Source organism: Vipera berus, assembly GCF_964194415.1.
Source record: "Vipera berus genome assembly, chromosome: 2".
Classification (NCBI taxonomy): domain Eukaryota; kingdom Metazoa; phylum Chordata; class Lepidosauria; order Squamata; family Viperidae; genus Vipera; species Vipera berus.
The window spans coordinates 74,666,323-74,738,411 of record NC_138203.1 but is presented as its reverse complement, the minus strand read 5'-3'; the positions used below and the strand labels follow the sequence as shown (position 1 = coordinate 74,738,411).

The 72,089-nt window shown below is 40.1% G+C and overlaps 1 protein-coding gene across 1 annotated transcript; it reads left to right on the top strand.

Annotated features, from left to right (window-relative positions):
- Positions 1-26,718: 26,718 nt before the first annotated feature.
- Positions 26,719-65,208, top strand: LOC308662739 (uncharacterized protein; the record flags this gene model as incomplete). The annotated part of the gene is made up of 5 exons (XM_081318882.1): positions 26,719-26,934; positions 31,449-31,511; positions 33,565-34,843; positions 62,289-62,368; positions 65,026-65,208. 5 exons carry the CDS (start codon positions 26,719-26,721, stop codon positions 65,206-65,208), a joined length of 1,821 nt encoding a protein of 606 aa, XP_081175008.1.
- Between the last annotated feature and the right edge of the window lie 6,881 nt (positions 65,209-72,089).

The following is a 72,089-nucleotide window of genomic DNA, read 5'->3' as shown; positions in this document are numbered from 1 at the left end:
GTAATACGTTTCATGTCCTTCAGAAGCTTTTACTTTCTACAGATGTATAGCCTGTAGGCTAAATCTCTCTGGAAGCCAAAATAAATTTTTGCATGTACATACAGTATATGGAAATGGATCAAGTAAACATTACTCTATGAAACTGCTTTCTGCATAAACAAATTTAAATAAACTGCTTTTTCATAGAGTGCATCATTGGCTTGGCGAAAATGGGGGATTGTTTAACAAAAGTCTTAAGTAGAGTACAAATAGATGTTGAAAGATAAAGAACTATGGAAAGATTTAAACGTGCCCAAATAAATAGTGCTCTGAACTGGACTAGGGAATGACATGCTTGCCTATGAATAAGTTGAGTGGAAGTTACATGCCAATTTCTAGAAAGCCAATTTGATTTAGTGGGTAAGGTACCAGGCTAGAAACCAGGAGAATGTGAGTTCTAATCCTGCCTTAGTTATGAAAGCTAGCTGGGTGACTTTGATAGGTCAATGTGACTTATTTTGGGGTCTAACACTGAGTTATGTTGGTGATCCTTTTTCCAAAATGGCAGGGTTATTTCAAATGGACATTCTTGTAATCCTAAAAATTTGGAAAAAGGGCAAAGGGCAGTTGAATAAGCAACGAATAGCAAGAGAGAAACAATTTACAAAAAATGAGATAATATATGGAACATGGACACTTTCCTTGTCATTTGTAAGGGTTCGTCTCATTAAAAGCCTCTTTTAATAAAAATGTTATTGAAAAGGAAATATAAAAGGAAGGAAGGAAGGAAGGAAGGAAGGAAGGAAGGAAGGAAGGAAGGAAGGAAGGAAGGAAGGAAGGAAGGGAGGGAGGAAGGGAGGGAGGGAGGGAGGGAGGGAGGGAGGGAGGGAGAGAGGGAGGGAGGGAGGGAGGGAGGGAGGGTAGGAGAAAGAAAAATAGTACAGAGCAAAAGAGAGAAAAAAATAAAACCAGAGAGATATCTGTTATCCAAATATTTAAACTGTAATGATATTTTAATACATTTTAACAAATGTACATATATTGATTTTCATTAACTTGGTTTTTCTTTGGTTGAATTGATGTGCAATATCCAGAGTTGTAATTGCACAATTACTTATAAATAAGCAAATAAATAAAATGGGTCAACATTTAGAAAAGCAGGTATCCATTTTAGTAGCAACATAATGAGGTTCTTGGCCAACTCTCTTTAAACAATACCTGAAAATATATATTTTTTGAAATTACTCTCATCTGACTTTTGTTTAAGAACCTTGCTGTTAATTTGTTAATATGGATTATATGCCAAGAATCTAACCAGGATCACCCAAGGCATGAAGGTCATTCCAGCTGCCCAGCTAAAATAAGCAGGCTCCTATAGTGGGCAATAGCAATAAAGGAAAAGGAGGTAGATGCCTTGGCAAAGGCATCAATTTTTACTGAGCAGGAAAAGGCAATCGTAAATCAGTCCTGTATTTGGAAGTGTTCCATAAAATCTCTGACCTCAGACTGGTATAACTAAAGGATGACATTGGACAGATAGGAACCAGCTCAAAGAAGATCAAGGAAAGCTGAAAGGAGTATACTGAATAATTTACAGTAGAGTAATCAACACCGAAAGAACTTTGAAAAATATTAACAGGAACCTCTAGTGCCAAAAGATAAAATTAAGTCAGCACTTCGGTCATTACCAGGTCAGAAGGCTACAGGAATTGATGGAATAACACGCTGAAATATTTTAACCCACAGAAAAATCAGTCAAGGTTGGGAATTTGTCAGATCAAAATATGATGCTTTATTTTTTTTAATTAAAATTTTTTTTAAAAAAAATTAAACCAGAATGTGTTTATTTCGATCTCCTAATCTATACTGGGACTATGAAAAGAAAAAAAGTGAGCCAGAAGGTAAAAGTAAATAACAATAGCAAATATGTTAAAATAACAAATATGTTAAAGTAGCAAATATGTTAAAAGTAGACTATCGAAACTGCTGAAATATATATATAATCTATCTTGACAAAATTCAAATCCTGGGCATTCTATCCAAACTATAGTTTTAGTCCAAACACACATATGAGATTAAACACTAATAGATTATATTGCAGAAAAATAACTTAAAGTTATCAAGCTTCCCAATTCAAGTAGCCTCTTAAAACAAAAAGATAATTTCAAAGAGATAACATCAATAAGCAGATAAGGAAAATTATTGAAGTTATAAAGGTAAAGGTTCCCCTGCACATGTGTGCTAGTCATTTCCGACTCTAGGGGCCGGTGCTCAACTCCGTTTCAAAGCTGAAGAGCCAGCGCTTGTCCGAGGATGTCTCCGTGGTCATGTGGCCGGCATGACTAGACACCAAAGGCGCACGGAACGCTGTTACCTTCCCACCATAGTGCTCCCTATTTTTCTACTTGCATTTTTACGTGCTTTAGAACTGCTAGGTTGGCAGAAGCTGGGACGAGTAACAGGCGCTCACTCTGTTACGCGGCACTCGGGATTACAGTGATACTATTGTACAGAAATTTGTTGAAGTTACACAGTTAATATTCAATATAACAGCAATAAAAGATAAAACACACCAAATACAGAACATTGAGTTGTTTTAACTATACAAAAAGAACAAATCTCCACAATATTATTATTAAATAATAATAGAATAGAATAGAATAGAATAGAATAGAATAGAATAGAATAGAATAGAATAGAATAGAATAGAATAGAATAGAATAGAATAGAATAGAATAGGAATAGAATAGAATAGAATATATAATAAAGGAAGAAAAGGAAGATCAATAATAAAGGTAAGCAACTTTTCCCCTCAAATGTTTTGTAGTATTTTAATATAACTTTAGTAACATACTCTTAAGTGTTTTGTTTTCCTTGCTGTCCGATATACAGTATATCTAGAAGCCATTCTTGCTTAAATTTAGCTAAATATCACACACACACAGAGAGAGAGAGAGAGAGAGAGAGAGAGAGACAGACAGACAGACAGACAGACAGACAGACATCTAAAACTTGCATAATGCAGACACAGAATTACCTGTCTTGGCCCAAGACTGGATTTTTTTTAAAAAAAAATCAGATATGTCATTAGCATTCATAGTACTGCTTTCTTTCATTTCCATCTAGGATAAAAGTGCTGATTAAATATCTCTAACCTTTAACAATGGGATAAAGCTTTCATGACATTCCCACTGTGCGTCCAAAGGATTTATCAAACTGAACATCCTTAAATCAAAGATCCTTTGCTAAAAGACAGCTCTACCTAATGATAAACTACTTCTGTGCAGTTTTTGAAGTACTTAACACCCCTGAATCAACATTCCATTTGATTGGGAGGTTGATCATTAGGATCTTTCAGTTGACATTCTGGAACATCTGTCTGATGAAAAGAACAAAGAAAGAGAAACATCAGGAAACTTGGCACAGAAAAGGAAAGTAATTGCTCTTTTACATTTTGATTAATTCCTCTTGTCCATCCAACATTCACAAGGCATAGTGGTTGCATTTGAAGCCAAGGGCTTTCCTTAAAGCATTATTAAATCAGTTTATAGTTTAGTAAAGCCCAAGCATGAGACTTATATAGTAAACAGTGTTTAATATAATTCTGTCTTTATGTGATATATGAACAGTACAACTTCAAATGCTGCTTCCTTCTGAATGGACAATTCATGATGAGCAAACATCATGAGACTGACTCCTTCTTCTTTGTGACATCCCTTAAATATTGGAAGACTGCTATCCATCACCCCCTAGTCCTTCTCTTCTTTAACTAGATATTCCCAGTTCCTGCAACCGTTCTTTCAAATGTTTTAGCCTTCAAACAACGTCAACCTATTTTTAGGGATCCAATGAAAGGAAAACCCTTTTATCTTTACAAACAGAAGAAAGCTTCAGGCATATTGATTAAGAAATATTTTAATTTTTTTTATACTATAATAGTGTCAAAAAAGCCCCTTGAGTGTCAGCAACATGTGCTGTTTGATGAAAAGAATTTTCTTGCTGGAAGAATACATCAGCAATCAAAGCCAGGCCCAGAACGTTATGTAAGGACATAAAAGTATATCAGATGCTCTTTTTCCCATACCACCCACAGTTATCTGTTTCCTGGTGGCTTTTAAAAGCTTTCACTTTTATTAGAAGCCAAATGGATGTTCGCAGCATGCACTAAGTCTTCCTATTGAGCTGCCCGTTCTGGCCCCTGCCAGGTTCTTTGCCATGGCAGTGCTGTCGACTTTTAGTTAGCACTTTAATTTGAACTTCCCGCAGATGGCAGAGAGAAACCAGAATAGAAATGAAAGGCTGGCCTATGGTACTCTAGATTTTATAGGATAGAAGCACTTGTGGAGAGTCAGCTTACATCTGGTGTGACTTTTTTTTTTTTTTTTGCATAATTTGGTGCACTAAGGAAACACTTCGCAAATTGTTACGAAGCCATTAAGGGCATCTTTGTGCTTAAGTGAATACTAAGGAAGAGGCAGAATGTGATTTGAAGAGGTTTGCATCTGCCTCTTTTTTTTTACAGCTGTCTAAAAAATATGCCCAATTATATGGCAAAGGCTTTATGGATTTAGAACAAGCATGGGGAACCTTGGGTCCCATAAGCCTAATCCAGCCTACGAGGCTTCCTCAAGATTGTATTACTTTCTTGCCATCTGAAGCAAGCACTCTGTTTGCAAATGGCCAAAGAGAAAAAAAATGTAGAATGGATGAGATCACCAGAGCTATACTGAAAACTGGAGTGTATGCAACACAACTATGTAGACTGCACCTTTGCTACCGAGGCAGCATATGGGGTACCTAAAATGTGCTAGCAATTGCTCTATGACAGACATGTCAAACACAAGACCGGGCCGGATCCAGCCCACGAAGTGGTTTCATGTGGTCCGTGAAGCCATTCTGGAAACAGCGAGGGAATGGCCCCCGCTGCCTTGGACCCAGCCCAGGCCAGCCAGGAGCCAATGTACAATTTCATTGTGGCCATCCATGCTGGAACACATTCAGTTTTAGCTCCACAAGGCCATCCTGGAAACAGCGAGGGACTGGCCCCCACCGCATCGGCCCCACCCCCTGGGCATACACTGGGGAGATGTCACCCTTTATGAGAAATGAAGAAATGCATCATCACCTGGAAGTGGCCAGCAAATGGCCCTTGACTATTTCTCATTTCCAGCTTGGTGGGCTCTGGGGGAAGGGACACTGCGAGCAGCCTGAGAGTTGATGTTACCTGCACAATGCAGCCTACCTGGTTTTGGCAGGCAGCAGGATGCTCTCACAGTGCCGAGAGGCTTGGCTGGGCAGCAAGAAGCTGGTGAGAAGCTCAACACCACCCAGCCCCGTCTCTACAGAAGGCCTCACAACTGTAGCAGAGCAAAAACCATGAGGTCAAAGGAACTGCCTGCAGAGCTCAGAGACAAGATTATTGCAAGGCACAGATCTGGGGAAGGCTACAAAACGTCTGCTGCACTGAAGGTTCCTAAGACCACAGGGGCTGCCATAATTCTCAAAAGGAAGAAGTTTGTCACAACCAGGATTTTTCCAAAAACCGGTAGCCCAGTCAAACTGAGTAATCTGGGGAGGAGGCCCTTAGTAAGAGAGTGTCCAGCCCTACGGGCTCGACACTACAGAGGGAACCAGGGGAGCACAACCGGCAATGCCCGCGTAGCACCAAAGGCCCAGCCGCGCCCGCACCCACTGCCTGTACGGCGGGTGAACGCCGGACCCGCGGCCGCACCAACAGCTGAGAGGTGGCCGGAGACAGCTGTGAGCGGCTACGGAGAACCTGCGCTGGTACAGACAGCTGGGAGGCGGCCCACGCCGGCACCAACAGCTGAGAGGCGGCCGGCGACAGCTGTGAGCAGCCACGGAGAACCCGCACCGCTACGATCAGCTGGGAGGCGGCCGGAGACGGCTGTGAGCGGCCACGGAGAACCCGCACCGGTACGATCAGCTGGGAGGCGGCCGGGGATGGCTGCCGGCGGTCACGCAGCTCGATCAGCTGAGCAGCGGCCAAGAACAGCTGCAGGCGGTCACGCGGACTTCACGGGACTTTGCGGAACTGACGACGGCCTGGCAGCAACGCGGGGCACTGTACAGCTGCGCCCAGACATTGGGGGCTGCCAGGGGGCCATGGGTGTGGCGCAGGGTGTTGCGGTGGTGGGGGGAGCACGCTCGGGACCTTAGGGGGGAGGTGGGCTTACACTTTTCTTCGCGCTGGGGATCTCGGCGCCAGCAGGAGGAGCTGGGCGTGGGTCAGTGGAGTAGGGGGGTGGAGTATTTATGCAGGCCAGGCGGATTCTGGTCTGCACGGGGAAGGGGTGGGGCCCATGGGTGGGGCTGCTGCCTAGTTACAGGCACGGGATAAAAGGCGCGTTGGGGCGTGTAGTTCCCAACGCTGACTTTGTATTTGCATGGATATCCTGATAGTAAAGGTTTTTCTTGCAGTCAACCGTGCTACGTCATCGTTCTTCAGGCTTATGCTCTCCGGCGTAGACGTTAGTTTGACAGAGAGTTGACCAAGAAACTGATGGTCACTCTGTCTAAGTTCCAGAGATCCTATGTGGAGATGGAACAGAGTTCCAGAAGAACAACCATCAATGCAGCCTTCCACCGATCTGGGCTTCGTGGCAAAGTGGCTAGACGGAAGCCTCTGTTCAGTGCAAAATAATTGAAAGCCCACTTGGAGTTTGCAAAAAAGCACCTGAAGGACTCTCACATTGTGAGGAACAAGATTCTCTGGTCTGATGAAACCAAGATTGAACAGTTTGGCCTCAATTCTAAATGTTATGTCTGGAGGAAAACAGGCACCGCTCATCACCTGCCCAATACCATCCCAACAGTGAAGCATGGTGGTAACAACCTCATGCTGGGTATTGTTTCCCAGCAGCAAGGATGGGGAGACTGGTCAGGGTTGAGGGAAAGCTGAATGGAGCAAAATGCAAGGATATCCTCAATGAGTGGATTAGACGAGGAACATAATACTTTTGCTTGAAGTTTGATCAGGTACCCCAAAGTTTTAAAAATGAAAGAGACAATAACCAAGGACTTCTTAATGCCTCGTGATAAAAAAACAGCACTGTTAGTAGTTCCACATGCTTGTTTTGAATAAATCCCCTTGCCAATTTGTTCTGTTGTAACAAGATTAACAATGATGAGATGAACACCAGACTTTTCACTGAATGAATCTATTCTTATGTAACTTAGCTTCAATTAAATGTAACTATTTGTGCATAACCAGTATAATAGAAAAAAGGGAAATTACTGTGCATGATCTCTTGGGGGATATATAGTATTTTTAGCCTTTGCATAGTTGCTTCCCTGGGATTTATTTCTGAGTAGGTACACATGGGAAGAATCCTAGGAATGCTAGTGAGCAAATACTAGAACTATGCAAAGCTTCAAATGGGTGCTTTGTTTGATATAAAACACTCAATGCCAGTAAAAAAAACATACTACAATGCTTTGCCTGGCATCACTTGAGGCGAACAGTTTGAATCAGAAGAGACTTCAGTACATGCACTAAATTACTGGAATCCCATAGAAGCCTTTGTGGAGAACTCTGTTTTAGTAACTGGAACTGCTAGTGACTGCTGGATGAGTATTTGGAAAAATAAGTAGGATCAAATGATCAAACTGCATTGATTTGGTCAAGTCTAGTGGCTCAGTGGGTTAGGGTTTAGCTTGTCAATCAGAAGATCGGCAGTTTGGTGGGTCGAATCCCGAGTGCCGTGTAGCAGAGTGAACGCCTGTTACTCATCCCAGCTTCTGCCAACCTAGCAGTTCAAAAGCTTGTAAAAAATGCAAGTAGAAAAATAGGGACCACTTCAGTGGGAAGGTAACAGTGTTCCATGCGCCTTTGGCGTCTAGTCATGCTGGCCACATGACCACGGAGACATCCTCAGACAAGCGCTGGCTGTTCGGCTTTGAAACGGAGATGAGCACCGGCACCTAGAGTTGGACACAACTAGCACGCATGTGCGGGGGAACCTTTACCTTTAGTGGTTAAGACTCTGAGCTAGAAACCAGAAGTTTCTGAGTTCTAGCCCTGCCTTAAGCATGAAAGCTGGCTAGGTGACTTTAGACCATGGTTGTCAAACTCGCCGTATCACGTGAGGTGTCATGATGTATCGTGACTTTTATTTAATTGCTGGAGCTGGGGTGGGCGTGGCCTCTGCGTGATGCAACCGGCCCACGGGCTGGCAGTTTGACACCCCTGCTTTAGACTAATTGCTCTTTCTCAGCCCAACCTACCACACAGGATTGTTGTTGTGGGGAAAATAGAAGGAGGAAGGAGTATTAAGTATGTTCGCTGGCATGAGCTATTTATACAAACAATAAAGGTGGGATGTAAAGAAATAAACAAATAAATTATCCTGATCCTCAAGGAGACACTGTGGCCAGCTTGCAATATTGACTTACCTATGAATAATAAGAAATTAATCAGCCTAAGCTGAATTCATCGCCATACTGAAGACAGGTGAAAGAAGTTACATTAATACTGTCCTCCACCTGCATGAAGAGCCTAAGTTCTGCTCCAAGTACCTCTTGCTGTTTTTAGCTTTGCAAACTGAAAAAAACCCAAAAAACTTATTTTAGGCAGCCTTTTCCTAATAGGATTTTTGTGAAGCCCAGAATTCTCAGCTGACAAGGTTCCCAAATCCAGGCTTTGCAGCCCGTGCCTGAATGCTTCCCAGTCTCATATGTCTCGTGTGGGTACAGTCACAGCAAGATAAATAGGGAAAATCAAGATTAAACTATACTCATCCCACAGAAGGGGAAGGGGTGTCTATAGATACTATTTGTTGTTGTTGTTAGTTGCGAAGTCGTGTCCGACCCATCGCGACCCTATGGGCAATGTTCCTCCAGGCCTTCCTGTCCTCTACCATCTTCTGGAGTCCATTTAAGCTCACACCTACTGCTTCAGTGACTCCATCCAGCCACCTCATTCTCTGTCGTCCCCTTCTTCTCTTGCCCTCAATCTTTCCCAACATTAGGCTCTTCTCCAGTGAATCCTTCCTTCTCATTAGGTGGCCAAAGTATTTGAGTTTTAGCTTCAGGATATGGCCTTCTAAAGAGCAGTCAGGGTTGATCTCCTCTAGGACTGACCGGTTTGATCGCCTTGCAGTCCAAGGGACTCGCAGGAGTCTTCTCCAGCACCATAGTTCAAAGGCTTCAATTCTTTGGCGCTCAGCCTTTCTTATGGTCCAGCTTTCACTGCCATACATTGCAACTGGGAAGACCATCGCCTTGACTATACGCACTTTTGTTGACAGGGTGATGTCTCTGCTTTTTAGTGTGCTGTCTAGATTTGCCATGGCTTTCCTCCCAAGGAGCAAGCGTCTTTTAATTTCTTGGCTACAGTCCCCATCTGCAGTGATCTTGGAGCCCAGGAAAATAAAATCTGTCACTACCTCCATTTCTTCCCCATCTATTTGCCAGGAATTGAGAGGGCCGGATGCCATGATCTTGGTTTTCTTAATGTTAAGTTTCAACCCAACTTTTGCACTCTCCTTCTTCACTCGCAACAAGAGGCTCTTTAGTTCCTCTTCACTTTCTGCCATTAGAGTGGTATCATCTGCATATCTTAGGTTGTTGATGTTTCTTCTGGCAATCTTAATTCCAACTTTTGATTCATCTAGCCCTGCCTTTCTCATGATGTGCTCTGCATATAAGTTAAATAGGCAAGGCGACAGTATACAGCCTTGCCGGACTCCTTTCCCAATTTTGAACCAATCAGTGGTTCCGTGTCCAGTTCTCACTGTTGCTTCTTGGCCTGCATATAGGTTTCTCAAGAGACAAATAAGATAGTCTGGTATGCCCATCTCTTTAAGGACTTGCCACAGTTTGTTATGATCCACACAATCAAAGGCTTTAGCATAGTCAATGAAGCAGAAGTAGATGTTTTTCTGGAACTCTCTTGCTTTCTCCATGATCCAGCGTATGTTAGCAATTTGATCTCTAGTTCCTCTGCCTCTTCGAAATCCTGCCTGTACCTCTGGTAGTTCTCGATCCACATACTGCTTGAGTCTAGCTTGTAGGATTTTAAGCATAACTTTACTAGCGTGAGAAATGAGTGCAATGGTGCGATAGTTTGAACATTCTTTGGCACTGCCTTTCTTTGGAATTGGAATGTAAACTGATCTTTTCCAATCCTGTGGCCACTGTTGAGTTTTCCAAATTTGCTGGCAAATTGAGTGTAGCACTTTTACTGCATCGTCTTTTAAGATTTTGAATAGCTCAGCTGGAATACTGTCACCTCCACTAGCTTTGTTGTTGCTCAGCTTTTCTAAGGCCCACTTCACTTCACATTCTAGGATGTCTGGCTCGAGGTCAGTGACCACCTCGTTGTGATTATCAGGGACGTTAAGCTCATTCTTGTATAGTTCTTCTGTGTAATTTTTCCACCTCTTCTTAATCTCTTCTGCCTCTGTTAGGTCCCTGCCATTTTGGTCCTTTATCATGCCCATTTTTGCATGAAACGTTCCTTTCATCTCTCCAATTTTCTTGAAGAGATCTCTAGTCCTCCCTATTCTATTGTTTTCTTCTATTTCTTTGCATTGTTCATTTAAGAAGGCATTCTTATCTCTTCTAGCTATTCTTTGGAATTCTGCATTTAATTGGGTGTATCTTTCTTTTTCTCGCTTGCCTTTCGCTTCCCTCCTTTCCTCAGCTATTTGCAAAGCTTCCTCAGACAGCCATTTTGCTTTCTTGCATTTCTTTTTCTTTGGGATGGTTTTGGTTGCTACCTGTTGTACAATGTTGCGAACCTCTGTCCATAGTTCTTCAGGCACTCTGTCTATCAGGTCTAATTCCTTAAATCTATTTGTCACCTCTACTGTATATTCAACAGGGATATGATTTAATTCATACCTGACTGGCCTAGCGCTTTTCCCTACTTTCTTTAATTTAAGCCTAAACTTTGCAACAAGAAGCTCATGGTCTGAGCCACAGTCAGCTCCTGGTCTTGTTTTTACTGACTGTATAGAGCTTCTCCATCTTTGGCTGCAGAGCATATAGTCAATCTGATTTCTGTGTCGACCGTCTGGTGATGTCCATGTGTAAAGCCATCTCTTGGGTTGTTGGAAAAGTGTGTTTGCTATGACCATCGTATTCTCTTGACAAAATTCTATCAGCCTGTGCCCTGCTTCATTTTGTACTCCAAGGCCAAACTTGCCTGTTATTCCAGTTATCTTTTGGCTTCCTACTTTAGCATTCCAATCTCCCATGATGATAAGGACATCATTTTTGGGTGTTAGTTCTATAAGGTGCTGTAGAGCTTCATAGAACCGGTCAATTTCATCCTCTTCAGCACCGGTGGTTGGGGCATAGACTTGGACTACTGTGATATTGAATGGTTTGCCTTGGATTCGAACTGAGATCATTCTGTCATTTTGAGGATTGTATCCCAGTATTGCTTTTCCTATTTTTTTATTGACTATGAAGGCTACTCCATTTCTTCTGAGGGATTCTTGCCCGCAGTAGTATACCTGATGGTCATCTGAATTAAATTCACCCATTCCTGTCCATTTTAGTTCGCTGATACCTAAGATGTCAATGTTTAGTCTTGTCGTCTCTTGTTTGACCACATCCAGCTTTCCTTGATTCATGGATCTTACATTCCAGGTTCCTATGGAGAAAGAATCTTTACAGCATCGGACTTTCCTTTCACCACCAGACATATCCACAGCTGAGCGTCCTTTCGGCTTTGGCCCAGTCGCTTCATTCTTTCTGGTGCTACTAGTACTAGCCCTCTGCTCTTCCCCAGTAGCATATTGGATGCCTTCCGACCTGAGGGGCTCATCTTCCAGCATCATATCGTTTTGCCTTTTGGTACTGTCCATAGGGTTTTCATGGCAAAGATACTGGAGTGGTTTGCCATTTCCTTCTCCAGTGGATCACGTTTTGTCAGAACTCTCTGCTATGACCTTTCCGTCTTGGGTGGCCCTGCACGGCATAGCTCATAGCTTCATTGAATTACACAAGCCCCTTCGCCACGACAAGGCAGTAATCCATGAAGGGGATAGATACTATATCACATAAGAAATAACATCAGTATTGTTTAAGTCATTATTTTTATCACCTAGAAAGGCTGATGTTGTTATAGTAGGTCACTTGGCCAGGGTGCAGAGGTCTGATGCCCAGAAAAATATCAGAAAAACGTAAACACACTTTCAGTTCAACCCCTGGTGATTCTATCTATGCAGTTTTCTTGGCAGTTTTACAGAGCTGGTTTGCTCCTCTTTAGCTTCAAACTCTGGAATGTCCACCTTGTTCAACGAAAACTAGAACTGATAGCAGAAACTGAGCTACCAGCCAAAGGTCAGTCAGATGTTATTAAATGCTTCAATAAAGTATATATACATTTTTAAATGCTAAAAATATCCTTAAAATGTTAAAGAAATCCTATCAGCCATATCACACATTATGGCTGAAATCCAACCAGAAATTTCAATGTTGGCAAAAGTGTCAGAAGTCCAAAATTTCAGCCCTTGGTAACAATGTATTGGTGACAGATTGGTTTGGTGAAGCTCCAAATGCCTAAGTCTGGAGGGAGATCCTGATTAAAAAAAGAACAGAAATGTAACTTCTGCCCCTGTTTGTTTGTGTATTTATTTATTTAACGGGCCACATATGGTTATATTAAAACAGTTTGAAGGGTTGCTGTTAAAAACCAACCTGCAGGAATTTTGTTCCACAGATTGGGCTAGGAATTTATTTTTAGCACAGGTTTCAAAGTGGAGTGGCAATATATTAAAGGCAATTGTGGCATGAATTTGCTTATTGATCTGTTTAAAGGTTACCCGCATGAGCAATAACTGTATAATCAGTTAGCAGCATGAGGTGAGGTCAGAGATTAATATCTAAAACATGAAATTAAAAAGGGGTGAAGGATAAATTTATTGTAACCGGATTTGAAATTTGTAAGTAGCAATGTATCCTATGTCACCTTTGAAAAATGGTTGTCAGTATTCTGAAATTGCCTTTATAGATTTGTGATTAACTTCCAGTTATGGACTTAGTACCCAGTTCATTAGGAGGGGGGAGGTTGGGTGCCCAAATCTATAAATGATGGCTGAGATGCAGCAACAGTAATTAATTAATTAATCAATCAATTAATTAATTATATGATATATAGAGCTGCCATTTCCCAGCAGTGACTCTGCTCTGAGTACAAAGATTAAAACCACCGAAACACTATATAAGTCATTGTACCCTGGTTAAAACAACATCCCCCAAATAAAATAAAAAACACCCCTTCCTGTCCCCAGGGGGAAGAGCCAGGTCTTGAGAATCCTATCAAAAACTAACACTAGAGTCTACCCCAGTATCTTCTCCCCAACAGACAAGAAGAGGCTGCTAGTCTTGAGAAAATAAAGTAACTGTGGCGGGTTTTATGCAACCAGATGACAAGGATGGATCACATGATTTTTCTTCTAAACTAAGTTTGAAGTAAATTGATGTCAGAGAAACGGGAACATTTGACAGATAATGATAGTTTGACTTAAATGCTATAGCATACATCAAGGAATTTTCTGTCTATCTTCTGGTACAAAATGGACGTGAAGGTGTAAAGCAGACATGTCAAACACAAGGCCCGGGGGCCGGATCCGGCCCATGAAGTGGTTTCATGCGGCCCGCGAAGCCATCCTGGAAACAGTGAGGGAACTGCCCCCACTGCCTTGGCCCTGGCCCAGAGACCCTCCTTCTGCCAGAGACCCTCAGAACTGTCCCACTCCTGCCCAGGCCCCCATAGGCACCCTTGATGCGAACGATGTAGAGCTGGCCACGCCCACCCAGTAGGCCATACGCACTCTAGGCCACGCCCACCCTGGCCATACCCACCTGGCCCCCTGAGGGCCACCACAATGCTGATGCGGCCCTCAATGCAATTGAGTTTGACACCCCTGGTGTAAAGGAAACAGAGGTACAAAGGCTCTCATTCAAAATCAAAACTGAATATTAACTTTTGTTTTATATATTTACATGTCAACTTGCTAGATTTTACGTTTCAATGGTTGCATCCTCTTTTGTATAATGCTTTTTGTAGCTGTGTGTACTGCACGATGTATGGATGTTGTTTCTATGTAAGTGTGAATGGAGTGAAGTGTGGATTCATTTCTACCTGTGAGCGGGATGTATGAATGGATATGATAAAAGAGAGAGTATTAAACTTCGAATCTTGCATGCAGTCTTCTGCAGAGCTCTCTCCTGTTTTGCTTATGTCTGCATCATGGTGAGATGTTTGAAGAACAAAAGGGTCAGAAGAAAGTAACCAGAAGAAAGTAGGAGGGGATAGTGAGAAGGGCAGCATTCCCCTACTGTGGGCTACTGGTTTCTCGTTTTTTATCTTGTTCTTAGATTTATGGTACTAACTCATATTGCAGATCAATCTAAGAAGTCAGTAGCCTCTGGAGGAACTTCATGCAAGAGCTGTACAGGAGATTTCATTTGTAAACTAGTCTTACAAACATAATGCCATAAGAAGCCAAATTCTTATGTTTCACTGGATCCGTGCATTGTTTATTTTGAAGAATATTAGTAGTGGAAAAGAACCTTTAAAATGATCTCAGTGTATACTTTCTTATAGTAAGTTGGTAGATACATCTCAAGAACATCCTGCTGTGAGGACTGTTAGATATGACTATGGAAATGAATGAAAATAGCCATTTCTTTGGCTATTCCTGCCTGTCAATCTGCCTTGCTAGGGATTTTGCTGTAATATTTGAACTTTGCTTTTACTGGTAATTATTTTGAGAGGCTGTTTTCAAATGTATCTGTTATTACCATAGAATCTAGTGTGATTCGTATTAGAAATACTTCACTTCTGGTATCTGCTCTCACCAGGAGAAATGATTAAGTTCCAACTGTAGCTTTAAAAATGATGTTTAAGCTGTCAGTAGCTAGCAGGTAATACAGAATCTCAATTGAGAATTAGTGAAAGCAGGAATCTTCAGCCTTGCAAAAATATTATAGTGAAATAAATTGGGAGGACAGCTATCCTATGATTAGAAAACAGGTGTGTATGTTTGTTTCTCTATGTCTCTCTGTATTTGTGTTTTAACCAGAGTTAATGATTGATGGCTACAATCTCCAGCCTGGGAATTTCAACTAATTAAACACCTTGCAGTTATTTATATGACTCTTTATCTGTTTAGTTATATTTAAATGCATGCATACATTTTTAAAAAATCTCAGGTAAAGATGCTTTTTGCTGTAAGAAAAGGAACATTAACTTAATCGTATCTTTAAAAGTTGTTCTGTATTGCCAGAAAGGAAGGCCAACTTTAGTAATCTCCTTCTCATGACATTTTGCAGATAAATGTTCCCCTTTTACAGCAACTAGTAGGGTAAAGTTTCATTTCAATTATGCATGTTCAAAATGAGAGGCATAGTGATTTCATGTCAATTGTTTGCTTTTTTCTTATTGGTGATCCGTTCATATTAAAGCCAGTTCTGTGCTTTATCACAGGATAAAAGATAGAATGAAAAACCATTTTCACATTTCTCTCAATCAAGGCCAATATGCAGAAAAGGAACTTCCTCTTGACTTGAGTGTACACAGAAAATGAATACAAATATCAAGCTTTCAAGTAATTTTATATCAATTCCATCTATCCACTGATTCATCATATCATTTAAAGATAGTCCTTGGCTTATGACACCAGAATTGGCACCAGAATTTTGATTGCTAAGCAAGTTGGTTGTTAAGTGAGGCATGTCCAATTTTGTGACATTTTTTTTGCCACGGTGAAACACTGTAATTGTGAAGCAAATTTGGCTTCCCCCATTGATTTTGCATGGTGGAAGCCAGCTGGGAAGGTTGAAAATGGCAATCATATGATCCTTGGATGCTGCAACTGTCATAAATATTTGTCAATTTCACAAATTTTGATGATATGAAGGTGGGGATGCTGTGACGGTCGTAAGTGTGAAGACCAATTGCAAGTCACTTTTTTCTGGGCTGCTGTAACTTCAAAAGGTGACTAAATGTATGCTTGTAAGTCAAGAATTATCTGTATATTGTTTATGGCACTCAAACTAAATTTTCAAAAGGCAGCGTAACAGTATATCCTCTGAATTCCCATTTATTACCAACTCTAAACCAATGAAACTCTTATTGGAAGCCATGCTAGTGATGTAGAAATGTATTCATTTTCTTTCTTTCTTTCTTTCTTTCTTTCTTTCTTTCTTTCTTTCTTTCTTTCTTTCTTTCTTTCTTTCTTTCTTTCTTTCTCTTTCTTTCTTTCTTTCTTTCTTTCTTTTTATTAAAAAGTTTTACAATACATTTTATCTTTAACAAACCAAAAAAAAGAAAAAAAAACCCTCCCAGCCCCCTCCCCCCCACCCTCTTCCCCCTCCCCAACCCTCCCCAACCCCTCCGTCCCTTTCCCCTCCCCCCCCCGCTTCCCAGAGCAAAACACAGGGTATAAAAATACAAGCAATCATGATCTAACTTACGCAAACAATCCTAAACTATTCAAACTATCAAACTTTAACTCATATAGGTAAATTCCAAACATACATATATATATCATATCAATGATTATTCAAACACAAAATAATACCTTCCAATCTGATACCCAATAAAAACAATCTCAAATAAACCAATTTATATCAATTGTCTAAAACTATTCCTCATTACAACTAAGCTTTAAATTCACATTATCCTAATGTGTTATACAACTTAAAAATACCATAAATTACTTGCCAAACTTAAGAAATTTTTATATAATCACATCATTCATATATTCTTATATTCTATTACCTATTGCAATATTACCCATAAAAATATTACAAATTAACTTCAATCACAAAGAAAACAATTTATATCAATTTTATAAAACTATTCTTCTATCCAACTAAAAGCTTAAAATTTTTCATCCAAATAACAAATCATAACCTACAGAATATCAATAAACACTACTACAAATCTTCCCAATTAACTTTTCATAATCATCTTAGAACTAAAGCAACACGAAATAATACATAATTATTTTATAAGGGTAAAAAATATATCTCCAAATAAGTCCTTCTAGCAATTCCAATTCCCATAATCCTTATTGCATTATTGTCTCTTACAGTTATGTGACTAAATCTTCAGGCTTGATTCATTCGTCCAGAAGTAGCACGCCTCTTCCAATTTCTGGCCTTGTCCAGTGATAATGAAATTTGACCCACTCCTGTATCTTTCACATCTGCCTGCGTTAACCCTTCAGCAACTTGCAGGTTCTCTCTGGAACGTTGAGACTCTCTCTCACCTTTTTTCTTGGTAGATTCCAAAGATGGTATGGGGACTGCTTTTAAAACATTACTGTAGAAATCACGTGCCTGAATCTCCGTGGTGAAACAGTACCTCGTACCTTCATAGGTCACCACCATCCCCACTGGTATTTGCCATCTAAACTTAATATCACGTCGTCTCAATTCTTGTGTCAAAAAAGCAAATTCCTTCCTTTTTCTTAAAATCTTTGCAGGGATCTCTTTTAAAATCAGAACTTTTTGCTCAGCAATTACAAAATCAATATTGTAGGAGGCCTGGATAACTTCATTTCTAATCATTCTCTTTGTAAAATAAACCACCACATCTCTGGGTAGTTTCCTTTGTCTTGCGATCCACGAATTAACACAGAAGATTTTATCTATATTCTGCATTATTTCATCTGCTGGTCGCTTCAACACCCCTTCCAAAGCCTCAGAAACCATTTTCTCCAAATTTTCCTTAGGATTTTCTATTAGGCCTCTGATTCTTAAAGCAAACTCCATCTGAGAATACTGTGTCGAAATCAAGTCATAGTCCATTTTCTCTATTACATTTTCAGTTTCTGTCATTTTGGCTTCCAATCTAATATCATTTTGAGCAAGATCTTCCACTCTTTCATCCAAAATCTCAATACTTTTAACCACGCTTTCTATTGCAGATGTGATGTCTGCTCTCATTTCTTTTAATTTCTCTGTAAACTTCTCCTCCAACTTTTTCTCCATTATCTCAACAAATTGTTGCATTTGCTTTTCCATAGTCTCTTGCAACAGATTCTGCAAATCTTTTGCTGTAAAAGCTGATACCGATTCAGATGCAGAGGACAATGAAGTTTTCACCAAAGACTGCTGCCTCAGGGCAGGAACTTTAGAAGATATAGTCGCCATTTTCACCCTCTATTGTTAACTACTCACTTTCACATGCAGATTCAGCAAAGTCCATTGAGTTAAAGATCAAAACATCATCTTCACCAAAATCTCCTGCATCGCTCTGCCTGCGTCCTCGTTCTCATAAGCTCTTCCTTGCTAGCAGGGATGGTTGCGAACGCCCTGTTCTGCTCCAAAAAACCCGGAGCAGAGGCGCCTCGCAGTCCGGAGCATGCCCAGGCTTCGGGGGGGCTCAATCCTTCCGCCGCCAAAACTCTAAGTTCTGGCGGCCCCGGAGAGCTCTACCCCTACCTGGACGCTCACCCCCTCCTCTTCTCCCGAGGTGGGGGCTTCCGAGCCACCGAACAGCTGATTGGCGCTGTTTTCGGCAGCTCTACGGAGCCGCGAGGCTGACAGCCAAGAAATGGCTGCCTCCAGCGTCGCCTTGCCATCCGGAAGCTCTTTTTTTTAGAACTGAGATGTTAGAAAGAAATATTACCAGGTTTGTTTCTGAGCCAGGAGCAAACAGTGCAGGCAGTTACTTGAATCAGAGATGAAGTTTCTATCAAGAGTGCAATATACAAAATCAGCTGTCAGAGGCAACCACTCTAAGACATTTCTAAAAGTCCTTTATATAAGAAAATCTTCCCTTTATTTTTTTCCTAGAAAGCACACAAAAGTTGCCCTCTAGGAATTCCAAGAACTTGCCCTTAGCTGGTTTCCCAAAAGGCAGTACTTTGAGCTATGACTTTTGCTTATTTAGCATTTGTTGCTATATATATATATATGTGTGTGTGTGTGTGTGTGTGTGTGTAAATTACTAACAAAGAATTAAAGGGAAACTAAATAGTTAACATTTGAAACATATATATATCCAGAAATGCTTGACACATTGTCTAGGTTCGAACATTTAACTTACTAATACGTGTTAAATTCCTTTACCTCATTTTTCTAACCATTGATAAGGGAAAGGTGTCTTTCTTCTTATTTGATCAAAAAACATATCAGATTAAGTTTGATCAGGGAGGAATGTTCACCCAATTATAAATAAATAAATAAATAAATAAATAAATAAATAAATAAATAAATAAATAAGTAAGTAAGTAAGTAAGTAAGTAAGTTGAAAGGGAGGAAACCCTATACCATTTCAGACAAATGGCTGTCAAGTCTCTTCTTAAAAACTTCCAGTGTTGGAGCATTCACCACTTCTGGAGGCAAGTTCTTCCACTGGTTAATTGTTCTAACTGTCAGGAAGTTTCTACTTAGTTCTAGGTTGCTTCTCTCCTTGATTAGTTTCCATCTGTTGCTTCTTCTCCTGCCTTCGGGCACTTTGGAGAATAGCGTGACTCCCTCTTCTTTGTGGCAACCCCTGAGATATTGGAAGACTGCTATCATGTCACCCCTCGTCCTTCTCTTCATTAAACTACGCATACTCAATTCCAGCAACCGTTCCTTATATGTTTTAGGCTCCAGTCCTCTAATCATCTTTGTTGCTCTTCTCTGTACTCTTTCTAGCGTCTCAACACCTTTTTTACATCGTAGTGACCAAAACTGGATGCCGTATTCCAAGTGTGGCCTTACCAAGGCATTGTAAAGTGGTATACTGGAGCTTCCCATTCCCAAGCATTTAAATCCTTGTCTAGAGCCTATTCTAATTTTGGGGTTTTGAGCTTTTTGTCCTGATTATGAAGAATGTGTGGTGAAAGGATGATTTCCTTCCCACAGATATTTCCACAGAACTTCTGCCTGTACACATGCATGCACAAGGAGGGGTAAAAAGTATTGGCCTTAAAAAATATTTGTTGGCTTCTAGCCATTGAGCATTAAAACTGGAGAACATAAAACCCTAAGTGCCTACAAGAAGCAACAGGAGGCCAGGCTTTACCCCTTATGAATGTGTATGAACATCATTGTATGTTGTCATGCTGCTATCATTGTGTTTAAAAACGAGTGCCTGGGCATATCAACCTTTTCCAAAAAGAGAAGTCCATCCAATCAAAGTTCTGTGTTGTGTTGAAGTTTGTAAATAGGTTAAGATAGATATGCTTTCCATTTCCTACAGTTCTTTGTACTCAGGGACCGAAAGCCTGGAGAAAGATGTGAGACATTGGTGATGGAGTTTGTATGTGTACTCTTATTGGAAGCATTTATAATTTATGCCTCTAGATCAGGGGTGTCAAACTGCCAGCCTGCAGACCAGATGCGTCACATGGAAGCCACGCCCACCCCAGCTCCGGCAAGGGGAAAAAAGTCGCAATACGTTGTGACATGTCATGTGATGCAGCGAGTTTGACATCCCTTCTCTAGATGGCTTATAGCTCTGACCAACTACATACATAGCATACATAACTACAGAGTAGTTACTCCAAACTTCAATAGAATTCCAAGTTAAATAACTTACAATTTGCATTTTATTTACATTCAGAATCTTTTTAGGATTAGATGAGTTTTGGAGAGCTACACTGTAATTTGCCTGCAGCAACATTTTATTAGTGGCCTCTGGTACAATAAATTAAAAAAAGGTTGTAGTGTACATGGAACAATAAATAAAGGACATTGAGCTGTATCTTGAGTCTGATAAATTAATCTAGTCATTTGTATTTTCAGATATGCTATAGAGCTTCCGTAATAAATTAAGATTATATCTGCAATAGCCATATTGTCAATATCACAAAATGTTAACACTCAAATGTGATGTGCCCTGGAATATAAATTTGAACTATAAATTTTCAGCCTTATATTAACACAGACTTCTATTAATATGAAGAAAAATAAGATTTCTAGTGAAAACTAGGACTTAAAAGTCTGAAACAGTCTGAAAAGTCCTTTCCTATCCCAGCATCATGATTCCATTAAAGAGATCTGAATTATCATGATTAATCATTTCTGAGGACAAGAGCTTACGATAATTGTAATTATGTCAGTCCTACTAAGTAGACCAGACCAGGAATTCAACTACACAGTCAGACTAGAACAATATTTCATTGAGACAACTGTAATAACAGATCTTGCAACTCTCCCTTCCTTCTTATGTTCCAGTAAAACACTTAGGCTTTGGACTGAGTGACTTCTGTACATTCCTTGCCTAAGTAAATCTCCCAATAAAGTGAAAAAGGTGCATTCAGTACAATGAAAATGATGTAGAATCTATGAAATGCGGGAATAGTTTTAAGACAGAAACATGTTTTAAAATAAACAGATTAATGGCTTGTAGTTTGAGTTTGACAGAATTTATTATGGTTAAAATCCAGCGTATTGTTACTGTAGCTTGTAATAAATGTGCTTCAGGATATTTTCGTGCATGTAAAATAAATAACATTTGAGTATGCATCAAGGTCAAAGGCTAAGGACCATTCTGATATTATCAAAGATCTAGAAAGTTCTCTCAGGGTGTCTTTCCAGTTAAGAAAAAAATTAATAAAATATTTTAATTAAAAGCAAACTAGGTTATCAAATGTCCCTAGGGGATTTTCTTCATTTTTAAAAGACTTTGAAAATTAATTCAAGTTCTCAATTCTCTCTTATCCTATCCCATTTCCTTCTCTTTTATGGGTTTTAGGTGGTACCAATATGGAAAATTAATAGGACATCCCTCTGAATCTTAATCTCGAACAGCTCTCATTTATTTAAAAGGACAATTGCAGGAGATATTTCAATAGTCCAGAGATATTATTCAAATGTATAGGTGAATAAATATGGTCCAATTTACAACAGAAAATGCTGCAAATCTTTTCTTGATTAAAAAAGAAAAGAAAAACTAATAGCTACTTAATTAAGGAGATAAACTGTAATTGACACAGCCCAATTTAATTCATATTGGTTCAGAGTTTTAATAGGAAATATGAAAAAATGGGCCAATATTTCCTTACCAAATTAACTTTGTTAATTCATGCACATTAGCAGGTGTCTGCAAAATTAGGTTGTTCTACTTAAATGATCAAATTAACATTTCCTCTTGAAATTCTCCACAGTTTCCAGATTAGTGCTTACATTTTTTATTCCTTTTGTAAATACATTAGGAGAAAAAACAGCATTCTGCACATTCCCATTCCTTCTGAATAACATCTTATTTTATGCTTTTAATTTGCAGTTTCCCTATAGGATACCGATTATAGTCCAGATGTGATTTGGAGGCATGAGCCATTTTGAAGTTGAAAAAATATCATTCATAGTAATCAAAAGGCCAACTAAATTAACTCCATTCAGACAGTTAGCAAAGCTTTCTCCTGTATAACTTAAATTTCCAGTGTGTAATAATAAATGCTTTGCTGACAGTGATATCCTTAGGACTAAGCATTTCCAGTGCAACTTTCAGAAATAAAAATTGCCTCAATGTTTGTTTGGTTCGGTTTCTTCATCTATCTGCCCCAGTGCTGGGATTCAAATACCTGAACAATCGGTTCTCTTATTGGATGCAGGCCTGGGCCTTTGAGGCCTAGAACAGACTTCCGAAAGTGACATCCATGCACTTCTGGTGGGCTGCTCTAGGCCGGGAAGGCCTCCTCCAGGCCTCCAAGGCCTAGAATGGACTTCCGAAAGCGGTGTGCATTCAGCCAGTTTTCCGAACTCAGCAAAATTTAGCTTCCAGTTCTGCCAAATTGGTGCGAACCAGCTGAATCCCACCACTGATCTGCCCCCTTTCAGGGCTTATCCATTCGAAACAGCCAACAAACTAGTAAAACAAAATAACATCCTTATTAGCATAAATTGCAATCTATAAAACAAAACACCTAAATATATTAAGTCACCAGTAATTAAAATGATAGAAAACAGTATATGGTGCTGTAAATCTGAACGCTAGACAGAGAGCAATGTTTGATTAGAATAGCAGTACTTAGGTAAAAGACAGTAATATGTTAGTTAAATATGTGTGTGTGTATATATATATATATATTCACAGGTGTGGGCACACATGGCTACACATAACCACACCTTTAATCTAACAGGGACCGAGGCAATTGCCAGTGACAACACTAAAGGCAGCTGCTTGTTTAAGGAAGCTTGGTTTTCAACCCACTCCTCTATCAACCAGCACATAGACCTCCCCCCTGCATACCAGGCACTAAGGAATTGGGAAGAGGAACGATGTGTGCAATATGAAGGCAAACAGAGCAAACATTCACAGAACGCCTCATTGTATCAAAATCAAGATACCCAGAGACAACTTGTTGTTAGCTGTGAAGTCGTGTCCGACCCATCGCGACCCTATGGACAACGTTCCTCCAGGCCTTCCTGTCCTCTACCATCTTCTGGAGTCCATTTAAGCTCACTCCTGATGCTTCAGTGACTCCATCCAGCCACCTCATTCTCTGTCGTCCCTTTCTTCTATTGCCCTCAATCTTTCCCAGCATTAGGCTCTTCTCCAGTGAGCCCTTCCTTCTCATTAGGTGGCCAAAGTATTTGAGTTTTAGCTTCAGGATCTGTCCTTCTAAAGAGCAGTCAGGGTTGATCTCCTCTAGGATTGACCAGTTTGATCGCCTTGCAGTCCAAGGGACTCGCAGGAGTCTTCTCCAGCACCATAGTTCAAAGGCCTCAATTCTTTGGCGCTCAGCCTTTTTTATGGTCCAGCTTTCACTGCCATACATTGCAACTGGGAAGACCATAGCCTTGACTATACGCACTTTTGTTCACAGGGTGATGTCTCTGCTTTTTAGTGTGCTATCTAGATTTGCCATGGCTTTCCTCCCCAGCAGCAAGCGTCTTTTAAATTCTTGGCTACAGTCCCCATCTGCAGTGATCTTGGAGCCCAGGAAAATAAAATCTGTCACTACCTCCATTTCTTCCCCATCTATTTGCCAGGAATTGAGATGGCCGGATGCCATGATCTTGGTTTTCTTAATGTTAGGTTTCAACCCAAGTTTTGCACTCTCCTTCTTTACCCGCAACAAGAGGCTCTTTAGTTCTTCTTCACTTTCTGCCATTAGAGTGGTATCATCTGCATATCTTAGGTTGTTGATATTTCTTCTGGCAATCTTAATTCCAACTTTTGATTCATCTAGCCCTGCCTTTCTCATGATGTGCTCTGCATATAAGTTAAATAGGCAGGGTGACAGTATACAGCCTTGCCGGACTCCTTTCCCAATTTTGAACCAATCAGTGGTTCCGTGTCCAGTTCTCACTGTTGCTTCTTGGCCCACACATAAGTTTCTCAAGAGACAATTAAGATGGTCTGGTATGCCCATCTCTTTAAGAACTTGCCACAGTTTGTTATGATCCACACAATCAAAGGCTTTAGCATAGTCAATGAAGCAGAAGTAGATGTTTTTCTGGAACTCTCTAGCTTTCTCCATGATCCAGCGTATGTTGGCTATTTGATCTCTAGTTCCTCTGCCTCTTCGAAATCCTGCCTGTACTTCTGGTAGTTCTCGATCCACATACTGCTGGAGTCTAGCTTGTAGGATTTTAAGCATAACTTTACTAGCATGTGAAATGAGTGCAATGGTGCGGTAGTTTGAACATTCTTTGGCACTGCCTTTCTTTGGAATTGGAATGTAAACTGATCTTTTCCAATCCTGTGGCCACTGTTGAGTTTTCCAAATTTGCTGGCAAATTGAGTGTAGCACTTTTACTGCATCATCTTTTAAGATTTTGAATAGCTCAGCTGGAATACTGTCACCTCCACAAGCTTTGTTGTTGCTCAGCTTCTCTAAGGCCCACTTCACTTCACATTCTAGGATGTCTGGCTCGAGGTCAGTGACCACCTCATTGTGATTATCAGGGACGTTAAGCTCATTCTTGTATAGTTCTTCTGTGTAATTTTGCCACCTCTTCTTAATCTCTTCTGCCTCTGTTAGGTCCCTGCCATTTTGGTCCTTTATCATGCCCATTTTTGCATTAAAACCTCCCTTCATCTCTCCAATTTTCTTGAAAAGATCTCTGGTCCTCCCTATTCTATTGTTTTCTTCTATTTCTTTGCACTGTTCTTTTAAGAAGGCATTCTTATCTCTTCTAGCTATTCTCTGGAATTCTGCATTCAATTGGGCGTATCTTTCTTTTTCTCCCTTGCCTTTCGCTTCCCTCCTTTCCTCAGCTATTTGCAAAGCTTCCTCAGACAGCCATTTTGCTTTCTTGCATTTCTTTTTCTTTGGGATGGTTTTGGTTGCTACCTGTTGTACAATGTTGCAAACCTCTGTCCATAGTTCTTCAGGCACTCTGTCTATCAGGTCTAATTCCTTAAATCTATTTGTCACCTCTACTGTATATTCAACAGGGATATGATTTAATTCATACCTGAGTGGCCTAGTGCTTTTCCCTACTTTCTTCAGTTTAAGCCTAAACTTTGCAATGAGAAGCTCATGGTCTGAGCCACAGTCAGCTCCTGGTCTTGTTTTTACTGACTGTATAGAGCTTCTCCATCTTTGGCTGCAGAGCATATAGTCAATCTGATTTCTGTGTTGACCGTCTGGTGATGTCCATGTGTAGAGCCGTCTCTTGGGTTGTTGGAAAAGAGTGTTTGCTATCACTATCGTATTCTCTTGACAGAATTCTATCAGCCTGTGCCCTGCGTCATTTTGCACTCCAAGGCCAAACTTGCCTCTTATTCCGGTTATCTTTTGGCTTCCTACTTTAGCATTCCAATCCCCCATGATGATAAGGACATCGTTTTTTGATGTTAGTTCTATAAGGTGCTGTAGGGCTTCATAGAACCAGTCAATTTCATCCTCTTCAGCACTGGTGGTTGGGGCATAGACTTGGACTACTGTGATATTGAATGGTTTGCCTTGGATTCGAACTGAGATCATTCTGTCATTTTGAGGATTGTATCCCAGTATTGCTTTTTCTACTCTTTTATTGACTATGAAGGCTACTCCATTTCTTCGGAAGGATTCTTGCCTGCAGTAGTATACCTGATGGTTATCTGAATTAAATTCACCCATTCCTGTCCATTTTAGTTCGCTGATACCTAAGACGTCGATGTTCAGTCTTGTCATCTCTTGTTTGACCACGTCCAGCTTTCCTTGATTCATGGATTTTACATTCCAGGTTCCTATGGAGAAAAAATCTTTCCTTTCACCACCAGACACATCCACAGCTGAGCGTCCTTTCAGCTTTGGCCCAGTCACTTCATTCTTTCTGGCGCTACTAGTACTAGCCCTCTGCTCTTCCCCAGTAGCATATTGGATGCCTTCCGACCTGAGGGGCTCATCTTCCAGTGTCATATCATTTTGCCTTTTGGTACTGTCCATAGAGACAACTACATCCCCCCAAAATGGATGCGCAACAACTCAAAGAAATACGGCCAACTTCAACAAACAGATCGGTGACATGCTCCATGAGCAGAGTGCAGACACCAACAGTATAAACACGATCTCCCCACCCCAGCCTTTCCATCCTGATGACGTTGGCAGTTAGCCAACGAAAGCTTGATCTTTTAGCAATAAAAACTGTTTTAGTTTTTCTTATTCCATCCCAGTGTTCACTTAGTTTGTTAATTTTAACATGCCTGGGATTCTCATTTTTAATCTTATCAAGGAATACTACCCTAGAGCTGTATTGCTCATAGCCAGGAGATGGGAGAGACTCGCATGAAAGGTTACCTGTGTTTATCGCAAACTAGCCTTTCTACACGACTGCCTACATAACGATCTACCTCCAAGGTTGTTCTGGAAGAAACCGCTTATGGATTCCATGGAGTGCCGGCTTGCCATTCGTCGATTCCAACGCCGTACTACATGTACATTGATTAACGACCATCATAGAAAGATCCACACTATGACGACGGCAACCTGTGAATACCAGGAACATTGCCAACAAATCCTTGCATGCCAGCATTACCAGCTTCTCGTTTGCCATATTAGCGAAGCTACAGAAAAGACCAAGCAACTCAGGACTGAGGTTAGTTAGCCAACGAAAGCTTGATCTTTTAGCAATAAAAACTGTTTTAGTTTTTCTTATTCCATCCCAGTGTTCACTTAGTTTGTTAATTTTAACATGCCTGGGATTTGAATTTTTAATCTTATCAAATATATATATATACATATACATATACATATACATATACATATACATATACATATACATATACATATACATATACATATACATATATATATATATATATATATATATATATATATATATATATATATATACACACACACACACACACACACACACACACACACACACACACACATATATATGTATGTATTATATCTTAATGGTTGTTAGACATCTTAGCAAAAGCTTCAGCTGCTATTCCCAAAGTCTAGGCAGATTTGTTCATTGGCAGGCAGTCCTTTAGATAACACCATCTACAACTGTTTAGAACAGAAGTGCAGTCATTTCAGGGAGAGAGAAGAAGTTAATATTTCATATGAAACATCATACCTCAAAACATCATAATTAATGTAAAGATTCCTTATTTGTTTAATATTTTACTTTAGGCATCTTTGTAGGATTAAAATTCAAGTTTAAAAATTAAAACCAGGGATGTGGGGAGGAAACTATATTATACTTTATTACCAAATCTCCATCATCATTTATTTTGAGAGAAAAAAAGTCTGCTGGAACAATGCCCTTGACACAATGTTTGAAGATTACAGTCCAAAAGTTTTGCACTGAGTATAACCACCAACAGACCTAGTTGGACCACCAAATATGTCTATTTTAATAGTGCTATTCTAGTAATTTTAATGACAATATTTTGCTAAATGTCCCAAAGTGGCATACAATAGGAAAAAAAAGGATAAATACTGACAATGTTGTTACCACAAGCTAAGCTCAGTTGTTGGAAATTTCCAGATTTGGCTGAGCCAAAGGCCTGTTTTTTTGAAGTCCCTCTTGAGCAGAGTTCAGTAGGCAATTCTGAGCCAGCCGCAATCTTCCAGGCCACCCAACCAAAAAGTTACAAATGACAATTTACACATGTAGTAGTCAATAAAAAAATAGAATTAATTTAAGAACATATAACTATTAACTTGTCTTAATATCAACACAAATATTTTGGAAATTTGTCTTTCTTAAAAGATACTGTTATTGTGAAAAACTGTACATGGCATAAATGCAGAAAAATTAAAAAAGGTAGGCTTAAATTCACATTTGCTATTTCTTGAATATGGTTAGGAAATTACTTGGCATCTGTGAACAGTTTAATTGGAGATACTCCACAGAAGCATGCAGATTTGCTGAACAGAGCAATGTGAACTAATGAAAAAGGAAAGGAAAAAATATGTTCTTATCCACTGTACATAGTTACTCTACAAATTAGATAGACAATGTTTTATTCTTCATAAAAATATAATATCTCTTATCTGATTTTAGCAGAACAAAGCAAAAGGCTGATGTCAGGGAAGATTATGTTTCCCATAATAATAAACTGATTTTTATATGACATTTATATTGCAAACAGATAGTACTTTGTGGTCAACTTTCAACATGCATAAAGCATCCATTTCAATACATTTGAAACAGAATGCTGGATTTTATGAAAATTCAAGATGAAAGAAAATATTCTGCTTTCTCACCACCCTGATCCCATAACATTTTAAATCCTTAACAGCTTCCTGATCTATCACAGGCTTTTTGTCCTTATTACATTTGTGTCTTTGCACCTTCATCTCTCAGCCTATTAATCTTGATACTCTACATCTCAATCAGTGGCTTTATTTATTTATTTGTTAGATTTTTATTTACTTTATAAGTAACTCAAGGCAGCAAGCAGACCTCATAATCCTTCCTCATCCAATTGCTTAATCCAATAAAACGTTGAGAAGAAATAATGAAACAGGAGCTTAGAACTCTGTCCTCCCATTAGTAGGATAACTCTGAAAAGGTAGAAGTAAAAAAAAGGGGCTGCGGCTTGGGTCTTCAGAGGAAGATGTTTCAAACACACACACACACACACACACACACACACACACACACACACACACACAAACAAATATCCTCCCAAAGTCCATTGCAGATTGGCCCAGAATGCTGGTAACTACTCCATTCTAAGTCTTCCACTCTGGTCATGTGACCCAGGAGAATGGATGTGCCTCTCACCCAGTGCTTCCTATTGCGCATACACACTCAGACACAAAGACATTATATGAGTACAGCTGAAACAGACATTTATTTATTCTTTGCTTATAAAATATACAGAGCAACTATCTCAATCTTGTGACTCTAGGGAGCTCACAATACAAAAGCAGAATATCATAAAATAACATTGCCATGCATTTGTGCCCCTAAAATTCGTATGCCACTCAAATCCAACTCTTTTGAACTCTACCAATGACCTGCCCCAGACAAGATGGATCTTAGAAAGGCAAGATGTTGCTCAAAAGGGTAAAGACTGCAACAGAGAAGGCATATGTGCTCACAACCTTCACACACACAGATGCAGAGGTACCGTAATATGTATGTATGCGTATACCATGATTTGTCTTTAGTAAGAAAGTGCACCCACACATGCTGCCACATATTTTAAAAAGACCCAGTCATACTCATTTCCAATATTTTTTAGAAAAGAATTACAAGTAGTCCTCAACTTACAACAGTTTGGTTAGCGATTGTCTGCAGTTACAACAGCACTGGAAAAAGCACCTTATGACCATTCTTCACACTTATGCAGCATCTCCATGGTCATGTGATTTACATTCAGATGCTTGACAACTGACTCACATGTACAACGGTTGCAGTGTCCCAGGGTCATATGATCCCCTAATGCAACATTCTGACAAGCAAAGTCAATGGGGAAACCAGATTCTCTTAACAACCATGTTATTAATTTAACAACTGCACATTACCTCATACATATATTTAAAAAAAACCAGAAAAACAAATATTGAAACCAGGAAAGGAATTATTGCTAACAGCAAAAACAACAAGTCTTTTAGAGATCTCCCTGCGTTAATGGGAAGATGCTTTAAAGTTGAAGAAATAAGAAGTTGGGAGGAGGAGGGTATTTTAAATGTTCTTCTTTGAGTAATTTAAATGTTCTTTTTTAAAAATCTCTTTCCGTTTTGTTTTGTTGGAAGAAAAATACAGTCCAGTTCCAAGCCAGGAGTAAGACGCTGGAAATAAAATGGAGGCTAAGACGCTGGAAGTAAAAATGGAGGCTGGTTAGGAAAGAAGTTTCTTTTTTTTTATTAAAAAGTTTTAGAATACATTTTAGCTTTAACAAACAACAAGAACAAAACAAAAAAAGGGGGGAAAAAACCCCCAGCCCCCTTCCCTCCCACCCTCCCCAACCCTCCCCAACCCCACCCTCCCTTTCCCCTCCCCCCCCACTTCCCAGAGCAGAATACAGGGTATAAAAATACAAACAATCATAATCTAGCTTACGCAAACAATCCTGAACTATATAGACTATCGAACTTTAACTCATATAGATAAACTCCAAACATATATATATGTCATATCAATAATTATTCTAAAACAATATAATACTTTTCAATCTACCCAATAAAAACAATCACAAATAAAACAATTTATATCAATTGTCTAACGCTGTTCTTCCCAACTAAGGTTTAAATTCATATTATCCTGATATATTATACAAATTAAAATACCATAGATTACTTCCAAACTTAAATTTTTTTTTATATAATCACATCATTCTTATATTCTTATATTCTATTACCTACTCCAATATTGCCCATAAAAGTATTACAAATTAATTTCAATCACACATAAAACAATTTATATCAGTTTTATAAAACTATTCTTCTATCCAACTAAACTTTAACATACTAAAACCAAATTAATACAACCTTTCCTTCTCCTAATATATTATACAACTTAAAATACCATACACTACCTTCCAGGCTTAAAACTTTCCATCCAAATTGTCACTGCATGTTTTTTTTTGTTCGTCAGAAAGTTCATTTCTAACTGTACATTTCCCCCTGCTCTCTGCACCTGTTGTGATAACTTATCTGGTAACCATAGTGAATCCCATATGACTAGCTATGTTATGGTTTCAGTCTGTTTAGTGCGCATGTCTAGAGAAAGTTCTGAGTTGTTATCTGTATTGTTTTCTTCACTTTGCTGTTACTGTCTGTTACGTTAGAATGTAGCCAGCTAGCTCTGTATAATATATATTTAGTTTTTATATTTTTGTAAGTAAAAGTTATTTAGTAAGATTATGCGTCGTGTTTTTCTTGCCTTCCTGCAAGTGTATCATGCATTCTCTGAAGCACGGTCCGTCGCCCTCTACAAAGGTGATTTTTACCTTGACATTTTGGTATCGAGGATGGTTTGATTTATGTTTTTGGAGATGCATGTTTCTGCGGCTGTTATCAGTTAGTTAGTGCTAGTGAGGCAGCGGTGATTAACTGCTGAAACATGTCAGGAAGGAAGCCACGGCTGAAACGGGAGGCCAGGAGCTTGTCTGTTGGGCATCTCCCTTCGACCTTAAGAACTCCGATAGCTTTGGCCACACGCCTTGGAGAAGACGCACCTGCTCCTGTCTACGATGCAAGGTCAGTCACTCCTTTTTCTACTTTTCCAAGCTCCCTGGCAGCTGCTTTTGGAAATGTTCACACTCCAGGGGCTCAAGATGAGTTTCAAAGGCTTGGAGTGAAACCTAAAGTTCAGCCGAAGAAAATTCCTTCTGCTCCTTCAAGCCTCAAGCAAACTATGCGAGATAGGGCTATGCAAGGCTACTGTGAACAAATTTGGGGTTTTGAAAGGCGTTTGCAGCAGGCAAAGGAATATGTGTCAATGGTTCAGCAATATGAGAGGAATTATGAGCATGAACCGGCCATATTGCCACACCCACAAGGAGAAGCCATATTGCCTCCTTCTTCCCCAAAGCCAAAGTCACGCCCATCATTGAGTGTCATGCAAGACGAATGGGAACCGGAGGCTCCTATGTCACATGATTATGGGCTGTCCCAAAGGACATACAGAGCCACAGTGATGCCTGAAGCAAATGTTATAGCACCATCTACTGGTGAAGCTGCATTAAGACATAAATTGGAGCTCTCACTCTCGCAATTGTCTATGGAGGAGTCTTTGCTCAGAGATACAAGATTTCTGCCGTTATCTGAGGCTCCAGTCCCTGATGGTGCTAGGATTCCTGTTAATATTGCTTCTATGCAAGCCCCTCTACCTGGCAGAGCACAGCCATATTTAACCCACATGCAATTGCCACCGGGTTCTTATATGCGAAGGCCAGTGTCATCTGCAGGTTATGCTAATGCACCAGCCCCAGCGCCAGCGCCTCCTGCTGGCCAGGGTAGAATAGCAGCTCAAAGACAGTCACAGCCAGCACCAAGACTACCGGCAGCTTTAATGCAACTGCCGCATGTCCAGGCACAGGCACAGACGCCACTGGTGCCCCCTGCAGGTTATGGTCGGATTGCACAACCTGCACAGCCAGTACCTCAATTGTATTTTCCTCATCAAACACCTTCCATTGTACCACTGGCTGGTGATTCAAAATTAAAGAAGTCAGGACAGAATTACAGGGCATGGGTCAGTGAGGTTGGACTTTTGCTACGCAGAGAAGGTACTCACATGATGGTGTTTAATCCTCCTGCCCAGCCATGGACTCCTGACATATGGGACTTGGATAATAGAGCATGCACAACATTATTGATGTCAATGGACATTGAATTGCAGCTCACGTTTTCACAAGATGCAACTGCCCAACAAATTTGGACTCAGTTAGAGGCATGTTATCGGCCTACATCAATTGAGTCTACATGTTTGCTTTTGTCTGAGTTCCATGGTTCCAGATTAAAACCTGGTGAACATATTGGAGCACATTTGACTACAATGAAAGGTATTAGAAAAGAACTGGGCGAAAAAGGCTATCCTATTGATGATTTTCAAATGATCAGCATTATCATCAATTCTTTGAATCATGAGTGGAAAGATGCTATTTCCAAGATTAATCAAGTGCCTATTGCTCAACGCACAGTGGATCATGTATGCAGAATTTTAGCCGAAGAAGAGGCACTTATGCATGCCGCGCCACATTTAAGGGAACCACCTGCATCAAGAGCTTCAGCGAGGCGTGCCTTCCGTGGAAGGACCTACGTTCCAAGAATGCCAAGATGCTACATCTGCAATCGTGTGGGACATGCCACCCGGGATTGTCCCCAACGAGTTCCAGCGCCCGTCACATACCAGCCCAGAGGAACAGATTCCAGAGGAGGCAGAGGTAGAGGCGGACGACAAAGTCGTGGTCGTGGTTCCAGGCGTGATCCACAAGCTCCACTTGTCACATTAGTTGTGACCAACGATCCACAGCCTCAACCAGAGTACGACAGACGACTTCTTTGGACTTTGGACAGCGGAGCAGCATTACATGTTACCTACAGAAAAGAGCTTTACACTGAGATGCACGAGCCTGAACCTGAACTTCGTGAACTTTACTCTTTTTCCAATCATCCTGTTCAGGTCATGGGAAAAGGAACTGTTTATATTGGAGAGCTCGGTGCTCTCATTCCAAATGTTTACTATGTTCCGTCTGCCAGTAGTATTTTGCTTAGTCAGAGTCATTTGTCTAGGTTTTCTCATTTTCAGGTCCACCATCTTGAAAAAGCAAGTTATATAGTCAAAGACGGAGATATTGTTGCTGAAACCGTGTTGATTGGTGGTGTTTATTATTTAAAACCAAAGTCTAAGCAGCAAGAGCAGGCAAGTATACACGTTCCAAAAAGCACAGGCCCAGAGAGAGACGTCCCAGAGAGAGATCCTGTTGCTACTCCAAAGGTTCCTAATAATGATAAAAATACAAAAAAGACACAGGTTGCTCACAGCAAGCCTGGGGTTCCTAACAAAAATGCTAATGTTGAGAATTCACTAACAGGTAAACCTTTGCATTCCAGGTGTATCCATAAGTGGCACAGAAGATTGGGTCATGCCAGTTTCCGTGTTCTGAAGAAGATGCCAGAGTTCGCAAGAGGTTTGGATCTAAAGGGGTGTAAGGTGTTCTTGGACTGTGCTGTCTGCAAGAAAGCCAAATCCAAAGCAGCAGCAATTCCAAAACGCGCTACACGCCTGTCAACACGCATTTTTGATTTGGTACACACTGACATAGTTGGTCCTTTTGCACCAACACTTGGTGGTAAAAGATATTTCTTGACAATCGTTGACAATTATTCTAGATATGGATATGTATATCCTATGAAAGAAAAATCTGAGACCTTTCAGATCTTTAAAGACTTTGCTAGTCTTGTCTATACCCAATTCGAGGTCAACATTGCCAGAATCCAGAGTGATCGTGGTGCTGAATTCATGTCTCAGCGTTTCCAGGACTGGATGCGTGAGAATGGGATAGTACATCAGACATCTGCTCCTTATACTCCAGCTGAAAATGGGGTGGCAGAACGCAGAAATGGGGTTTTGCAAACCATGATGCGTTGCCTCCTTGAAGATGCTAACCTCAGTCTTCCATACTGGGGTGAAGCTATCAAATATGCTAACCATATCGTCAACCGTACTTGGAGTAGTGTGATAAATCAGACCCCTTATTTCATGTTGTATGGACACAAGCCTGATCTCTCACATCTCCATATTTTTGGTTCCTATGCTATGGTGAATATTCCTTTAGCCCAAAGAAAGAAAGGGGGTCCTGCAGCAAAAAGGATGAGATTTATGGGTATTGATGATAATTCAAAATGGAGCAAATACATTGACTCTCATCATGTTATTGTGGTTTCACAATCTGCTACTTTTGAGGAAGATGCTGACTGGTCCAGGATTCATTCTAACGATCCTGGAGTTTATTTTCCTAGAGATGATGTTGCTGATGCCACGCAACCTGATGATCAAGATGCACAGGAGAATGTTCCTTCCACGAGTTCTTCTCAACCTACTGTTCCGTCTTCGCAAGCCGCTGATGTTGCTGCTGGCGACGATGATGAAGACGAGGACGACACGGAAGAAGAATGGACGGTTGGCCCGAGACGTTCCAAGAGGACCACAAAGGGAATCCCTCCAAAACGGTATTCGTGGCAAGTAACAAAAACATCTGTACCTTTGATTTGTAATGTTACACTTCCACCTGAGAAGTTCACACAGATCAAACATCTTCCTGAATCAGAACAAGATAAATGGTTTGAGGCAATGCAGGCTGAAATGGACAGTCTAAAGAAACTTCAAGTGTTTACGCCTGCAAGCCCTCCAGCAAACAAGAAAGTTATTGGTACTCGATGGGTCTACAGGATCAAAAAGAAGCCGAATGGTGAGTCGTTGTACAAGGCCAGACTCGTAGCCCAGGGTTTCGCTCAACGTTATCCTGAGGACTATACAAATACATACTCACCCACGGTGCGAACTGAAAGTGTGAAAATTGCTTTAGCCACTGCAACTATCCTTGGCCTGGAAGTGTTCCAGTTCGACGTTGAAACGGCTTATCTTCACGCTGATCTTGATGAAGAAATTTACGTCAAAGGTCCTCCAGGTTTCAGACAGCAAGAAGGGGATACCTGGTTTCTACACAAAAGTCTTTATGGTCTGAAACAGTCTGGTTTAATGTGGTACTTATGTCTTTCTGACAAACTAAATTCAATGGGCTTTATTAAGTCCGAAACAGATGAATGCATGTTTACCAAAAGATCCGGTAATAGGTATGAGATAATTCTTGTTTATGTCGATGATATTGTTTATATTGGTCCAAATAAGCAGATGAGTGAGGTTTTTGCTAAAGCTTTACAAAAGTTTTTCACATTGAAGTGTTTAGGATGTATTAACACTTATTTAGGTGTTCAAATTGCCAAAACTCAGAAGGGGTTTAGTCTCACACAAGAAGAGAAGATTGAACAACTGTTACATCACTGTAACATGGAGGACGCTAAGCCTGTGAGTATACCCATGCAAACTGACTTTCATATTTTGGCACATGAACCAAGTCCTGAGTTCGAAGATCAAACACTATATCGCTCAGTCATTGGGTCGCTGCTGTATATTAGTAGTTGGACTAGACCCGACATTGCACTTAGTGTTAATCTGTTATCACGACACGTAGGCAAGGCAAAACAGTTTCATTGGACATGTGTTAAAAAGTTATTGAGGTATTTAAAACACACCAAAGACATGAAGTTGTTGTTGGAACCCACACATACTGACTATGCAGAGTTATGTTGTTTTGCAGATTCAGATTGGGCGAGTGATAAGAAATCACGGAAAAGTACATCAGGTTACATGATGTTTTTAAATGGATGTCCTGTTTACTGGCATGTGCGTAAACAGAATCTTGTTTCTTGTTCCTCTACAGAAGCTGAGTATGCTTGTGTGTCTGATGCATGCAATTCTTTAACCTGGTTTGATGCTTTAATCACAGATATCTGGACACATCCGATTCGACCAATCACAGTGATGGAAGATAATGAATCTGTGGTTTATATTTCTGAAACACGTTTTACAGGTTCAAGGTCCAGACACATTGACATCCGATATCAAAACATAAGGCAACTGGTGAAACAAGGTTTTGTGACATTACAGTATGTGCCTACACGTGATCAAATTGCTGACATGCTGAACAAACCACTTCCTACAGCCCAGCATGAGTATCTGCGTGAGAAGATGTGCCTTACTTGAGTCTTCACTTTGCTGACGAAAGAAGGGGAATGTCACTGCATGTTTTTTTTTGTTCGTCAGAAAGTTCATTTCTAACTGTACATTTCCCCCTGCTCTCTGCACCTGTTGTGATAACTTATCTGGTAACCATAGTGAATCCCATATGACTAGCTATGTTATGGTTTCAGTCTGTTTAGTGCGCATGTCTAGAGAAAGTTCTGAGCTGTTATCTGTATTGTTTTCTTCACTTTGCTGTTACTGTCTGTTACGTTAGAATGTAGCCAGCTAGCTCTGTATAATATATATTTAGTTTTTATATTTTTGTAAGTAAAAGTTATTTAGTAAGATTATGCGTCGTGTTTTTCTTGCCTTCCTGCAAGTGTATCATGCATTCTCTGAAGCACGGTCCGTCGCCCTCTACAAAGGTGATTTTTACCTTTAAAACAAATCATAACCTACAGAATATCAATATACACTACTACAAATCTTCCCAATTAAATTTTCATAATCATCTTAAAACTAAAGCAACACAAAATATTATATAATTATTTTATAAGGGTGAAAAATGAATCCCCACATACTTAATCCTTCTAGCATCCTTATTACATTATTATCTCTTGCAATTATGCAACTAAATCCTCAGGTTTGCTTCATTCTTCCAGAAGCAGCAAATTTCTGGCCTTCTCCCGTGATGATGAAATTTGACCCACTCCTGTAACTTTCACATCTGTCTGCATTAACCCTTCAACATCTTGTGGATTCTCTCTGGAACGTTGAGGCTCTCTGTCACCTTTTTTCTTTGTAGACTCCAAAGACGATATGGGGACTGCTTTTAAAACATTACTGTAAAAGTCACGTGCCTGAACCACCGTGGTAAGACAATGCCTCGTACCTTCATAAGTCACCACCATACCCTCTGGTATTTGCCATCTAAACTTAATATCACGTAGTCTCAATTCTTGTGTCAAAAAAGCAAATTCCTTCCTTTTTCTTAAAATTCTTGCAGGAATCTCTTTTAAAATCAAAACTTTTTGCTCATCCATTACAAAATCAATATTATAGGAGGCCTGGATAACTTCATTTCTAATCTTTCTCTTTGTGAAATAAACCACCACATCTCTGGGTAGTTTCCTTTGTCTTGCAATCCACAAATTAACACGGAAGATTTTATCTATATCTTCCATTATTTCATCTGCTGGTCGCTCCAACACCCCTTCCAAAACCTCAGAAACCATTTTCGTCAAATTTTCCTTAGGATTTTCTTTTAGGCCTCTGATTCTCAAAGCAAGCTCCATCTGAAAATACTGTGTCGAAATCAAATCATAATCCATTTTCGCTATCATATTTTCAGTTTCTGTCATTTTGGCTTCCATTCTAGTATCATTTTGAACAAGATCTTCCACTTTTTCATCCAAAATCTCAATGCTTTTAGCCATATTTAACGTTGCAGATGTGATGTCTGCTCTCATTTCTGCTAATTTCTCTGTAAACTTCTCCTCCAACTTTTTCTCCATTATCTCAACAAATTGTTGCATTTGCTTTTCCATAGTTTCTTGGAGCAAACTCTGCAAATCTTTTACTGTAAAAGCTGATACAGATTCAGATGCAGAGGACAATAAAGTTTTCGCCGAAGACTGCTGCCTCAGGGCAGGAACTTTAGAAGATATAGTCGCCATTTTCACCCTCTATTGTTAACTACTCACTTTCACATGCAGATTCAGCAAAGTCCATTGAGTTAAAGATCAAAACATCATCTTCACCAAAATCTCCTGCATCGCTCTGCCTGCGTCCTCGTTCTCATAAGCTCTTCCTTGCTAGCAGGGATGGTTGCGAACACCCTGTTCTGCTCCAAAAAAACCCGGAGCAGAGACGCCTCGCAGTCCGGAGCATGCCCAGGCTTCGGGGGGGCTCAATCCTTCCGCCACCAAAACTCTAAGTTCTGGCGGCCCCGGAGAGCTCTACCCCTACCTGGACGCTCACCCCCTCCTCTTCTCCTGAGGTGGGGGCTTCCAAGCCACCGAACAGCTGATCGGCGCTGTTTTCGGCGGCTCTACGGAGCCGCGAGGCTGACAGCCAAGAAATGGCTGCCTCCGGCATCGCCTTGCCATCCGGAAGCCCGAAAGAAGTTTCTTGTTTATTTATGAGCAGATCCAGCAACAGCATGCAATTCTGGGATTGCTGACAAAATGGAGTTGAGAGTGGGTGGGTTTTTATACCTTCTTTGGGCTTTGTCTTTGAGATACCTGTTGTGAAGACATCTGTAACCTGTGCTTGAGTGTGCCCTTCTGGTATTCTAATTATTGTTGCCTGACTTCCATTGTGGCTTGGAGGTCATGTCCTGTCCTTGGAGCTGGGTGGGAAATGTAGATTTTAGGAGTCTTTGTTTTTCTAATCCCAGCAGTTCCAGCCTTCTATGGGAGCTGTGGCTGAAGGCGTTTTGCTTATGTGTAATGTGGCTCTCGTCTTTCAGAATGGATTTTTAAAAAATATCCATTTCTAAAGATTGGCCTCCTCAGGTTTCTGTCTGAGGAAAGGCAGACTGGGACTTTTTCTGCCTAAGATTTTTTCTCCATTTCTCCTTCAGGGAAATATTCTGTCTTGGCTCTTTTAATATTCCCCAAAATATTTCACTCTGTGGAGGGGAGGTGCTGACTTCCTACAGTTTCCTCCTTCTTTTGTTGTTGTAGCTCTATTGAAAGAATAACTTTAAAAACTAAAGTCATGGGGAATTCTAAAGTGGTGATGGACCTATCTGCAATGCATTAGTTGCAGAAAGCTAAAATAATGTCAGTAACAACATAAATAAAGTATAAAGTGTTAATACCACTTTACAATGCCTTGGTAAGGCCACACTTGGAACACTGCATCCAGTTTTGGTCACCATGATGTAAAAAAGATGTTGAGACTCTAGAAAGAGTACAGAGAAGAGCAACAAAGATGGTTAGGGGACTGGAGGCTAAAACATATGAAGAACGGTTGCTGGAATTGGGTATGTCTAGTTTAATGAAGAGAAGGATGAGGGGTGACATGATAGCAGTGTTCCAATATCTCAGGGGCTGCCACAAAAAAGAGAGAGTCAAGCTATTTTCCAAAGCACCCAAAGGCACTGGAAGTTTTTAAGAAGAGACTGGACAGCCATTTGCCTGAAATGGTATAGGGTTTCCTGCCTGAGCAGGGGGTTGGACTAGATGACCTCCAAGGTCCCTTCCAACATCATCATCATCATCATCATTATCATCATCATCATCATCATCATCATCATCATCATCATCATCATCATTATTATTCTAATTATTTCAAATAGTCTTTGATTTTTTAGCCCTAGATAATACTTTATCCTGAATAGTTTGGTAAAATAGCTTCATTATAGTACTAAGAGTTCCAGGGAGATCCATATACAACCTAAACCATTGTTATGGAATTTTGAGAGATGGCTAATCTATTACGTTGCAGATTAGGCACTTTGATTAAAATGACAGGCGTCTTCCCAGAGGTTTTTCACTTGCTCGCCTTGCAAGAACCATCTGTCAGCAAACCTTTTATTACATGAATCATGGAGTTGCATTCTTCAGTAAGGCAAAGGACTTGCCAGGCTTACAATGCAAAAAGCTTACCTGACGTTGTTTGAGTACAGTAAAGTGATAATTATTATTCAAGGGAAATAAAAGTGAAGAATGGAATCTCTGGTGAAGTATCCCATCTCTCTAAAGTACTTTGGAATTCTTCCAGCCAGAAAAATGCTATGCAAATGATGGCAGAATTACTTTGGGTAGTTATCATCCACTGTAATTCTGCAGGCAGGAGCAATGAGGAGATTAGTGCCTTGCAAAATTATGTTTTTCAGCTATTAAAATATACTTCAGAAAATAACAAATTCTCATTTTCAGGATCAAACATAAATCCTAGATTATATCCATACTACTTGAAGAACAAAAACAATCATAAAACTATAGGAAAGAGCTAAAATTGGCTTCTTATTTAAGGGATATTCCAGAAATACTCATTGGATTAAAACCAATTCAGCATTATGACCACGTTATAAATTTGAATTACTTATTTACTGTATGTATTCTAATGCACTCTTCATGCAGGCAAAAATGGTGATATTAAAAGAAGCAAAAATGAAGAAGGACTTCTTTTCTAGCTAATGAATTTTGCAGTAATCCTAATTTCATTTCTCTTAAATTATTGATTCCTTATATTACTTTTGGCATATTGCTTAAAACATGCACAAAACCTACCAAATAAAATCATAGGAAGACTCTTTTGAATGGCTTTGCAAGAGTTCCTACATTCACTTCTATTGGTTCCTATTTTAATCCAAGGAATGCTAAGTAACATCAGTATATGGGCAGATTTAATTTAGTTAAAATGTTAATTATAGATGAACTGGCAATTAATTATGTACTTTGTTCTTTTTTAAGAGCCCTAACTGCCAAAGCAGAGATAGTAACTTGAGAATCACCAGTTTCTTTTATTGTCAGTGAAGCCAATATACATTAATCTTACAGGAAAAGCTGCAGACATTGTGTATCTATACCTCACCAAACCTTTTGACCTCATTTCTTGTGATAGCATCCTAAAGGTAAAACACAGCCTAAATAATATTACTGTTGAATAGACTATAGTTGACCGAATGGCCAAACCCAAAGAGTGCTAGTTAGTACTTCCACTTCAACTTGGAGGAATTATTAATTAATAATTATGCTCTGTGCCCCTGTGTTATTTAACATCTGTATCTGTATTATTTGGGTGAGGGAGTTGAAGGGATACTTACCAAGTCTGATAGCATGAAATTGGGAGGTCTGCTAATGCTTCAAAAGAGGGAAGGTTTTTTAAAAAATCTAGATAGGCTTGAGAAGGCTGGAATGGACAGGGTGGAATTTAGTAAGAAGAAATATAAAGTTCTGCATCTGATCAGTAAAAATGAAAGACACAATTATAGAATGAGTGACACCTGGCTTGGAAGTAGTATACATTAAAAGGATCTGGCTGTCCTTGTCAACCGTAAACACGAGCCAACTGTGTGATGCAGTTGCTTGAAAGATAATTGCTATCTTGGGGGACATTAACAGGAACTCTCAGTCCAGAATATGGGAAGTAATTGGCTTCATTCTACTCATTCCTGGTCAGAATGCTGTGCCTAATTCTGAGCATCAAAGTTCAAAAACGACAGAGGGAAATTAGAATATGCTCAAAGGAAGGATATCAAGAAAATGAGGAGTCTGAAAACCAAGTCCTCTGAAGAATGGTATGTTTGGTCTTCAGAAGAAGGAAATTTGTTATGTGTTTCCCCCTTTTTTTTTCTCTAGAACACATTTTCCTCTAACAGACTGGGCAGTGCAAGCTTGCTCATGTGAATTATAGCTAGGATCAGGATCAATAAATGATCATTTGTTAACTTACCCTATATTGTATTCAGTCCATAAGCCTAGGACAGATGCTGTAAATACATGACATCCTATGAATAATATACCAAGAAATAGGAGACTCTCCAAAGCACAGGAAATCCTCAATTATATTTCAAACCCAGTCATACTTAAGATTTTCAAAAATTAGGATATTTGGAATTTCTCCCTTTCTATTTAAATGTTGGAGGCAGGTGATGCTATAAGCAAGAAACTTTTTTTCCCAACAGTGTTTTCCAGATATGTTGGATTTCATCTGCTATGTTTCCCAATGCATTTACTAAAATGATTATCACATATTGGAATGAACAGTTGTTGTTGTTAGTTGTGAAGTCGTGTCCGACCCATCGCGATAACGTTCCTCCAGGCCTTCCTGTCCTCTACCATCTTCTGGAGTCCATTTAAGCTCATGCCTACTGCTTCAGTGACTCCATCCAACCACCTCATTCTCTGTCGTCCCTTTCTTCTCTTGCCCTCAATCTTTCCCAGCATTAGGCTCTTCTCCAGTGAGTCCTTCCTTCTCATTCGGTGGCCAAAGTATTTGAGTTTCAACTTCAGGATCTGGCCTTCTAAAGAGCAGTCAGGGTTGATCTCATCTAGGACTGACCGGTTTGATTGCTTTGCAGTCCAAAGGACTCGCAGGAGTCTTCTCCAGGACCATAGTTTAAAGGCCTCAATTATTTGGCACTCAGCCTTTCTTATGGTCCAATTTTCACAGCCATACATTGCAACTGGGAAGACCATAGCCTTGACTATACACACTTTTGTTGACAGGGTGATCTCTCTGCTTTTCAATGTGCTGTCTAGATTTGCCATGGCTTTCCTCCCCACGAGTGTCTTTTAATTCCTTGGCTGCAGTCCCCATCTGCGGTGATCTTGGAGCCCAGGAAAATAAAATCTGTCACTACCTCCATTTCTTCCCCATCTATTTGTCAGGAATTGAGAGGGCTGGATGCCATGATCTTGGTTTTCTTAATGTTAAGTTTCAAGCCAACTTTTACACTCTCCTTCACCCACAACAAGAGGCTCTTCAGTTCCTCTTCACTTTCTGCCATTAGAGTGGTGTCATCTGCATATCTTAGGTTGTTGATATTTCTCCCAGTAATCTTAATTCCAACTTTTCATTCATCCAGCCCTGCCTTTCTCATAATGTGCTCTGCATATAAGTTAAATAGGCAGGACGACAGTATACAGCCTTGCCAGACTCCTTTCCCAATTTTGAACCAATCAGTGGTTCTGTGTCCAGTTCTCACTTTTGCTTCTTCACCTGCATATAGGTTTCTCAAGTGACAAATAAGATGGTCTGGAGTAAAATATAAGAATTCAGCATAAAAATGTGAGATAGCTTTAAACCAGCATTTTAATTCACCTTGATTTTAAATTATTCTGATTGAAAGCTGTAATATCTTTCATTTTAAAGCCAATATATTCTACTTCAAGATTTCCTGGTGATAACTACAGCCAGTGCTTTTTTTTGTCATAGAATGCACTGGAACGGAGTTCCAGCACCTTTTTTTCGAGGGATTTTTCCAAGTTTTAAAAGTAACTGTTGAAAATTTGTTGTTTGGTCCACGTGGACTTGAATCACCTGTCAAGTGTAGCAGGTCGGCAGCAAAATCATTAAAACAGTGCATGCGGGCTGCTTGTGTGTCAAGTCCAATGCATGTGTACTTCGTCCGCGCTGGTTGTGATGGCGCTGCTCAGCTTGTGGCACTGCTTGGCTTGTGATTAGTTGTGTGGTCACGCGCTGAGTGCTTACTGCAGGCAGTGACCATTATGATTCATTACATAACTGACATGTATGGGTGTGTGTACAGGGACTGACTACGTGCAAAAGGTAATTTCTTTATTTTAAAAAATCATTGGTGAATTTAAAAACTTTTTAAAAAATTTTTTAGTGTAAAAGTGTGACCCCAAATTTAAAAATAAAAAATTTACTAATTACTTCTCAACCACCAGTCCTGCTAAGAACTGAATGTATATTTTTTTTATTAAAAAGTTTTAACATACAATTTTTCCCTTAAAAAATCCCCCCTCCCCCCCTTCTCCCTCCCCCCCTTCCTCTCCCCCCTCCCCCCCTCCCCCCCCGACTTCCCAGAGCTAAGTACAAGGTATATATAAAAAAAACAATCATAAACAACCATATACTAACAACCATAAACTCTAAAATCTATCACTCTCTAGCTTATATAGGATAAAACAAACCTTAGTAATATTAAATATACATAAATATATATAAAAAAAACCAATATAGAGAAAAAAAAATAAAGAAAGAAGAAAGAAGACTTATTCAAATATAAAACTTCTTAACCCTATACTTATTCTGAGTAAACTCAAGCCATTTTCTCCCTTCCATAATATAGCGTTCCTGCGAGTAATCTTTCAAATAGGCCGAAATCTTCACCATTTCGACCAAGTCGGAAACCTTTAAAATCCACTCTTCTATGGTCGGCAGTTCCTCTTTCCAGTACTATCCTATCAAAAGTCTTGCTGCCGTAATTAAATTCAACATCAACTTAGTATATTCCATCAAATTTTTATCCAAAAAGCCTTAACCTTTTTGCAGGTCTACCATATATGAAAATATGAAAATATATTACGTCTTTATCACCGCACCTCCAACATTTAGGCTAATAATTCAGATACATGCTTAGCTTTTTAAAGTCTAAATACCATCTATAAAACATTTTGTAAAAATTCTCTCTTAGATTTCAAACTTATATAAATTTTACATTCCTCATCCAAATCTTTTCCCACCTCCCACTACTTGGCTGTAAGTACGTTGTGAAAGTTCCATAGACTTCTGCTGATCTTGTTCTTTTATCTTTTTTGATCGTTTTAAAGCAGCACGCGTCACCCTCTGTTCTCTGGGATCATCCAAAAGTGTTATAACTTGATCTCCTGCAGCACCATTCTCCTCTATCTGTCCATCTTCAGCCTCTTGATATTCTCCTTCTCCAGATCCCTTTGCAGCTTCCAGAAGTGTTAATGGGGTTGCTTTTAAAACATTATTGTAAAAATCACGCACTTGCATCACAGTAACCAAACGGTACCTTTTACCTTCATACATCACCATCAACCCAGCTGGAATCTCCCATCTGAACCTTATAACTCGTTGCTTGAGCTCTTGCACCAGAAATGTAAAATCCTTCCTTCTCCTTAAAATCTTTGGAGGAATTTCTTTTAGAACCAGAACTTCTTGATCAGCAATCACGACTTTAGTATCATAGGCAGCTTGTATAACTTCATCTCTAATTTCCCTTTTTGCAAAATAAACCACCACATCTCTAGGCAGCTTTCTCTGTCTAGCAATCCATGAGTTCACACGATACACTTTATCCATGCCTCCTTTTATTTCAGATGCTGGCTGATTCAATACCACTTCGAGAGCCTCAGAAACCAGCTGCTTTAAATCTTCCTTAATATTCTCCTTTAAACCTCTAATTCTAATGGCAAACTGCATCTGGAAATATTGAGCAAGACTTAATTCTCTATCCATTTTGTCTCTTCAATCTTCATTCTCCAATACTTTTGCTTCTAATATAGCATTCTTTTGAGTCAAATCTTTGACTTTTTCATCCAAATCTTCCACACATTCAGCCACTTTATACACTGAAGACAAAATGTCTACCTTCATCACGCTGAACTTCTGTTCCATCCTCTCTTCTATTCTCTCCTCCAATTTCTCCAATTTCTCCTCCATCTTTGCAAATTTATCATCCATTGATTGATTAATTGATTCCAAAAGTTTATCCAGAGCATCTCGTAAGTCCTTCGATGTCACTACATCAGGAGGATGTAATGCCTGCAATGATGATTGTTGCACCGGGGAAGTTCCAGCACTCCTAAGAGTTTTAGGGGGAGGTTTAGCCGCCATCTTTTACTTTCGATTGTGACGCACTTTCACTTAGAGTTTAAAAAATCCATCAAGCTCGAGAGTAGAATAAAATAGTCCTCTTCACCTTTTCCTCTTGTACCGCTCTGCCTGCTCTTTTTATTCCATAGTCCTTCCTTCAGGCAGGGGTGGTCGCAGATGCCTGGCTCTGCTCCATAAAGTCAGGAGCAGAGGCGCTGGCCAGCTGGGAGCGACCCAGGCTACGGGGGAGTTCGATCCTTCGGCCGCCCAAGCTGCAAGCTCAGGCGGCCCCGGAGAACTCAACCCCTACCTGGGGCCTCACCCCCTCCTCTTCTCCCGAGGAGGGGGCTTCAAATTCACCCGAACAGCTGATCGGCGCTGTTTCGGGCGAAAAAAAACTCAGCTGAGCCGCGGGCAGCCCGGGAAGGCTGTCTCCGTCGCCGCGGAGCCACCGGAAGTCCTGAATGTATATTTTTTTTAATAAAATATTAACAAGATATGAGTTCCGGCACCTTTTTTCTTACAAAAAAAGCATCAACTACAGCCAAGCAGACATTCTTTTAGCTTTGTTCAGTCTCCATTCCTTTGAAGAAAGTGGGGAAATGACCACCATCTGTCATTGTCTTCTAAGCTCTAGTTGACTGCTGAAATATGCCCTGTACAATCCTGCCATTGTTTATTGGCCAGGAAACTGCTTTTTGCTGAAGTTTATCTTAGTTCTTTTCCAACAATTTTCTGTGATCAGTACTTATGGGATCAATTTCTGAGGAAGGTAAAGCAAAGGACCACTTACAGTGTTTATGATATTCAGAAGATTTGCATAGGTCTTCTGTCACACAAACACACCCCTTGATTTAATCTGATTCCCTTAAAAATGGCCATGTGTGAAAAGTTGAGCTGTCTTGTAGTTGAGGCCTGTTGACCACTGAACCATTATCCTTTACGGATAAAACAACATTTTCATGTTGATTAGCCTCATCAGACAGAAGTTCAAATGAAATATCTGATAAGGTTTCAGCTCTGATTTTGTGGAATCTATTTCAATTCATGAGCCTGAGGAGATAGGCAGGATGTTTGTGGCTATCTGTTCAATTGCTTTCTAAACTGTTGTGGATGCCATGTTTGTTAAATTTTAGTTTGCCTGTGAGAGGGTTGTGGGTCAAGGATGCTAGGTGCTGGCCTTACCTCCTGGGTTCCAGAAATTTATATTTGGACAAAATATATCTTATAGCTAAAAATCTAATAATCCATACTAAGAAATGTTTATCCTATTTTCATTTGTTTATTATTAGAAAGTAAGATGTGAACTCCTTGGTGCTCTCTGGTTGTTGCTTGCAGACCTTTCATTATCTAAATATGTAACATCATCAGTACTACCAAGTGTGGGGTTTGCTCCTTATTTATATAGAGTACTTTGCCCTGTCAATATTAGTCAGTGTGGTTTTCCCCTTGCACCCTGATGCCCCACTTACCAGCCTTCTGGCCTGTTGCTGGATGCCTGAGTCCTTAACCTCTTGCCAGATATTCCACTGAATTGATTGTTGGAAGCCAGCAGGAAGTTGCCTTGCCTAACAACTGTGGGATTCGGTTAATTATGGCAACTGGGAATGCAGTGATTGCCATTGCTAAGCAATACAGGCAGTTTCACTTTACAACCACATTGCCTGTTCCAGTGCCAATTGCTGTCATAAATTGAGGACTACCTATATAGAAATTATAGTAGAACATTTACTTAATTTACTTAGAGCTGTCCAGTTACTTGTTTTCCTTAGCCCTCTCTGTCATAGTCTTTTGCCTTAAAGAGTCTTTTGCCTTAACATACTGGCCCTGAACTTTATCTGCATTGATTCGACTTCATCATACCCTTCCAAGTCCTTTGCAAACCTCAGATGCAGAAGGTGTCAGAAAGGATTTGTTACTGACAGTAGTGTGAGCTAATGGGATAGAGCAGAGTGGTGGCCTAGAGGTGAAGACACTCACTTCCCACTTGGAAGGTTGAGAGTTCAATACTAAACAGTGACAGATGCTTCTCTATCAGGGCGCAAAGAGAAAATATCTATTGCAAACTCCGTGTGGGTGTCAGGAAGGGCATCCGGCCAGTAAATGCTCAGTTCCATTCAGTCACCCTGACTCCACCCCGAAACAAGGGTCTTAAAAAGAAAAAAAAATGTGAGAACTAATGGGACAACTTTTATTGTGTTCTTTCTGCTTGTCATAGAGCTTCTGTTTCTAAGCAAATCAGAGAGACACTTCAAGAGAGCAGCTTGATTTTATTGCTGTTTTCCTTTTGTTTTAAAAGTATTAATTTTAAAAAAGTGTTGAAAACTGCTCTGTTGCATTCAGAATCAGTGTGTTATTTTCCACTGGCATGTTGTGATTAATTTTCTGTCAGAGAATGGACAGCTGAGCACTGGTTTTCATCGTTCATCTATCTGAAATCTCAGTAATAGAAGACTGGAAATGATTTTACCACTCTATTAAGATAAAAACAAATTAAGAAGGAAAGAAAACGGAAACTTTACAAGTGACATGAGGAGACAGTTATGATAATCAGATATGCGATTGTCTTTTCTCTGAACTTGAGACTTGTCCAAAATTGTCAAAAATGTAAAAGTTCCTTTCATTTGGAGTTTGAAAAGACAGGCCTCAGAAAGGTTTTATTCAGAGTTTTATCATATTGCGTAAGTAAATATTTTTATATATCGATACCTGCATCCAATCTTTTAACTGTATTTTTAAAAATTAAAAGGTGGGACTGAATTTCTGAATTTCTTGTTTAAATAAAACATTTTCTCAATTGAACAAAACTCCCCTTAACTTGGTGGCCATCCAATATGCTTTCTGGGGCCTTCAGGGAAGATCAACTAGCAGAGAACATGATATATTGCTTCAGTTTTCGAAGAAGAATATGCATTTGGTCCCTGTTCTTTCCTGAGAGGTTTTTCTAAGTGAAACCATGAATCATTTCCTGAGGTTGTTAGATATACGATCTGGAGGCCTTAACCTGGTCACTAGTTCCCATTCTCCAAGGGCTTCCCTAAACTGGGAGTGTTTGAAAAGAAATCTAGCTACTTTCTGTTCTGAAGTCTTGTCAGCCACCAGTAAAACAGAAAATGAGCCTTTTCCAGACTAGCTATGGGGAGCACAATAAAATTAAAATGGATTTTTGTGAGATCAATAACTTAATACTTCCAGTAGTATGGCCATTATCTTCACCAAGATTTTAGCCTTCTTTGAAACTAAACATCAAAGTCGGCTGTGTTTTGTTTCACTTTTGACAGGTTTAAAGCCTTGTACAAGTTTTAGAATGTCTCCCATTTTAGGAGCATTCTAAAGGATTATAAAAAGTAAAACTATGTAGAACTCTGAATATCACAAGGATCATTATGGGGATTTGGAGTGTCATTTTTATTCTTGTATTTTTCCCTTTCATTTAGAAATATAGGACAGTTCTTGGCAACTTTGCATTTTACAATTCGCAGTTACTGTTGTAGGTTATTCCTATGTCAAAAATTGTCTTGTGAGAAAAAAGAACACATGTGTATTTATTATTCCAGCAGGTTAGCAGAGAATTCAGATATTTTTTGACCAACTATAGCTTTTATGAAGTATAGTCCCATATTCAGTACATGCATTATATCTGTTAATGCATAATGCACATATTAATGTATTTCACAGTTGATGCCCTCTGGGGATATGCGATATCCTAGGTAGTCAATTTTTTTCCTGGTGGAATTCACACTTCGATAATTTAGCGTATAGATGGGCAGCTCGCAACTTTTTCAGAACTGTTCTGACTAGTTTGATATGTTCCTCTTTGGTCTCAGTGAAGATAAGGATGTCATCTAGGTAAACCAGGACCCCCTTATATAGGTGCTCTCTTAGCACGTCATTAATTAATTGCATAAAAACTGATGGACTTCCGGTGGCTCCGCGGCGCCGGAGACAGCCTTCCCGGGCTGCCCGCCGCCCAGCTGTGTGATTTTTCGCCCGAAACAGCGCCGATCAGCTGTTCGGGCGAATTTGAAGCCCCCTCCTCGGGAGAAGAGGAGGGGGTGAGCCCCCAGGTAGGGGTTGAGTTCTCCGGGGCCGCCTGAGCTTGGAGCTTGGGCGGCTGAAGGATTGAACTCCCCCGTAGCCTGGGCTGCTCCCAGCTGGCTAGCGTCTCTGCTCCGGAATGGAGCAGAGCCAGGCGTCTGCGACCATCCCTGCTTGAAGGAGAGACTATGAAAGGAAAAGAGCAGGCAGAGCAGTACAAGAGGGAAAGATGAAGAGATGAAGAGGATTATTTTATTTTACTCTCGAGCTTGATGGACTTTGCTTAAAACTTAAAGTGAAAGTGCGACACAATTGTAAGTAAAAGATGGCGTCTAAACCTCCCCCTAGAACTTTTCGGAGTGCTGGAAATTCTCCAGTGCAACAACAATCACTACTGCAGGCGTTGCATTCTCCAGATGTAGTGACATCGAAGGATCTTGAAAAACATACCCAGTTAATTTTGGAGTCAATGGGTGTTAAATTTGCACAGATGGAGGAGAAATTGGAGAAACTGGAGCAGAGAATGGAAGAAAGGATGGAACAGAAACTTAGAGAGATAAAGGTAGACATTTTGTCCTCAGTGCATAAAGTAGCTAAATGTGTGGAGGTGCTGGATGACAAAGTGGAAGAACTGACTCAAAAGAATGCTATATTAGAAGCAAAAGTATTGGAAATTGAAGATTTAAAAGACAAAATGGATAGCGAACTGAGTCTGGCTCAATTTTATCAGATGCAGTTTGCTGTTAGAATTAGAGGCCTAAAAGAGAATATTAAGGAAGATTTAAAGCAGCTGGTTTCTGAGGCTTTTGAGGTGGTATTGAACCATCCAGCATCTGAAATAAAACAAGGCATGGACAAAGTGTTTCGTGTGAACTCGTGGATTGCTAAACAGAGAAAGTTGCCTAGAGATGTGGTGGTTTATTTTGTAAAAAGGGAAATTAGAGATGAAGTTATACAAGCTGCCTATGATACTAAAGTTGTGATTGCTGGTCAAGAAGTTTTGGTTCTAAAAGAAATTCCTCCAAAGATTTTAAAGAGAAGGAAGGACTTTATATTTCTTGTGCAAGAGCTCAAGCAAAGGGATATAAGGTTCAGATGGGAGATCCCAGCTGGGTTGAGCTTCTTGTATGAAGGCAAAAGGTACTGTTTGGGTACTGTGAAGCAAGCGCATGATTTTTACAACAATGTCTTAAAAGTAACCCCATCAACACTTTTGGAAGCTGCAGAGGGATCTGGAGAAGGAGAACATCAAGAGGATGAAGATGGACAGATAGACGAGAATGGTACAGGAGGAGATCAAGATGCAACTCTTTTGGATGATCCTAGAGAACAGAGGGTGACGCGTGCTGCCTTAAAACGCTCCAAAAAGAAAAGAAAATAGGTCTAGTAGAAATCTATGGAACTTCCACAACATACTGATAGTCAAGTGGTAGTTGTGTTTTTAAGAGTTTTGGGATGATATGTATGGTAACAGAATCTTTAATTTGGAATTAATGGACAATTTATTACAGAGGAAGAGGAAGAAAGTTTTGTGGGTTAATGTGGGTTAATTTGTGTAAGAACTATCTATTATAGCCTATTTTGGCTAGAGAGGTTAATAGGGATAGGTGTTTGTGATGTGTAAATGAGAATATGTTTAGGAAATAGTGAATTGTGGAAGAACATAGATGGGAATGACGCTAGTTTTCTTTTATTTTAGTTCTTTATACACATTTAGTATTATTAAGGATTGGTTTACTCTATATAAGCTAGAGAGTGATGGATTTTAGAGTTTATAATTGTTAGTATATGATTGTTTATGATTGCTTTTTAGATATATACCTTGCATTTTGCTCTGGGAAGTCGGGGGGGGGAGGGGGGGAGGAGGGGAAGTAGGGGGGGAGGCAGGGGAGGGAGGAGGGAGAGGGGGAGGGGGGGGATAGGGGGGAGGTAGGGAGGGGAGGAGGGAGGGGGAAGGGGGGGGTTTAAAGGAAAACTGTATTTTAAAACTTTTCAATAAAAAATAAATAAAATTAATTGCATAAAAACTGCGGGGGGCCCTTGCAGTCCAAATGGCAGTACTTTGAATTGGTAGCAACCCATTGGGCAGTTGAATGCAGTCTTCCATTCATCTCCTTCCTTAATCCTAATACGGTAATATGCTTCCCTCAGGTCTAATTTAGTAAAAATCCTTCCTTTCGATAGGTGGGATAGCATATCCTTCATCAGGGGTAAGGGGTACAGGTTACATTCACTAATTGTGTTCAAATTTCTATAATCCACACACAAGCGAAAAGAACCATCCTTCTTCTCCCTGAACAGGACTGGGGCAGCCACTTTGGGTTTGGCAGGCTCAATAAATCCTCTTTCTAAGTTTTTCTTTATGAATCTTTCCATTTCTGACATTTCCCTTGGGCTCATGGCATACATCCTGGGTTTTGGGAGTTTTGCCCCGGGTTTGAATTCTATAGCGCAGTCTGTGGGGCGGTGGGGGGGAAGCTCATCTGCCCATTCCTCAATGAAAACCTCAGCAAGGTCTCTGTATTCCTCTGGTATCTCTGGTAACTCCTTCTCTTTCCCCACTGCTGCTGTCTCCTCCCTTTGGGTTGGGGGGTGCTTTGGGGTTTTAAGCTTTTCTGCTCCCCTTTTGGGAAGTTGAGTTCTGCTGTCCTCCAGTTTATCCCAGGGTTCCATTTCTTCAGCCATTCCAGTCCTAAAATCATTGGGCATTCCATGCCTGGGGCCACTATAAACGTCATGTCTTCCTCATGAGACCCCAGGGATAGGTGAATTGGTAAAGTGGCTAGGGTAGCTTGTCCCCCCCTGCTATTGATCCATCTAATTGGCTCAATCTCTCCACCAGCATTAGGCTGATGAGGCAGTGGATGCAACCAGAGTCTATCAGAGTTTTTATTTTGGCTGCTTCAGGCATAGAGGAAGCTAATATAGTCGCTGTCTTAAGTATGGGTGGAAGGGGTCCACTTACCAATGGTTCTCCCTCTGAGCTGTCTTCCGAGGTGTCTGCCACCCCTGTGGTGTAGGCCGAAGTCCAATCCCAGTTCTTGGCAGGGGTTGTGGACTCTACAGCCCCTGTCCCCTTCACGGAAGATTCTTTTGGGTTGTCTTGGGGTTTCCCTAGTTTCTTGGAGGGTGATGACTGTTTTACGCTGGGGGGGGGTTTAAGCGGCATTCTACGGCACGGTGACCCTCTCTCCCGCATTTGAAACAGCCTGTTGATTTTTTAGCTGTGGGCGGTGGGTTCTCCTCTCGTGTGTTTGCTCAGTTGGCGGGCGGCCCCATGGTTTCCCCAATGGTGTCTCTTCAGTAGGTCTATCTCCCCCTCCTCTGCCAGGACATACCAGTTGTCGAGATGATGTGGGTCTCCTCGAGGCAGGCAAGCATCATACAGGTCATAGTTTAGCCCATCTTTGAAATGGCTAAGGAGGATGTCTTCTGGCCAGTTCAGCTTGCTGGCAATGGCTCGGAATTCTTGGGTGTATTCAGCCACTGGCCGTCTACCCTGCCTGACTGTTTTGATTATCTCCCAGGCTTTACGATCAGCCAAAGGATCCTCGAAACGCTGCCTCAAGGATGCCATGAATCGGTTGAAATCGTTGAGTTCTGGGGCATTGGAGTCATGTAGGTTCACCACCCAGTCTGCAGCCAGTCCGTCCAGGGCGGATTGCACAATTCGGATGTGGGTTTTGTCACTGGGGATGTCCTGTCCGTATTCTTCCATATAGCTAAGGACTTGGGTTAAGAAAAACCCCAATCGTGATGGCTCCTCCTTGAATTTTGTTTCCAGGGGCAGGAGTCTTTGACTGGAGCATTGTCTGTGCTGCAGACGGTATCACTCCTCATCCTGCTCCCCATCTGTGTTTCTGGGGGGATACTGCTGAGGCAGCGACTCCTGTTCCGTTGGACAGCCCCGGGGTTTCAGGTGCTGGATCCCCTTCGTTACCTCTCCAGTTGTGGCCCCAGGCGCTGCCTCGGTTGCAGCTTTCAGCTCTCTCTTCCCTTAGTGAGCTCAGGGTTGCTTTCATCAGGTCAATAGCTTTTTCCAGAATCCGCTCCTCCTCACTGGCATGCAGGGAGCTCTCCATCTCTTGCCTCCATTCTGGTAAGTGGTCGCTCTGTCTCAGGGTCACTTCTCCCGATGCCTTTTCCCACTCACTTTTCCTTCCAACACCCATCGACCACCGGGGTTTTTGGTCATGCTGCTCCACCACTTCTTCCCCGGGGAAATATTGCTAAGCACATTGATTTGTGCTTAGATTGTAAGCTGCCCTGAGTCTTCGGAGAAGGGTGGGATACAAATGGGATGAATATATATATATATATATATATATATATATATATATATATATATATATATATATATACCGCTTCAGCTTCCCATCGCCTCTGGGATTCCATTTGGGGGGAAGACTCCCTCTCCGTGGGGCTTCCTTCCTCTCTTGCTTCGTCGCCAGACATTGTATTTAATGCAAAGTCCCCCGGTAAGGTTTTCCCTTCCAGGTTGACTCTTATAGCAGATCCTGTCTACTGTCAGGACACACCCCAATTCACATCTTAGGAAATAAGAACTCCTGGATCCAAGTTTGTCCAAAAGGAAAAGTTTACTAGGATGAGATCGGTTGTGGCAATACAAGACGGGATCTGACATTGAGTTACATTTCAATACTATATAAAGCATTCCCGTTTCAACCACCACCACCCTTGAGTCCATTTGGTCAGGCTCACATCAGCTACTTAGGTGTCAGGCCCTTTCGTGGGAAAGGGAAAACTTCTTGCGTTTTATTGTTATTGTCTTCTTCCTTTCAGTTTTAAATGGAGAGGCAAACCAGATCTCTCTCTCCCCCTCTGTTTCCCCCAGATCAAAAGCTTTCCTGGTCTTTGAAAACAGCCTACGGCAATCTGGATAAACATCCTCTCCCCCCCCTCTGAGAGATGGCAGAATCCCTAAGATAGGCCCAGTATTCCAACCATATTTATGAAATGTGATATAAATGGATTCTGACAATAGATTTTCAGATGGAACAAAGAAAGTTGTGATATCAAGGTCTTCCAGTTTTGCAGAGCTAACACTGAGGTGTTCATGCCAACAAGTAGCATTAGTTCTCAGGAAGGAGAGGCTACTCAAAACCCAATGAAGGAAGAACAGGATAGCAGGTCAGAAATAGTAGGGATAGAAGAGGACAGACCTGAAATAAGAAGAGAAATCACAGAAATACAGTAACACGTAATACCAAGGAGGTCTGAACGTAGCAATAAAGGTGTACCTCCTGATCAGTTCACAGGAAGTGGGGTTAGAGCATATAGTGTAAGTAATGAACCCCGTGATTATCAAGAAATGTTATCATTACCTAAAGTAGAAAAGGATAAATAGAAGGACACAATAATGAACTGCACTATAAGGCAGGAATGTATGCAGAGAAAAATTGTTCAATTGTTCAAGCTGATATGTTGACTAGTTTTAAATGCAGGCAGGCATCAATGTAAAAGCATTTAGGCTAACAATTGTTTAACTTTAAATGGGAGGAGTGTCAGGGTAATGATTTAATAGCTAAACAGCTTATGTAATGATGTAATGTAATATACGGTGGATGATGCAATGATAAGGAATGACTCAGCAGGGTCTGTGTCTCTTTAAAAGCCTGAGTATAAAAGGGAAGGCTTTGCTGGAGTGTCTCTCTATCATCCATTTCCTGCTATAACTGCTGTGTGTTTGAGTTTGCTGTATTATCACGTATGTATATTGTTCCTAGTGTGTGATGTTGTATAGTGTAATATAAACCACCATTTAATACAAACCACTATTTACTGTGTTTACTCCTGGGTTATCTCAGTACAATAAGACTGTGCATGCTTTGACAGGAATCCTTCCCAAGCTCTCTCTAAGTTTATTGAAATTAGCTGTCTTAAAGTCCAAAACTCTAGTTTGACTATGTTCTATTGCTTGTGCTTGCATAATATTGAATTCCAATATTGCATGATCACTCCCCACCCACAAGCTTCAACACCTTCTATCATTTCATCTCTGATAGTGAGAATTAAGTCCAATATGGCTGATCCCCTAGTTTCCTTCTCTACCTTTTGTCTGCTAGGTTTGCCAGGAATCTGTTTGATCTTCCACTTGGTGCAGAGTTTGTGATCCAGTTGATGTCAAGGTAATTAAAGCCCCCCATTACTATTGTGATGTGCTTCCTACATACCTTAGTTAACTGACCATCAAAAAGTTCATCTACTTCCTGTGTTTGGTTGGGTGGCCTATAGTATACACCTATAGCAACGACATTTCCCCCTTTTATATTGACTTAAATGCATTCAAGACAGTTTTCATCATTGTTGTGCTCTATTTCTGTAGAGATGCAGTTATTAAGTTCTTGTGCTAGGCACAGACTCTTCAGTAAAATTTCCTAATATATCATCCAATGATTCCTAGCATTTGCAGGATATTGTTAACCTAAAGAGATTTATCCATTTGCTTTAATAGATTGAAAATCTCCATGTTCATAAAGACCCTGGAATTCAGAATTAGAAAATAGAAACTAAAATATATACGCTCTTAATCCTGTTAACAATGCATAACAACTAATAATAACCCTATAATAAGTATATAATTCTGCTACATCAATTTCTTTATACTTCATTTAAATGCCAATGGTTTTTTTATTTCCACCTAGCATATATTTCTATTAGATTTGTCATATATTTGAAATGAACTGTGAAGGCCACTTATATAATTGAATATGAGTGATAATGGGAACATCCAGGAATTCATAACTTTTCCCCACACCTAAAAGGAAACATTTATTTTAATTTGAAAATGATTTACCAACCATTGATTTATGAAATGAATTTAGTAATAGAACACTAATAATTGAGTTGAACTAAGTGGCAGTGGATCTCTCACATATTCTACACTGTGTGAACATCATTTAATCCAATTAATTGTAGATGCTTCTGACTTGCCCCACTGTGGGACTTAAATATAGATCAAGTACAGAGCTTTTTGCTCTCACCCCCAGTATAAATACTAGAAAAGCTGTAGAGATGGAGAAAATTTTTGTGTAAAATTTAGAAAGGCAAATGTATATAAAACAACAAAAGCATAATGGATGTTTAGGAAAACAGTTGTCAAATATAATTTGAATGTCTTTCAACTAACACGATTCATGTAATGTTCACTTGAGACTAACTGTTGAAGGGCTGGACCCACTGCTGGTTAAGAAGTTATAATTTCTTCTTGATATAATAAGATTACTATCTATTATTTCAAATGAAAACATAACATTTAAGAAGTTTGGAAATTATAGAATTTGTTTTCCTTCCCCTTTTACCTCTTCTTTCATTTGTCAGGCCTCTCTTTTTTTCAAGCTTAGAATAGATTTCTTTAATATAACAGGAAGATAGAGGATTTATATAAGAAAATTCTTAATTATTGATAAAAATGAAGCTGTGATTACAATACTTTGCATAAGAATTGATCACAAGTTCCAACTTGGTTCCAAATGAATTAAGTTCAATCATGTATTTGTAAACTATCTGTATTCTGACTCCAACTGTTGTATAGTGATATATCCCCTTGCTGAACCCCCTGTGCCTGGCCTGTATAAGTAGATATAATCACCGCTGACAGTCTTTATCAGATAGCTGAACTCACAAAATACCTTTTCTCATCCACAAAGATCTTTATTGTATGCAGGAGGTTTACAGCAGACAACAGGATGTGGCAGATGATGAAATGGATGGTATTTCAAGGTCAAAGACAGTAATGGTCCTACCATGAGAGCAGACCACATGTAATGGTGTCCAGGAAGTGATAATATTCAAGATTAACAAGAAGGAGGAAATACATCACAAAATGGGAGGGATTGACTGAACAGATCATATTGTAGTTCCCAAACGACCACATGATGGCAGCACAATATGATAATCCCTAGAGGAAAATTAACCAACTATGCACTGCATAATACTTTTATAGCTGATGTAACAGCACAATCTGGATTCCATCTCCAAAAGTTGTTAACAATATTAGTAAAACCATATCTAATTCATTAACGGCAAGGGAACTAGTGTTATATATAAATCCTATACGAAATATGACAAATTTTAAGTCTTGAAAGTCTTAAAAACTCTGAGATGATTATTTGCGATTTGCACTTGATGAATATCACTGAATTTTTTTGTGGCATAGATTGTGTCAAATCATTAAGAACTGACCTTATAAACAACTCCACCTCATTAAAATTATATTATATACATTTTTAGTTCATGTTTGATTTGTAAACAGAGTGGTTACCATCTTTGATGAAAATGGTCAATTAGTTATTCATTTTGCTTAACGTTTTATTTTCTTTGTTTTAATTAACCAACTTTGCTTCTGAGCATTGCCTTGGGAATTGAATTTTGCCCCTGCTTTTCTCAACTTTAAAAACTCTGTAAACACATATCTGTTTCATAATATTTTAATTGTTTACTCAGTTCAGGTTTGTTTTTGTTTTGTTTTTTAAATGTCATTAACTGCTTTGAGTACATGCTCTTAGTAGGATATAAATTCTCGATGTGAGATATAAATTGAATATATAAAATAAATACATTTGTTGTTCATATTTCCTGAGGCATATAAATTGATGCAATGTAAGAAAATGATTCAATTTCTGATATTAGCTGCTGGGAAAATAAAAATGCATCTTTCTTTGAGTCAATGATATTTAAAGGTATGGGAAATTGCTTTAACAACTCACTCAGGATCAAAGGCTTCCCAGTATATTAAACATTAGAAATCTATTTTTATTAGAGCAATTTTCATGGAATAATTGAGTTTGTACTATCTATGTAAAATAGACTATAAATGGTCTTTCCATGTAGTGTTGAATTTTAATGTTTATTTTTGTAGACAATAAGAAATGCAAAAGAAATTGTATACATCTTTCACTCAACTGATTACTTCTTGTAATCAGAAATTCAGATAGCCTTCAATCTGGGGTGGTTTGAGGGGTGGGATTCAAATATGTGAACAACCAGTTTTCTGTGTGGATGCCGCTTCCGGAAGTCCATTCTGGACCTGGGCAACAAAAAAATTAGCTACCGGTTCTGCCGAAGTGGTGCAAACCGGCTGAATCCCACCACTGGGTGGTTCCCCTATGTTTGGTTTGAGTCATTCAGAAGAAAAAAAATAATATGAATGGGATTACAATCTTTTGGGGGGTGTTTTATTGTTTAAAAACTTCAGGATCTTCCTCAGGTAAATTTTCAGTTATGTACACTATTTGTTGCTGGCATAAAACAAATAAGATGCTGAGTAGCATTATTCCTTTAGGATACTGGAATAAATATTTGATGTCTTCACCACAATGGAAAATGATGACATAGGTCTATCACTTTTGCAACTGATGTCAGAGGGAAGCAAGCTCACTGACATCACGTTTAAAGGTCAGTATTAGCATTTGCAGGTGGAGCTTAAAAGATGTGGATGATGCCAGCCCCTTTTATATGTCTGTGTCTATGTATATATTTGAATAGGAAGTGTTATAAACCTTTCACATGATGCATCATAATAGGGCATCCAGTGAGTTAAGTTATTTATGAAGTTATGGAAAATTCCCAGAACTAAGATTGGAGGAAAAGAAACTGTTTTGTGATCTGGAGAAAATTTCACATTTAAAGTCCCAAGATTTAAGATGCTGAAATGAAAGCAGCATGCACAGAGTCAGTTAGCTCTCTCTTGCTCTATCAGATTCATCCTTACTTGTTTATTTTAGTAAAACTTACCGACCAATTCTGGCGTGTTAATGCAATAAAACTGTGGTCAGAATTTACCCACTCTTCTGTATGCCATTTCTTTATTTCCTGGCACAGTTACAAATCAAACTTTGTGAACCTTGATCTTATATTTGTATTTCAGTATTTCTGCATATCACTCTGCATTAATTAAATGCCCTTTCCTTCAGCAGAACACTATAATTAGAGGGAGAAACCCTTTTGCCAAAACGTATCATCCATGGGCAACGTAAAGATTCTGTTCACCGTCTCTCTCCTATAAAGGCGCCTTTTCAGAAGGTCAGAATGCACTGAAACATTGCCAGTAGAAATTAAAAACATTTATTTCAATGTCCTTTAGGAGCGCAGACCAACTGTTGGTGTTCCATAATATTGCACAAATCAGCAAGGATGTGGAATAAAACAGCTGTGCCTTTGGGTTATTTTGCTCCGCTAACATTGTTATTGGCTGTAATGCAGACAAAATACAAGCATGGGTAACTTGCATGTTTTTCTAATTATTATTTTATACTCCTTTTGTTTGAGAGAGCAAGGAAGAAAGAGATTGGTTCTTGTGAATCAAAGATGCAAAAGACATTTAGCTTTACTGTAATGTATTCCTATGGATTTTAATATACTAGCTTTTATTACATTGTTAGTTAATCACTCGATGTCGTATTTCATACAGAGGATTCAAAGTTAGGAGATCGTCTCTTGAATTATGAATCTGTGATCTGGAATGAGTTTTTAAACCTTGAAGGAGGTGCCCACCATAAAAGAAGTAGAGATGCTTATTTATGAGCAACAGGAACCAGGATCAGAAACAGGGGAGCAAAGAGTAATTCAGTTTGGCTGAGGGTGACTTTGGTCCTCTTTCTCCTCACAGCACAGCCATGTGCCAAGATTGAACAAATTAAGGCCCATTGCTACTGTAATAGTGTCCCTGACAATGGCAGAGCATGGCAATGGCAATTGGAGGCATCAAATCTAGCCAACAAGGAACCCATCAGGAAGCATGATGCCAAAGAGCCTTTGGAGGCCCAACACTAGTTTATTTACTATGTTGGCAAATAAGCAGATATAAATTTGAGCCTTCTCGTTCATTATTTTCAGGGTTTTTAATTTCTTCATTTTATTTTTTTAAATAAAAAATAAATGATTCTGGGTGACTTAAAAGACAAGATTAGATGGTTGATAGACAGACAGATATCAGAATAAAAGGCTCAAATATGTATAGCAATTGAAGAAATCTTTTGAAATACTTCAAATACCTTATACCTTTGAGACAATAAGAAGAATAGTGTGAAAGCAGACAGATCACCCACCTATGTTAAAAGGTGCCACTGTTTATTATTATCTATGGACCCAGATGGGGAAATCTTTGAAACAAACGGTGGAAGTTTTTCCTACCAATGCCATTTATTGAATGTTAGATTGACAACCGTTCAGTTGAAATACCAAAATGTTCAACAAAATTGAAATGGCATAATGGCCTATTGCTTCCGACATCTTATCTTGCCAGCAATTTTCAGATCAAACAACAGATGGTATTTTCAGAGTGTGAGTTAGAAATGGAATCATTGTGGAATCTTCTTTTTTTTTAAAAAAAATCTATTTTAAAGATAAACTATTTTCACACAAGTAACACAATAAAATAAGCATTTCTGGGCAAATGTTACAACTCTCGGTGGAAGAAAGAAAGAAAAAAAAGCCCAGTTTCTTGAATTTGCCTTGACTTGTATGTCTAACAGTCTGAAGACCAGCTCTGTTTGGAAAAGCTCTCGCTCAAAAATGCCGGCATAGCATAGAAAGGATCTCTAAAATGCCACCTGTGAGAGTCTTAAATTGTATTCTTTTGGGGGGGATTTTTTTTTTATTAAAAAGTTTTGTAAAAATTACAATATAATCCCCAAAACCAACCCACCCCAACCCTCCCCTCTCCCTCCCCCACTTCCCAAAGCTGAACACAGGGTTACAAATATAATAATCATAATCTAACTAACATTAACCAACTATATAAATAACCAAGTTCATAATGCGCTTTAACTCCCCTTTAACGTAAATACAAACAAAATAAAAGTGAACATAATAATAATAAAAACATAAACAAATTGCAGTACAAACAGCCACTGGTGAGAAGCTGGCCATGCACCACCCAGTCTGCGAATGGCAGAGAGAGCTTCCTGTTCATTTTGCAGAACGGAAGTCCAGAAATTGAGAACGGAACCAGCTTCTTCTCCCTTGCTGCTGACATCGTTTCTACCATAAGACCTTTATTACAAATTAATTTCTGCCCAGCAGCAGATGCTTCACGTAAGACCTTAAAAAGAAAATTAGGATGCTTAACAAACCAAAGAATGCACTGGGAGGGCTACGGCCTGTGGCAAAGGATGACAGGGTGTTAACTGCTTCCTAGCAGAAATACTTGTATGGATCTTTACTGGCTGTGTGGAGAGCACTGGAGAAGACTGTATAGTTAGGAGGAGACTGTTAAGACTTCCTTTACCTTGACTGTGTCCGCAGATAATTCATAAAATAAGAGCTGCGAGATTTGAATCAGCTGTAAACTAAGTCTTCTGTTTTAGAAGCCTTGCTGCTGCTTCCCACACCCCAGCAGCATGCATGCTAACATTCCCACTGGCAAAAACAACAGATGTACCTGTGTATTTTTCTCCCCCCAGTTCTCACACTAAGAATCGCTGTGGTTTCGCCCTCCTTTAGTACAGATGTGAAAGGATTCTTGTCATCAATTTCACTGGAAGTAAGTGCAGGCGTTTCACTTAGTTGGATATCGGATAAAGCCTACCCTCATTTGGCCTTTTCCAAACAGAAAAAAAAATAGTATGCAAATTAAAATTGGGTGCAAATAGTGGTGGTTGGGTTTTAAAAGAGAAATGGAGAGCATTTGCAATTTAAAAGCCTGGCTCGTGGCAATTTACATGTCAAAGAATAAAAGCAGTGTGATTTTATTTTTTAAAGATTCTTGTATGCTAATAGTTGCTAGAAGGGCTCCATATATTATGACATTTTATGAATATAAAGGTTTGCAAAGCCATGCTTGCTGGTTGCAACAGAATCAGCATGTGTCTTGATGAATCTTTAATAAATTCAGTATGGCATGCCAGCCTTTACCAACTTGACGTTTTCTGTTGTCTGAGAGATAATGGGAATTGTATTCCAACAATTCTAAAGGTTATCATGTCGGAAATATTAATGTTAATCAACTAGAGTTATTTCATCAGATGCATGAAATATTATCCTGAGTTACAAATATATACATGTAGCTGAAAATGGGAACCACAGTAAAATAAATGAAAAAAGTACAGACAATGATAATTCATTTAGTATTTATATGCAGTCCAGTGATAGCTATTGAATGATAAAAGACATCCTTGCATTGGTGTGCTGTATTGTGATTTTGTAAACCAGTGTTGTTTACTAGATGTAAGATGGTGGAAATAAGGCAGATAGCAGATGCTAAAAAAAAATCATTCAATCCTTATAAAGCTTCTCTCAATGTAATAATCCTTCCAATAGCAGGCTTGAAGCACATTGAAATAACATCTTACATTCTCTGCCCTTTGAAATCCTTGTGTTGTAAAACAGAATGCAATTTCTTTAGAAAGATTCTGCTGAGAGTAAAAGAGGAAATGGTGCTTTGGCAGTAATAATTTTTTTCAATATAAAGGGAAACGGGAAGCAGAAGGGGAGAGCGCTGAGAACTAATCATTAGAAAATATTTTTCAATATAAAATACAAGGATAATACCACTTAACGCAGAGAGTCTGCCAGCAGGACAATGCAAACTCAATGGCTACCCATAATAACTCTGCAAGTTCAGTAGGAAATTAATTACACGTAAAGACTTTTTTTGTTTACTTCCTACAGTTATCTTTTCTTTTGATTAGCTTGTTGTGTAGTATTCTTTTTTTATCTTTTAAAAGGTTTCCAGAAGGATATATTTCTGGTAACTAGCAGACACAGTGAACTGATTCCTGTCTTAATTAGACTTTGAGCTCATCCATCAATCTGGTTTGGGTTACTTTATCAAGTTACTAAGCAGTTTTTCTTCATGAAATTCAAAGTTTCATACATAGAGGAACCGATCCATTTTATCTGCAGAACAACTCTGTGAAATAGGTCAAAATAAAGATGGTTCTTGCTTAATGACTCATTCAGCAATTGTTCAACATTTCGATGGGGCTGAATGAGTGCTACTTATAACCAGTCCTCAGAGTTTTCAGCACTCGATTATCATATATTCACAATCCAGGAGCTTGGCAAGTGGCTTTCACTTATAATGGATGCAGCATCCAACAATCATGTGATTGCTATTTGTGATTTTCCCTGCTGGCTTCCCAAAGCAAACTCAATGGGGAAGCCAGCAGGGAAGGTCACAAGTTGCTCCAGTAAGTTGCTCGTACCCTTCCCTTCCCAGCAGAACTACTCCCTGCTCAGCCATGGCCATGCTGCACCTCACCAGATAACCCTCAAGTTACAAAAGTAATTGGGACTAGAATTACCATCTCTAAGTGATGCAGTCATAAGGTATGATATCATGTGACTGACTCAGTAATAGCAAACCATGTATTCTCTTTGGCCATTGCTAATAGAATGCCACTGGTCATTAGACAAGGACCCACCCCAGTCCAAGCCACTCACTATTACTTCCAAGCTCCTTGGCAAGGAAAGGTCTGCCTTCTCCTCAACTCCACTCTGCCTATCTCCCCCCATATTTGCTGTTTGGTTTACTTTGTATTCCATCACCTCAGCCGGCTTTACAAGTCTGCTGTCCTGTCTCTGTCAGAACTGCCATCCTGGCAGTCTTGCTGTCCTGCACTCTGTCCACCTCGACACCATGGCAGTCTTGCCACCCTCACTCTATTGGCCCTCTTAGCCTGGCCACTTTGAGCTGTGTTCACCCTGATAGCCCTGCTGACCTTACCACCGTATGCTCCACTCATCCTGCTGATCCTGTTGCAGTTGCTCCTTGTGCTTCGCTTGCCCTGCTAACCTTCCAGTCTTTTAACCCTGTGCTCCACTAATCTTGCAGCTACTGGCCCTGTGCTCCATTCACTGTGTCAATCTGCCAATCCTATCAGCCTTCGAATCTGCACTCTGCTCAATCTATTGGTTTAGCCATCCTGTACTTGCTACCCAATGGTGGGATTCAGCCAGTTCGCACCACTTCGGCAGAACTGGTAGCTAATTTTTTGTTACCCAAGCCCAGAATGGACTTCTGGGAAGTGGCATCCACACAAAGAACCAGTTGTTCACATATTTGAATCCCACCACTGCTGCTACCCTACTGCCTATGCTCATTGATTTGGCCATCCCTGACCCCTCACCTTCCCCAGCTGACCTTTGCCATCTTTTTCTTGCTACTGAGAAGTCATACCTGACCTGTCCTTATGCAAGGCAGCTGCTGGCCATGCCAGACAGGACTGGCAGGATAGCTGTGATAACTACCTAGATGTGTCCCCAGATGTCAGCTCGGAGAAAGATGAACCAGTTACAGGCACCTCTGGGAGAAGGTTGGTCAATGGCTCCAAGCAGCCATCTGAGAGGGATTTGGCTGAAGAACAGCTGCAGCAGAACTAGCTGGGGAAAGCACACACCTGCAGCCAGTCAGTGATGAGGAAGACGGAGTGCCTTCTGCACTTAATCCAAGAACACGTAGAGCAGAGAAAAGGCAAGAGCAGAGAAGGTCAGCCAAATTATTTGCAAGGAGAAAGCCTCGCCCTTCTTGATTGGTTGCATAAGAAGCTAACTATTTAGGATAGCAGACATATGGAAGCAGTGCTGGGAATGTGTTCATTTCCTAGCTGTGTGTTTTCTGGTCATTTTGATTCTTGCTTTGCTTTGTATTAACACTGTGCCTTGACTTGGATCATGCCTTGTGAACTCTCTTGTATTGCAGATTTAATTTTGCCTGGTGGGTTTATTTTGATTGGGAAACTGTTGTGTTCATTGTGGACTCATTGGCCATTGTTCTGTGGACTAGCATTGGTCTGCTTGTGGCCCGACTTAATTGGGACAGTTCTGGGTTTTTGGTGAAGGGAGTTGTGGGGAATATTAATAAACCCACTAAACCACAGTTATCTGTTTGTGTGTGTGTGTGTGTGTGTGTGTGTGTGTGTGTGTGTGAGCAGGACAGCACAGCAGCAGGAATAGCAGAACCAGCTGGCCACTTGCACTGCTGTCAAATAGTACATGCCATTCTCCAAATAACAATACTGTTCTCTAAATATTGCACACCATTTTCATGATGCTTTGGGAGGCTTTTTAGGCCTTCTAAAATCGCATGAGAAATACAGGCCTGCTATTAGCATAGGCCAGGGGTGTCAAACTCAATTTCATTGAGGGCCACATCAGCATTGAGGTTGCCATCAGGGGGCCGGGTGGGTATGGCCAGGGTGGGCGTGGTCTACTGGGTGGGCGTGGCTAGAGTGTGTATGGCGTACTGGGTGAGCATGGCCAGCTCTACATCGTTCGCATCAAGGGTGCCTATGGGGGCCTGGGTAGGAGTGGGACAGATCTGAGGGTCTCTGGTGGAAGGAGGGTCTCTGGGCCAGGGCCAAGGCAGTGGGGGCCATTCCCTCACTGTTTCCAGGATGGCTTCGCAGGCCACATGAAACCACTTCACGGGCCGGATCTGGCCCCCGGGCCTTGTGTTTGACATGTCTGGCATAGGCTGTTCTTGCAATGCTTCAGAAAGCCTTCACAAAGCTTCTGAGATCTTTCAAAGCATCATGAAAATAGCGCACACTGTTGGGAGAACAGAGCGTGCAAATCATTTGGAGAACAACATGGGCAGCCTCAGGAAGAAGACCCAGTGTAGCCAGCAGCTGCTTTGCATATCTCATCACTGGATGAGGAAGTTGGCAAAGGTCATCTGTGTGCAACAGGGCCTGCAGAGTGTGGGGTCTAGAGGTTTATCCTATGGCCCTGTGGTGACTGGCCATGGTGCAGGGCTTGAGGCCACACTTTCTGGCAGCAGCACTGGGACTGAAATAGAGGCCCAGGGACAGTGGAAGTCAGCTGAGACTGCTGGAAGCTCCAGGCCTCTACTTCAGTCCCAGCACAAACACCATCAAAAAGTGCTGCTTTGAGGGGCAATCAAAAGAGCAAAGATAGGGAGAGAGGCAGGTGGAGGAAGTTGAAGCAACCTTGCAGTTGAAAGTGTGAGCAAACTGCCAATAGCCTGAATTTTGATCACATGACCACAAACCCTGTTACTTAGGGTATTAGGTATAAGTACCATTTAGTCAGCACCACTGTAACCTCAAATGGTTGTTAAATAAAGGACTGCCAGTACTATTTTTTAAAGCTATTTGTATAAAACCTGTCATTCCAGATCATTTACCAGAAAATCCACAATGTCTAATTTAAAATGTAATGAAATCTATAAAGCAATTAAAATTAAGTTGGAATAAATATCATTTGAACTAGGGGGGCATCAGTAGTTGACGAGAAAACATAAGATATCTAGTGGTTGCATGAAATAAAAGGCTTTCCAAAAACTGTAGTTTTGTTCAAGACAATAGCAACAGCACTTAGACTTATATACCACTTCATAGTGTTTTACAGCCCTTTCTAAGCAGTTTGCAGAGTCATCAGATTGCCCCCAACAATCTGGGTCCTCGTTTTATTGACTTTATTGAAGTATGGAAGGCTGAGTCAAGCTGATCAGGATCGAACTCTTGACAATGAGCAGAGTTAGCATGCAATACTACATTCTAACCACTGCGCCACCAGGGCTCATCCATTTTACATGGATCAAATTTGCCTCTTGGTGAATTATAGACACACCTGTCTTGTTTTCTCAGTGAAAATTTGAAGATAGTTTGCCTTTGACTTTTTGTAACTTCCAAGTCCAGCATATTCTCCAACAAGACTAAAGTTGGTTTAGAATTGCTTTTATCTTCTGGTAAGCTGTTATGGGTACACTGTAGCCTTTTACAAGTTGGCTCTCTCCAGATTTATAGGGCCTGCAGCTCTCAGAAGCCTGAAGCAGCTCAGGATTGTTCAAATGTCAATAGAAGCAATATTTGTAGCTCAGGGTTGAACTGTGAGACCCCATGTTCAAATACATTTGGAATGCATTACCTTCAGGAAGTCTGGTTAAGAGTAATATACAAAAAGAACAAATATAAGCAGTGTAAGTTAGTATGAAGTCCAAAAATGAGCTATAATTCAGCTTTATGGGTTTCACGAAACCTAACATAAAGCCAACATTACCACATTAGAAATCTGCTTCCCATAGACAAGTGAATCAATAAGAAGTTAATGTGAGAGAAAAAAATGCCTGAATCTATTAGTGCTCTAATCTAAAGGTATATTTTTATATCACATTTTCTTGACTGTTCCACTATACAGATGGCTTCATTTGTCCAAAGCATTCCCTATCACCATGTAAATTTGCCAATCTTTTTAAATGGAAATTGAATTATTTTTTTTATAAAAAAACCCCCTAAGTACTCATTGAAAGAAATGAATGTTATAAGGTTCAAAAATATGTTTTAGATCACTTAGCAAGCATATAATGAGTTCAAAAGGTCATTTATGGAAAGAAAAAAATAAAAAACATCTTCCCATGCAGAATTTTCTGATTTCATCGGAAATCTAAAATAGCTGCTGTTAGTATATTTATACCTGTTGTGGATCTAGAAAGGGAAAGCATGACCTTTCTGATTGGCAGTGGCAATTTTTTCACAAGGGTCCCCTCCAGCACCAGAATAATGCCAATGGGCTAGTGCTACTACAGACTAATCTGGCATATATGAGAAGATCCAAACCCTGTAGCCAAAAGCTGTTTTTCATCAAGGGGAAAAATAGATTAAAATAAGGATGCTTTGAATTTACTGGCTGAAAGTGCAGAAAATACCCAGAACAATAAAACCTTGTGAAATGTGATAAGCAAACAAGAGGTGGATGGGTTCACTGTACGCTGAGTCACACAAGGTTTGAAAGAGAATATTCCTTTCAAAGCAAACCAAATGACCAAATACAAGGGTGAAAGGAATAAGGAGCAAGAAAGGAAAAACAACAGCCTGGTCTCAAATTCCAAAATGGCTGTAAAAACAATCGTAATAAGAAAACTAACTTTCCATGTGCTAGGTCCACCCAACTTTACTGCCAATCCAACCAATCTCTATATGTAAGCCATTAAACAAAAACTGTGGAGTTGCTTACAATTCAAAACATTGGCATATTGGGGGGGGGGGGTGTTTAAATACATGTAGGTGTTCTGTACCAGCCTGCTACCGGCCCTGCAGAAAAGGCAGGGACAACCCCTTTTACAAGAAGGCAAGAGGCTGGAATTAAGCCTGCCAAATTTATTAACATAAAAACACAGAGCAATGAGAGCAAACACCAACCAAGAAACAGGAGCTTTTTAAGCGGTTGCCTTCAGCAAACCAGCCCTCCCATGCATTCCCCTTTTATACAGTTCAGAGCATGGCTTCTCTCTGCCTCCTTCCGAGGTGCCCCATTGCCTTCCTCTGTTTACTCCTGATTGACTGCCTCCTGCGTCGGGCGTCCTTGAACAGGGCCAGCTGTGGGTCATCTTCATCCACGCTGTCAGGCTCACACAGCTGGGTCTCCGTCGTGACCAGGTGGGGGGGGCCTGGCTGAGGGCTCTGCGGAGCCTCAAGGCCATCATCAGCAAGCTCTTCAACACCCCCTCCTCCTCCTCTGAGTCGTCCGACCCAACTGCCGAACCCACAGGCTGGCCCTGAATCACAACAGTAGGAAATCTAGGATGGAAAAAGAGCTTAGCCCAGTTTCCTATTGTCCCACTGGACATGGATGTTCTTTTTTAAAAGGACCCTTAAAAATGTACATACATCAGACATGTCAAACTTGCAACATCACATGACATTGCGCAATGGGGTGGGCGCGGTTTTGGGATGACACGTCTGGCCCGCTGGCCAGCGGTTTGACACCCCTGACATAGATGATATGTTACAGATAGTCCTCAACTTACAACAGTTCATTTAGTGACCGAAGTTAAAACAGCACTGAAAAAAGTGCTTTATGACCGTTTTTCACATAATGACCGTTGAAGCATCCCCATGGTCATGTGATCAAAATTCAGATGCTTGGCAACTGACTGGTATTTATAATGGTCACAGTGTCCCGCGGTCCCCTTTTGCGACCTTCTGACAAGCAAAGTCAACGGGGAAGCCAGGCTACACTTAACAACCATGTTGCTAACTTAACAGCTGCAGTAATTCACTTAACAACTGTGGCAAGAAAGGTTGTAAAATGGGGCAAACCTCACTTAAGAAATGTCTTGTTTAGCAACAAAAATGCTGGGCTCAACTGTGGTCATAACTGTATTTAGGCCCTAGAGGAAGTCTGACATTTAAGTTGCAAGCCAGGTCCATTTTACAGAGGTTACCAATGATTTCAAATCCATTATCCAAAATACCATAAATTATTCTAAGTAAATCAAGCCTGTTTCATGAACACTTTGTTTCCCCTTTTTTTTAAAGATTACCTTTGTGATTAATTCTATTCATAATGCAGAAGCAGTTTGTGTCAGGAAATGCTTAGTGGTTTAAATTAGCCCCGGTTTCATTACCTTACAGGAATTGCTTTGCCAATATGGCAATTACACGAAGACTTAAACCAAGCCTTCTGGAACTGCTAAGAAAAACAACAACCCTACATTGGTTGTATACTCTTACCTCCAGCTACTTCCCTGCAGATTCGCGCTTCTATAAAATTGCAGGATATTTGAAACAGGGTAGCCAATTTTTATGATCATAATTTTGTGCTTTGCCACTTTAGCATCAGAAACAGTAAAATAATACAAAGTGGTGGTAAATTTTATTGGCTGCTCAAAATATCTGTCTGCACTAGAAAATGATAAAATTAATGTTCCCTACTGAGAAAAGGAAGTATTCAGTCACACAGCGTCAGATGTAAGATTAATGCCTTCTCCAATTTATACATGTGATCGAGTAGAAGGTGCTGCATGGCCATATATGATAAAAAATATAATAAGATTAATTCAATAGGATTATTTTTTTTAAAAAAAATTGAAATTCAGGTACATTTGGAACAAAAAAAACACTTCACAGCAATATTTGCAAAACAGCAGTAGGAAGTCAGCACTTCCCCCCAGAGAAGGAAATATTTTGGGGGGATATTTAAAAAGGCAGAATATTATATTTCTCCAAAGGAATAATAGAAAAATCTTAGAAACCAGCCCCCAGAAACCAGCCCCCAAGTCTCCCTGCCCCAAACAGAGACCAGCACTGTAGAAATGCAGATTTGATAATCCTATTCAGGAAGACTAGGGCCAGGAACCCTGGAGCTGATGGGATTAGAAAGACAAAGACCCCTAAAAATCTACATTCCCCATCCAAAATCTAAAGACATGACCTTTAGGACATAATGGGATTAACCCAGCACCACTAGAATACCAAAAGGGCACACTGAACCTCAGGTCAAAGTTCATAGCACAGAAACAGGAACAACCTCAAACAGGAACAACTCCAAACACAAAGCCCAAAGAAGGTATAAAAACCCACCACTTCCAGCTCCATTTTGTCAGCCACCCCAGAAACACATGCTGTGTCACTGAAGTTTCTGGCAACTCAATAAAGGAACCTTCTTTCCTAAAGTAGTCTCCATTTTCTTATTCCCAGCTCGGACTGAAGATGAAGATTTTTCTGTCAACACAGCCATTGGTGCAAATCGGGTATATGTTTTTGAAAGCTGTTTTTCTGTTCATCAACTTTGGCTCTTACATCAGTTTTTCATCAAGGCTTAAGTAGTCAAATGGAGGTTTTTCAGGATTGTTTCCAATACTTAATCTTCATATTGACTTTACCCCAATTGCATATGTCTCTCAGCTAAGATTATTGTGCTGCCTTGTACCTAATTGTCATGATAGGATAGACTGGAATGTTAAAGCAGTTCTTAATTCTACTGGTTCCTTAAACCTAATCTGAAGTTTGGGATGATCCCCCAGTCTTTCAGCCTATTTATATTATTCCTGTCATGAGGTCTATGCAACATTTAAAGTCAGATTCATGGCACCAAACTGAGTGTCTGGATAATTAGTCTGTGAGAAGATCACTCGCTGAAAATAATGGGGGAAAAATTACCCATTGAAAAATATTCAGAGAAGTCTATAAGAGTAAAAGGGGCATTTAGCCTTTGGTGGGGGGACTCAATTTATCCCTCTCTATGCTTCTCCATGGTGTATAGTTAGCAGCAAAAATTCCAGGCTGTAAAACTGCAGCCCATTGACATATGTACAGTAAGCACATTGTCACCAAATAAAGAGAGGAGGGGAAAGGCAACATTTGCAGAAAGTTAATGAAGTGAGTTCACTAATCCTCTCTTAGATTAGAAGCATCTTAGTTTCTTGGGGCTTTAGGGACAGAGAAGCTATCGTTATACAGCACAGTGAGCCCCAGCAAAATTTCAAACCCTGCCCTCTTTGTAATAACTAGTAATGCCCC